Here is a 72,089-nt window from a genome sequence, read left to right as displayed (position 1 = left end):
AAGTAATCATAAAATTGTTAATTATTTTTTTTGCAAAAAATAAATCATATCTATTTGAATTATTTAATTTATTTATTTAAAATTTCAACAACAGATACTCAAGATAAATAAATCTTTAATACATTTACTGAAACGCTATTGATATATGAAAATTCATTTGTTTTTTCATAATTTTACTCTTCCTAGCTACTTTGAAAGCTCTCCCTTCATAGTCTCACTTCTCACAATTTACTGATTACAAAGTTAGATTCGCTATCTTAGCAACTTCCTTAATATAGGTCCCATGGATATAAAAGGAGGTATATATAGGTATATAGGTTATAGGCGCATAGTGGGATAAACCTCAAGTCGTCAATTCCTGAGAATCGACCCCTGACTATTACGCCAGAAATACCATGCGTCCACCGTCTGCGCTACGCTTTAGGGGCACAATTTACTCATTACAAGTTTATAAAGTGAATTGATCTCGCTGCATGTCAATTAATAAAAGAAAGAGATTGCTCAATTAATGAATCCAGCATGTCAGCAAGGGATTCCCATCCGTTAAATGTCAACGGGATTCCCACGACATGTCTACATGTCAGCAAGATTCCCTCCCTCTACAAGTCTATATTATTAATTAATCTCATTTAATAAATTTTATAAATTATTATTATTATTTAAACATATGTTAATAAAGCATTAAACACGTACCTTATAACGTCGCGGTCCTCCACTTTATGTCCGATCGCGTGAAGTCTGTTCAGTAGATCTTGAATTCGCGCGTGAAGTTGGCTGGTTGTCTCTCCTTCTTGCATTTTGATGTTATACAATTTATTAAAAAGTAAGTCACGCTTACTTACCTTTGTGTCGGGCATGCCCTCGTGCAACTCGATCAGCTTCTCCCACAATTCTTTTGCGCTTGAGAATAGACCGACTCGGTTTAGCTCCTCCTTTGTAAGTCTACATTGGAGGTTGCAGGTTGCCTTAGCGTTGGCCTCGACTTTCTGGATTATGCTTGCGTCCCAGTTCTTGCATGCTACCGGTTTTCCTGAGCCATCGAGTGGAAGTGCAATCCCAGTCTTGATGATCATCCACATCTCGAACTGAGTTTGGAGGTATGATTCCATTCGGCCCTTCTAGTAGCCGAAGTCCTCACCGGTGAAGAGCGGAGGGCGGGCTGTGCTATAGCCTTCTTGATGGGCCATTATAGCAAAGGGAGATCTCACACACAATAAAAATAAAAACTTGTTCCAAGACTTAGTCTTGGATTAGTAGTACTGGATAAAGAAGGATAAAATCTGAACTTGAGTGGTGTTGCACCAGCTTCGAGCAAAAACTTTGATTGTGAAAAATGGATCAGAAGACGGCAATTATATCGATTCCGATCAACTCCGAAAAATCATAAAATTACAACGAAAAATATTGCTTGAATGGTGGTTGCACCAATTCAAAGCGACCTCACTCTGGTACCAAATGTTGGATCGAAAAGCATTAGAGGGGTGGTGAATAGCGCTCATAGCTTTCACTTTCGTTTCGGAAAACTTAATGAGTAAATACAGCGGAATAACACAAACACACAGAAAAAACACCAAGGGTTTTTTACTTGGTTCGGAGCCTAGGGCGACTCCTACTCCAAGGCTCACGCTCGTTGAGTGTTTACTTTGGGCAATCACTATAAGCTCGCAAAGTATTACAAAGAAGGTACAATAATTCAAGTGCGGTAAGAAAATATACCAACAACTTTAAGAATAGTAAATTCAAAGCTTCAGGTCGTCGGTGTCTTGCTACAGCTTTATCGGATGATCTTTTGAGCAGTGCACGGAAGATGGATCACGTTTTCATTTTTTTTCCTTACTGCTACTCGAGACCTGCTTATAAAGCTCATGGAGGACGCCCTCAACAGCATAGAGGGTGCTCTCATCCGCGCCGAATCCACAGCGTAGATGAGTTCTAACCACTTCGCAGCCTATCCGCCTGAGGGCGCCCTCAACCTCCATAAGGGTGCCCTCACGCCAGTGTCCAGGGAGCCCTCAAGCTCCATGAGGGGCCCTCTGCTCATCATCCAGGGCGCCCTCAAGCTCCATGAGGGCGCCCTCGCGCCTTGCTACGAGAGGGTCTTTTTCCTGCAAAATAGATTAGTCCAGAATACACAAACATATCCTGCAAAACAGAGTTAGCATAATCAAACATAATGAATATGATTATTTGACAGTCACCGGAATATCCGGTTCTGATTTTGGATTCCCGACTGAAAACCCTAGGTCGAACCGACGCATACTGTTCCCTCACCTACTCCACTCAAGAGAGTTTACCTGTTGCCAGTTGATCCTCCAGACCAACTGGACTTTTGATCAGCGCCTGAGGCTCCAGGACTTTCCGCTGGACGTCCACTCCACGATCCGTCCAGTCTTTCACCTGGTTCGCGACACCAAGACTTTCCACCTAGAGTCCTCGACTCTAGGACTTTTGCCTGAAGCCCTCGACCCGCCAAGACTTCCCGCCTAGGGTTTTCCACATGCCTAACCGCAGCTAGGACTTTTGCCTAAGTACACTTAGGACTTTCCTGTATGCTCATTCAAACATGTTAGATAACAAATAACCTTAATTTTGAACCCTTTGCCATTATCAAAATTTAGATTCGATCGTCGGATGCTTCCCGCACCAACACTTTGTAGCACCGAAATCATAATAAACAATGTAGAGCATAGCAAGATTTCACGCCAGACCAATGTCGAAAAAAAGGAATGAAATTTCATCTCATTTTCATTAATTTATCAGTAATATATTATAGCAGTAATTACTGAATTATTTGATTATAAATACCCATTGAAATGCAAAACTCACATCGAATAAGGCATATTCAAACTCATTACTGTCAGTTCATTTCATACACTAAAAGTTGGAACAAAATGGTAGAATCATGTTTCAAGCAATCAGTATCGAAAAATTTCAGATTGAAACACCAATTTCAAAATAAAGATGCTTCATAGCAATTATTAATCCGCGCATTATTTCTCCTTCCTCTTTTTTTTTTTCTGGTTTTATGAAACAATTGAGTTACTCGTATCTGTGTTTGTGTAAATATGTTTCAATATCTGAACAAGGTATTATTTGTTTTGTTCTAACACAAGATTGAGAGTTTCACGGCCACCAAAGATCATGGTGATTATTTTGTTGTTGCATCCTAAAACTTTGGAATTCAATTGATATGTTTTTTTTATCATAAGGTAGGAATTATCATAATCTAGTGAAGAGTAGTACTTCCACAATATGCATCATGATCATCAATTTGATGCTAGGATATATTGGTCAGCCGGATCGACCACTCGAGATACCTTGAAGAGGTTGGGAAGACCACTTAAAATGCTCCCACAAGTAGTTAAAAACTATTGGTGTAACGAGGGTCAGTAAAAGGGGATGAATTACTTACAAAATAAATAACCTTTTCTCATTCTTTTAATTTGGTTAATAGCACAATTAAAATAGCAATAATAAAACTGAACTAAACAACTTAAAAGAAAGATTAAGAGGCCAAAGTTTTACTTGGTTACAACCTAGGTGATTGTTAATCCAAGGCAGTAAAAGATATTAGAAGATCTCCTTCGTTGTAGGTGGAAAAGCCTCTTACAATCGATGAAAAGCTCAAGAAAATGCTAGGAAAGTGTTACAAGAGTGGTAGTTCAAGTTGTTCAATATTTCCTAGCTCTAGGGGTCTTTTTATAGCCCCTGAAAGATCCTATCCGTGGGTGGAAGACGCCTTCAAAAGGGTTCGCTCAAGGCGCCTTCCAAGCCTATGAAGGTGCCTTCGGTATTGTTTATGGAAGACGCCTTCCAAGACTTTGAAAGTGCCTTCGATACTATTCATCCAAAAATGGTTAACTTCCCTTGTTAACTATTTTTCTCTCCACTCGCTTAGGTGATACTCCGACCATCCAAAATTGAGCTTATCCGAACTCAACTTTGGCTTTCTACTCGAGTAGCATTTCTCCCCGGCTTCTAGTCCCTCGGACCACCTCGTGCATCCTTCTTGTCCGCCGATGTACTCTTTTGTAGCACCTCGTCCTTCAGATGCACCAAGCTCGTCAACTCTCTTCCCGTGTCATCCTTCTTGCTAGCTGCATCTTCCACTCAACTTCTTGTATTCTTAAGTTCCTGCACACTTAGACACAAGGATCAAATACACAAGACCTAATTGAACTTAGTTGACCATATCAAAACTACCTCGGGGTACTTACAATCTCTCTCTTTTTGATGTGCATCAACCCAAGTATAAGTTAAAGCTAAAAATGCAATAACATAACTAAAGTAGATAAAAAAAATTACAATTCAATGAATTAACGATGTTTGCAAAATAAGTAAAAATTCAAAATAAAAAAATATCATAACTCCCTCTTAACTTGTACCTATTTCTCTTCCTTTGATCACATCAAAAAAATAGAGAAAAATATAATAAATAGTTAAAAAAATTTTAAAAATTTCTAGGGTACATTACAATAATTACTAATAGGCTGATATTTTTCATAAACAATTTTCAAACATATCCTATTTTTAATAATTAAGCTACTATTTTGACAAAAAATAATTTAAAAATTACTTTTCAGTTTCTAAAAATCCTAAAATTTTTTGTCAAATTTAAGAAGAATGAGCCAAATCAGTAGAAAAATTTTCTAAGAAAGATATTATTTAGTCTAACAGAAATGATTTATTTTAGTAAACTAATTAATTTTTTTAAAAAAATCTTTTAAAAATATTTTTTAATTCTAAAAATTCTGCTAATTTTCTTGGATATATAAAACACTTTGTTTAATGACAAAAAAGTAAAAGTTTCTAAATTTCTATTTTTTTAAAATTTTAATATTAAAAATTTACTTTTCACAAAATAATTCGTAATAATTCAGATAATATTTGGAAAAATTTCTAAATTTTTTATTAAGATTGAAAATATCATGTTCTTTCACAAAAAATTAAAATTTTCAAAAATAAGTCTATATAATAATTTAAAATTTTAAAATATGATTTTCATTGATAATTTCATAGAAAATAACTCAATGAAGAAAAAATTTTGAAAAAAAAATCATTAATAGAAATACTATTGTTCTATTAGTATAAAAATTTGAATGAGAAATTCAAACACAAAAATTTACTTAAAAAAATATTATTCTAATTAAAATAATTTCTATTCTAATAATTCAAAAACTTAGAAATTTAATCTAAAAAGGATTTTGGAACCCAGTATAGGTTTCTACATACTGATTTACTAATTATTTTGGAGGTACATAAATTCTATGGATTTTTATGATATATCTTTGGTAATTTCTAATGTACCAGTTAATTTTATTATAATTTCTAAATTTTGATTTTTTTAACATCGTTTGAACATGTATTGTCATTTTTCAATTTTTTATTTATATTTTTAATTTTTAATTTATTAAACATATCTAAGGGGCATGAATTTATTAAGTTTAATTTTAACCTAACATTATCTCTTTCTAATTATATTATATTCTTTGAAACAATCTTGATAGATTGAAATGACTTTTCAGGAGATATGACACGTATCTCACTTATCTCGTGTTCTGATGCTCCCCCTTCATCGTAACTTTTTTCTAAGGATTCTCCCCCTTCATCAATGCTCATCTCTGAGCTGCTTTCATCTTCTCCTATGTGGTCTGCCAATATGTCTAGTCCGACATATTCTTCAACTTTTGATTCCGATGATGACTCATCCTATGCTGCTTTTAAGTTTTTGTGCCTTGATTTAGCTAGCTCTTTCCTCTTCTCCTTTGTCTTAAGCTTCGAGCAATCATCCTTGATTTGCCCTTCTCATTGTAGTTGTAGCATCAAACATTCCTTTTGCTCTGAGAATGTTTCTTAGTCTGTGCTTTATTAAATTTATTATATTTAATATACTTATTGAATTTTCTTACCATTAGGGCAGCTTCGTCTTCATCGATTGATGCTTCAGAGTCTGGATTGTCCATTCTTACCTTCAGGGCAATGTTATGACTGAGCTCCTTTTTCAATTATGCACATCTAGATTCATGAAGTTATAAAGTGGAAAATAAACTCTCTAAAGCACTTACCTCTAGATCTTTTGAGATATAATAGGAGTCTACTATAGACATCCAATCTTGTGTCGTAGGGAAAGTATTTAACCCATATCTTAAAGAATCTCGATTTGGTACCTGTTCTCTAAAATTTGTAAGTCCAGTGATTAACTCTTTCAGCTTGACGTGCAGTTGTGCTACTGACTCTCCTTCTTTTAGCCAGAGATTGGTTAGTTGTTACGGAGCAGATCTCATTTTATGAGCTTGACTTCGAACATACCTTCATGTAGCTTCAGGAACTTCCCTCAAAGTTTTTTTGTAAATTTGTAGGCACTAATTTTGCTAACTTCTTGCGGAGGCAACATGCTCAGCAGATGAAATTCGACTCGTCCATTTGCTATAAAGCCTGCTTGCTCCTTCTTCATCCAGAGATACTCTTATTTTTCTATTTCTTGTTGGTCTTTAGGGGCTATAAAATCATACTTAATTATCAAAAGAATTTCAAAATCAGTTTTAAAAAATACCTCAATGTGTTTTTTCTATAACGCAAATTCTCCCTCGAACTTCGATAGGTAGATGCTTGATCTGACCATCATCTCAGTGCTAGCTTCAGTTGGGGGGTTAGTCCTTCTGAGACATTCTGACTCTGATACCACTTGTTGGTGCAGCGGGGGCCGACAAAAGGAGGGTGAATTACCTACAAAATAAATAACTCATTCTCGTTCTTTTGATTTGGTTTGTAGCACAATTAAATTAGCAATAATAAAACTGAACTAAACAACTTAAAAGAAAGATTAAAAGGCTAGAGTTTTACTTGGTTACAACCTAGGTGGTTTGTTAATCCGAGGCAGTGAAAGGCACTAGAAGATCTCCTTCGTTGCAGGCGGAGAAGCCTCTTACAATTGTTGAAAAGCTCAAGAAAATGCTAGAAAAGTGTTACAAGAGTGGTAGTTCAACTTGTTCAATATTTTCTAGCTCTAGGGGTCTTTTTATAGCCTCTGGAAGATCCTATCCGTGGGTGGAAGGCGCCTTCAAAAGGGTTCAAGGCGCCTTCAAGTGGATAAAATTTTATCCACAACTCAATGGTAATAATGGTTATTTGAGGCTGGTACTACTCACTAAAGGCGCCTTCCAATCCTTTAAAGGCGCCTTTGACACTGTTCATCTGAAAATGATTAACTTCCCTTGTTAACCATTTTTCGCTCCTCTCGCTTGGGTGATGCTCCAGCCGTCCAGAATTGAGCTCACCCGAACCTAACTCCGACCTTCTCCTCGAGCAGCCTTCCTCCCTGCTTCTCGTCCCTCGGACCACCGCGGGTGTCCTTCTCGTCCGCTGGTGTACCCTTCCGCTGCACCTCATCTTTCAGATGCACCAAGTCCATCAACTCCCTTCCTATGACATCCTTCTCCCTAGTTGCGTCTTTCGCTCGACTTCTTATGTTCCTAAGTTTCTGCACACTTAGACACAAGGATCAAATACACAGGACCTAACTGAACTTGGTTGATCACATCAAAACTACCCCGAGATACTTATAAAAACCTTTTGGGCTTGTTTGATCCAGGGTTATTCTCCATAACCTTGTTATCCACCTAAGTTTATATTGTCTAACCTTTTTTATTTAGGGTGAGGGTGATTCCCAAATTATGTGTGATTCCCGCCGCATCAGCAAAATGAGGTTATAACCCAGAATTGGAAAACCTCCTAATCATAAGGTTTTGAATGATTTCAGGATTAAGTAAAATTTTTCTCAAAAATAACCTTTGTTTCTCATATAACTGTTCCTCTATTTTTTTTCGCAAACCCTAGGGCAACGACAGACTTCTATCTTCATCGAACCAGTGGCAGTGAGAGACTTCTCCACCTCAGCTTGTCTTCTCCTTCTTCATCTTCTTCGAACCGGTGGCGACAGACTTCTCTCGCTTCATCTTCTTTGAAGTGGCGACGGCGGCAGCAGCAGTGGCGGTGGCAGATTTCTCCCACTTCGTCTTCTTCAATCGGCGACAACAGACTTCTCCCGCTTCGTCTTCTTCGAATCAGCGTCGGTAACAGGCTTCTCCACCTCGGGTCCTTGGAATCATTGATGGCAAACTTCTTCATCTAGGTTGGAGTCTAACTTCGGGAGGATCTTGTATTTCGGGTCATAGTTATTAATATCACTCGCCTTGTTGTGCTTAGGCCCAAGGCTCAACCAGGTGAGTCTGTTGTGCCTGTGTGCCTTGAGCATGCGCCTTATTGAAAAGGAGGAAGAAATTGGTCTTACGAAAACTAATGAAGATTTAACTATACAAATTTATAAATTTGAAACATCTAGTGATAATGATAATAATTTGATTGAGGAATGAAGATTTTGATTATTTAGTTATTTGAAGTTTTTTTAATTTAAATTATGTGTATAATATATTTATTTACTAGTGAATTTTATATTATATTATATTATATTATATTATTGTTTAATATTTTATGAACTATGGTTTTATTAGTAAAATATTTTAATAGAAATTTTCTATATATATTTGAATGGTAAAAAATTTTACCCAAAGTGTCTTACTTTGGTAATTAGGTATGCACCTCACCTTGCGACTTGCATTGTGCGCCTCATACCCCATAACACCAATGCGCTTTTGGGCGCCTTATACATTAAATAACTATGTTTCAGATAAAAATATATCATTTTTTAAAGATATTAAAAAACTCCAATTTGACTATTTTTTGTGTTTCATTTAATAATTTTTTTGGGGAAATGTTTTCAAGTTATTGGCTTCTCTTGAGATCTTATTCACAATCAAAATTACATTATATTATCGTCGATCCTTTTCTTTTCTATGTGTTTGCTAAGGGCAACCATAAGACAAACTCCAAGTATGTAAATTGTGGCCAGAGAAACATTCATTAACTTCTCAACTAATAAACCGCAACAAATGTATTTGTACAAGTCTAGTATACAAACCACTTGATTAGAATAAAGATACAGAGAAAATCATTTTCTATCCTTCTATCCTTAAGCAAAGGATGAATAGACTATCTTTGTTTCCAGTGGCTTCTACTCTTAGCATTTCAATTCTCTATTACCCACCTTTAATTTTCCTGCTCATCCCATTCAGTTTTGTGATATGTGTCTAATACATCTTTGTCAATACACTATGTTTGTATTGTTTTTCTCTTATCAGTTATTGGGATTTTCCACCTTGTTGATTTTCTATTTGGTTCATTGTCCTTTTTACATGATAGGCTAATATGGCTCAGTTATCAGTAAAAGAGATAAATTTATGTGATGAAGAGAATGACACATTTGAGAGTGAAATAGGCGAACGTTGAATTTCACAAAGATGAAGAATATGTTAGAGAGGAAATAAAGAAATCTGAGATGGAGACTCGAGATTCATTAGTTTGTCCATCAAGCAAGAAGGCAACCACTAGAAAGAAAAAAGGGAAGTTTGATGATGTTCTAGGTGACTTAGTGGGAGAGATTAGCAAGTATGTTATGAGGAGATGAAGGAAATTTCCACCTACTTCAAGAAACAAACCAAGAACAATGATAGGAAAGTGAGGATACATAATGAGTTAATGTAACTTTCTAATTTCTCTCAATAAGAAATTATGGATGTCGGAAAGTACATTCTCAAGGATGAACACAAGGTTAACAACTTCTTTGCATTGCTGAAGGCATTTAGAAGAGATTACGTGATGAAGTAACTCTCCAAGATCAATCCATAGGCGACCAATTGGATATTTGAATTAGGTTATTGAAGCTTATATTTTGATATACTTTTGAACAGTTATGATATTATTTAGGACAACTTGTTGGATGAATATCATTATGGATTCAACTTGTTGAATGGTTTCTATTTTGGATAGAACTTGTGGGATGTAGGAATTTATAATTTGAATATTGTCGTATATTTTTTTTTATTGTACTTCTAATTTGGATGTCTTATTTTCTAGTGATTCATCATTAAAAACTATATGCAATTAGATCATAGCATATCCATGTATGTTGACCTACAGAAAGTTCATACTAGTTTTAGTTCTGATCACTGATTCAATTTATCAACAAGGATAGCTTTTATACTCTATTTGTTTTTGTTGACGGGTAGCTTATATTTGGATGAGGTCAATGAAATGAATGTTATGAAAGAAAAATCTATTAAGATTTTTCGTAATAAAATTCTATTACGATTTTATATAATAGAATTTTGTTACGATTTTTCATAACAGAATTCTGTTACGATTTTTCATAACAAAATTTTGTTATGATTTTACTGGGTCTGAGGTTTATGCATTATTTATAGAGGTCTTTGTAAACCTATTGTACAACAACAAACACAAAAATTATTAGATGTGATTCTCTTGTGTAATAAAGCTTTGGCCATTTTTGTGGAGTAAGCATGACGCCAAATCATGATAACTCTTCTTCTTTCTCTTCTTCTCCTTCCTCGTGTTTGCTCTCCTTTTGTGCGCCTTTGCCTTGTTGCTCCACGTGATCTCTTTTCTCTCTTCCTCTTCTTCCGCGTTTTAGAGGTTGAGAGGTGTTGCCCTCTCTTTGCACAACAATTGGTATCAGAGCTACAGGTTTTGGCGGATTTCTTCAACATGTCGGGGACAACTTCTGCGAAGTTTGATATGGTGAAGTTTGATGAAACCGGAAACTTTGGATTATGGCAGAGAAGGGTCAAGCACTTGTTGGTGCAACAAGACATGGTGAAGGCGCTAGGAGAAAGGAAACCATAAAGTATGGAGAGATTAGATTGGGAAGAACTTCAGGCGAAGGTAGTAGCAACAATCAGGCTTTGTCTTACGGATAACGTGATGTACTATGTCATGGATGAGCAGTCACTGGTGGTAGTTTGGCAAAAGTTGGAAAGTCGGTACATGTCAAAGTCATTAACAAACAAGCTGTATCTCACGAAGAAATTATTCGGGCTGAAGATGACAGAAGAAACGGATTTGAGCCAATATATCAATGTATTCAATCAGATTGTGAGCGATCTGAAGCGGGTTGATGTGATGATCGAAGACGAGGATAAGACACTGATGTTGTTGAATTCTCTACCTTCATCTCCTACGTACGAGAATTTGGTTACTACTTTGATGTGGGATAAGGAAACTATTAAATTGGAGAAGATTATAGGTATGTTGCTAGGTTTTCACCAAAAGAAGAAAACAAGCGATGAAGTTTATCAGGGAGAAGGATTTGTGGCAAATAGCAACCAATAGCGTGGTAGGAACAAATCTCAACATGGATCTAGCAACAACAATAAGGCTCGTTCTAAGTCCATAAGGAAGAAGGTGATCACATGCTACAAGTGTGGAGGCAAAGGTCATATTAAGAGAGATTGTCCAAAGATAAAGAAACATGTTGCAGAGAACAAAGGTAGTTCGACAAAGTCCGCAAACATAGTTGAAGAGAAAACTTCAGAGAGCGGTGATGCAAATATTCTATCAATTATGTCAAGTTCAGAGCAGCTGACGGATGCATAGATCTTAGATTCTGCATGTTCATATCACATGACTCCAAATAAGGAGTGGTTTGACACCTATAGGGTAGTGAATTCTGGTTCAGTGTTGATGGGAAACGATGCATCATGCAAAGTTATCGGCATAGGGAACGTCAGAATCAAGATGTTTGATGGTATGATCAGAACTTTATGTGATGTCAGGTATATACCACAGCTAAGTAAGAACTTGATCTCACTAGGCACACTGGATGGTATTGGTTGTAATTACAAATCAGTGAGCGGAGTGATGAAGGTCGGCAAGAGAGCTTTGACAGTAATGAAAGGACAAAAGTAGCAGGAAAGATCTACAAGTTGATAGGGACTACAATTGTAGGTGCAGCTGCCTCTATGGAGTCTGAATCAGACAGTACTGTCTAATGGCATATGCGGCTAGGGCATATGGGTGAAAGTGGGATGTTGGAACTTCACAAGAGAGATTTGTTGAAGGGTGTCAAGACGTGCAAGCAGTGGCGGATCCAGGAATTCAAATATGAAGGGGCAATCATGATGAACAAGGAGCGGTGTCCTCCATCTCCATTGGTGGAACCCATGATATTAGGGGTTCCACCGTCGACAAGGGGGGAATTCTATGTTCTTGGGAAATAGAGCAAAGTGCAAACAAGACGGAGGGGATTCTAGATTACATACATATGGATCTCTGGGGAGCAGCCAATGTAGCATCACGTGGAGGGAACTTATATTTTGTGAGTTTTACTGATGATTTCTCACTAAAGGTCTGGGTATACGTTATGCGTCACAAGTCAAAAACTTTTGCAAAGTTTAAACTGTGGAAAACTGAAGTGGAGAACCAGATTGGAAGAAAGATCAAATACCTTAGGTCAGACAATTGGACTTAGTACACAGATTCAAAGTTTCAGAAATTTTGTAAGCAGCATGGGATAATGAGACATTTCTCAGTTCGCAGGACACCTCAGCAGAACGGGGTAGCGGAAAGGTTGAATAGGACAATCATTGAGAAGACAAGATGTCTCAGGCTGAATGGTGGGCTTGCAAAGAATTTCTGGGCAGAAGCGGTTAACATGACATGTTATCTCATTAATAGATCACCAAGGGCAGCACTAGAAGGCAAAGTATCAGAGGAAGTATGGACAGGGAATCAAGTAGCACTACAACAAAAACCCTTATAGACATCGGTTTTCCACCGGTGTCTATTACATTTTCGACCGATGTCTATGAAGGTGATGTAAAAGGTCTGTCATTTTAGACATTGGGTTAAAACCGGTGTAGTATCACTTAACAACATCGATTTTCGAATCGGTTATAAACCGATGTAGTATCACTTAACGATACTGTTTCAGCAACGGTGTAAAATCGATGTAATATGAATATACCTTGACAACTACCCATGTTGGTTGTTTTTTCCCTTGACACTTTGAATTTGTAGAGCTCAAACACCCATTCCTTATCAATTACACGTTACACTCAAAACTTATCTTGTACACAAAATCACCAAAGAAATTATAGCGACGGAAATGCAATAAGGGAAAAGATTGTTATTATACATGGCTCATAGTAATTGTTAACCTTGGTTTGTCTCGACAAGGAAAGAATAACTACCACAAAAACACTATTGGTGAGCAACTTTCAATCAACTTTACATGTTGAAATATCTAAGAGCTTTACAAATTTTGATGGCCAGTTTATAAACCCAGCTTCTTGTTCAAAAGAGTAGGTCCAACAGCTGAACCACCAGGAACCTCAGTTCACAGGAGGGGAATTAGTATACCATATTTGGGATGATTTCTATATCCAGGCTAGAGAACCTCGATCATTTGCCACTTGAGGTCTGCCTCAGGTAGGCGTGGCTAGTCTGTTGGCATTAATTTCCTGAGGAGATAAACAATTTTGTTTCCAAGTCATAAAGAATGCAGATAGATGCAACAATAAAGTGCAAACATCAAAAGAGTTAACGCAGCAATACTTGCATCCATGTATCCTCAATATGACGTTCCGGTGATGTTTCAGGAGAATGGAAGGCAGGAGGTAAGGGATGAATTAGCTTTGGGACAACCACAAGATCTTGTCCCAAAACCAAAATTGCCCCCGTGTTATTTGTTGTTCCTGGATATATGGATTGAAAGAAAATTAGGAGAATTAATAGACAAACAATAGACTGAGCAAAGCTATGGATCCTCACCATAATAGTTAGTTGCAGAGAAAAGAGTGATTAAATGACCCTGAGCAAATCGTTCAAAACCATCCATGACACACTCATGTGCCCTTACTATCAACTGGAGGTCATTATTATTGCAGAACTCAATAACTAACTCGGTTAGGTTGTCACATCAAAAGATCAAAAATTTGAAACCATTGTATAGGAATTGAGTAGAAAATGGTCCGAGCCAAACATATAACCACTCACCCCAAAAGTAACCAAGCCAGGCCCCCTGGCATTTGGTCTTAACCCCTCAACACTGTCATTCTCTGTTGGATCAGACCTGCATGAATAAGAAGCAGGAAATAGTTATTCACAGAAATAAGGTATTTCTTTTTAGTTATTTATTTGTATGACCATAGCAGATCCATAAGAACTATTGCGCCAGTTTCCATTGTGATAGGTCGTTGAAGGTTTTCGATCTGCTCTACATGATTTATGGAATGACCAATACCACCATGCATGCAGATAACTTTCTTCTCCATTAAAGTAGTTAAAGGCAACCAATTAAACAATCTGTTAATACGGTGCCATGCCCAGATTCCGCCTTGTTCTCCCTGTTTCCAAACAATAAACAATGATATGGAACATAATTTTTTCTTGATAAACTAAATAATGACAGCAAATAGAAATTAGTGGTACCATTCTCTCGATGCACTCAGCACGAAACCCAAATAAAGCATTAATGTCGGTTGCCTCATGGTTTCCACGAATTAAATGTATATTATGTGGATATTCAATCTGTAACATTGATTCAGAAAATTTTGAAAAGTTTAAAGATACAACATATTTGTAAACATAAACCTGTACAAGAAGAGTGCAAAGTAATACCTTCAAGAATTCTTTGATGCTAAATATTTTCATAAAAATATTTGCTTGGATAAGACTGATCACATTGACAAGCTTGAGGGGAAAGTAATACCTTCAATGCAAGGAGAAGAGTAATACTTTCCAGGCTATGTTGGCCACGATCAACGTAATCACCCAAAAAGAGATAATCAATATAACTGAAAGTGGTAAAAACATAAGACAGTGTCACAAGCGGATAAATAAAAATATGAACTAAAATTAACACTACAAATTAAAAAAAAAAAAGATGCACCCAAGTGTGTAGCCAAAACTGTGTATCAGCATCTATTTTCATGCTGCAATATATGCAAATAGGCCAAAGCAAACTTAAACCTAGGATCTGAATAACTGAAGTCATAGAGTACAAGTGCAAACCAAAATACTACAGATCAAAAAAGCTGCACATTATCATCTGGGACACTTTGAATTTGCAGAGCTCAATCCTAAGATGCTTCACCAATTAAAGGAATTCAAGAACTATCGCTTATATGTACAAGCTTGAACAACCACAGCACTTGTAACAAGGATTTAGTACATGTCGATGAAAAAGTTATGCTTTACAAAAGCATCGAACAATTACATAAGATGACAATGCATATTGTAAGAATAAGATGAACTATACCTCTACATCGAGCCCCAATGAATTCCTTCGAATTAGATCTTTTAGATGTAATATATGCAACCGGTGTAGTATCACTTCAAATTCCTTCAATTTGCACCTTCCCTCTAGTAACCTTGAAGAAGGATGATGGAGTGACATTTGCTCCTATGCCTCTCACACGTCCACTATGTTCGTTAGAATTCAAGGCCTTCGTGAGAATATCTTCACGAAGCGCTGATGAAAGTCGCGAGCTTTTCCATCACGAAGAATGCCAAAGCGGAGATTTCCTTTTCAATTATGTTTAACTGAAAAGTACAATTATGTTTAATTGGTGTTCCTTTTCAAGAGACGTAATCATCATTATAATTTTTGTAGTTATTGACAAAATCTAACACCAAAGTCAATAAGGTTTAACTTCTCTTTTACCTATCAAATAACATTCCTCTCCATCTAACTTAATTTTTAACCAACAGATCAATTTCTGGTTAGTCATCTCTATTTGGATTATAACAAACATCTCAATTTCTGGTTTATTCCCAAAGATCATATTGAGTCAACAAACAGCTCAATTTCTGCTGTAAATTTACAATGTCGTATGGTAAAATTTGTTTAATCAATAATATCTCTATAAGAAACATCTCAAAACTACAAGTGAAGAAACTCTCAGATATGAAAAATGAGATACTTCAGAGTCCAGTGAAATAAAAATGATAGATTAACAAAAACAAAACTAACTTTAGCAGAAAGGGCAAGCTAGCATGGAAATCAAGCAATCAGTAGTTGGGGTTCTTAAAGCAAAAGGACATTTCAACCAACAAAAGCTGCACTCTACCTTGTATTAGATAATCACTAAAAAAGTTGACAAGGAAAGTTACGTGAGAGGTGAAGGATTGAGCATCTGTAGCATATCTCGTACTGAATCAGAATTACAAAAAAATAATAAGAAGAAAGATCTTGGTACCTTACAGCAACAGGGGAAGTTGAAAATTGATGGCAAAGCAATGGTATAGAATCCCTCACCTTTCAGCTTCTCAAAAAGCCATTTAGCCTTCTCCTCCATTGTGCTTGAAAAAGCGCTGATGAAGTCAAGATAAGATCATCATAAGACATCAATCGAGAAAAGATCAGATTAAAAAGGTAAACGCAGGCATGCATGCGATTTCTCCCTTGTATGAACCAGAAAAGGGAAAAAACCAGAATGTAAAAGACTCAAGCATCACGGTTGTGTGGCGAACGTCAGAAATATGATCCACGAGATGACCTAAAAAAATCCCTTGGATTGGGCTAGGGAACATCCTGGATCTCAACACGCACACTACTCTTCCTCCGCTCAAGATCGACATTTGGGCGAAAATGCTTTCTTTTACACCGCTTCTTCCATGAGATCAAAGAAACCGGTAGGGCTCACAGAGAAAATCTAAGAAAATACAAAAAGGAAAGGTTATGCTTACAGAAAGGTCATCGCTCATGGAGGAAATCTCTGCTTTGGCTTAAAAATGACCGGAATGCGAAGAAGGCCTCCTCTTCTCGAGTTGGAGGAGATGCGGTGTGGTTGGACGGAGAAGCAAGGGCATCGTGTCTTGATCCTGATCGAGGGAGGAAGAGGCGTCGATCTAGGAAGGGGAAGAGGGAGATGAGGCTGAGAGAGATGGTCGGACGGCCAGCGGCTAGGAGGAAAGTCATGGTGGTGTTGCGACGGTATACGGTGGACGGCGCGATATAGATTTAGGTTTGGAGGGAAGAGTGAAGTATTGCAAATTTTGGCTAAGTATTGGTGGAAAATTAAATTATTTTATTTTGGTTCATTAACACCGGGTTTTAAAAACCATTGTTAAAATCGATGTCTATTAACAAATAAAAGGCGCTCATAGACATCGGCTAAAAAACCGATGTCTATGAGCGAAAATCTGCGCTCATAGACATCGATTTTTGGAAAAACCGGTGTAAAATACTCAATGCACATCAGTTTTTGCTTAAAATCATTGTTGTTCCACCGATGTCTATGAGGATTTTTCTTGTAGTGTAGATTACTCTCATCTTCGAGTTTTTGGATGTCCAGTCTATATGCACATATCTAGTGAGAAAAGATCAATGTTGGATGCAAAGTCAAAGCAGTGCATATTTCTAGGGTATCAGAAAATAGTTAAAGGCTTCAAGTTTTGGGATCCTAAGGCAAATAAAATGGTGATCAGCAGAGATGTGGTGTTTGATGAGAAAGCTATGTTACAGCGTACTTAGGAAGAAGAAAATGAAACATTACAAAGCAACATAGAGAAAGATGTTATGCAGGTGGAGCTAGAGACTCATGACTCTGATGATTCTAGCTCAAAGCACATGGAGCATCGCACTATAGTTGGTGGCAGAACGAGACGAGTCATAAAACTACCCACCATATACGGATTCGAAGACTTGGTATTTTGTGCGCTTATCACTAGTAGTGGAGACCCTACATCTTTTCAAGAGGTGATACATAGCTCTGAGAAGGATAGGTGGATGTGTGCTATGGAAGAGGAGATGGAGTCGTTGCATAAGAACCAAACATGGGATCTAGTGGAACTTCTTGAAGGAGAGAAAGGTATAGGGTGCTAGTGGATATTCAAGAAGAAAGAAGCAATGCTAGAGGGAGAAGAAGTGAAGTTTAAGGTTCGATTGGTAGCAAAGGGGTATTCATAGAGAAAGGGGATTGACTATGAAGAAATTTTCTCTCCGGTGGAAAGACATACGTCAATTAGAGCGGTGTTGGCTTTAGTGACACATCACGATTTGCAGCTTGAGTAAATGGATGTGAAGATGACATTTCTTCATGGAAATTTGGAGAAGCAGATTTTTATGTCACAACCCGAGGGATTTAGTTAGCCCGGACAAGAGCGGTTGGTTTACAAGTTGAATAAATCGCTTTATGGATTGAAACAATCTCCTAGGAAATGGTACAAACGTTTTGATTCATACATGATTAAAACGGATATAGGAGATGTGAGTATGACTGCTGCATATATGAGAAGAGCGTTAAAGATGAATCATTGGTTTTCTTACTATTATACGTAGATGACATACCTATTGTTGCGAAGAAGATGAAAGAGGTTGACAAATTGAAGAGACTACTGAGTAAGAAATTTGACATGAAATATTTGGGAGAGGCTAAGAAGATTCTTAGGATGGAGATTCATAGGAATAAAGCTGCAAGGAGATTATGATTATCTCAACGTAGCTATGTAGAGAAGGTGCTAGATAGGTTTAACATGAAGAATGCAAAATTGGTGAGCACACCCTTGACGCATCACTTCAAGTTATTCAGTACACAGTGTCCAAAGACGAATGACGAGATCCAAGAGATGTCAAAGGTTCCTTATACCAGTGCAGTTGGTTGTCTGATGTATGCCATGGTTTGTACGAGACCAGATTTGGCGCAAGTAGTTAGTATGGTAAGCAAGTTTCTCTCAAATCCTAGTCGACCACATTGGGATGTAGTGAAGTGAATTTTCAGATACTTGAGAAATACAACTGATTATGATATTATGTTCAGTAGACAATCGAAAGATTCTTTAGTTGCTGGGTACATAGATGCAGACTATGCAGGAGATTTAGATAACATGAGGTCTACTACAGGATACGTGTTCAATGTGGCAGGAGGACCTATTTGTTGGAAATCTATAATTCAATCTATTGTTGCATTGTCTATTACGAAGTCGGAGTACCTGACAGTAGTTGAAGTAGCGAAAGAAGTTTTATGGCCTACAAGGTTGGTTAGAGAACTGAGTGTTCAGTAAGGTGGAGTTAAGTTGTTATGCGATAGTCAGAGTGCTCTCTATTTGGTGAAGAATCAGGTGTATCATGCGAGAATCAAGCACATTGATGTGAGATTTCATAAGATTAAAGAGTTGATTGCTTCCGGGGAAATTCAACTTGAGAAGGTTCACACTGCAGACAATGCTGCAGACATGTTGACAAAGCCAGTGACTATAGAGAAGTTCAAGCATTACTTGAACTTAATCCATATCTCTAGATGCTTGAGGAAGGAAGCTCAGACTCGGAGATCCAGCTGGAGTTTTATTCAGATACTCGTGTTCTTCGAAGGGGTGAATATTCACCAAGGTGGAGATTGTTGACGGGTAGCTTATATTTGGATGAGGTCAATGCAATGGATGTTATGAAAGAAAAATCTGTTAAGATTTTTCGTAATAAAATTATGTTACGATTTTATATAACAGAATTTTGTTATGGTTTTTCATAACAGTATTCTGTTGCGATTTTTTATAACAAAATTCTGTTATGATTTTACCGGGTCTGAGATTTGTGCATTATTTATAGAGGTCATTGTAAACCTATTGTACAACAATAAACGCAATAATCATTAGATCTGATTCTCTTATGTAGAGAGAATTCTAATAAAGCTTCGGCCGTTTTTGTGGAATAGGTACGCCGCCGAACCACGGTAACTCTTCTTCTTTCTCTTCTTCTCCTTCCTCGTGTTTGCTCTCCTTTTGTACGTCTTTGTCTTGTTGCTCCGCGCGATCTCTTTTCTCTCTTCCTCTTCTTCCGTGTTTTAGAAGGTGAGAGATGTTGCCCTTTCTTTGCGCAAGAATTTTTAAACAATTTTTATCTGACTAAAAGATAAGACTATCAATAGGTTTCATATGGATATGCATGCAACAGAAATTTCTGAGTGTATATGTTCATTATTTATGGATACACATGGACTATAAATGATTTTTTTTTAAAAACTGCTTTTCATGTTTTCTACCTCTTCTAACTGTGATAGAAGCTAAATATGCAATATCTTTTGTATATGATAATGAGTCATGAGATGTGTTTATGTTATCTTTACAGGAGGTATGAGAATCTTGGCAATACTGAGATTGTCATAGCCATTTGATTTTCTTCCCCCTCCTCTATAGTGTGTCATTGTTGTGCCACCATACAAGCATTTTTACACAAATTGAAATGGTTATTGTAATATTTTTACATCCCTACATCATACTTCATGTCCATGGTTTCGATGATCTACTCCGTCTCCTCAACTACTTCACCAAATATAGTGAGTATGCCAACATGCAACTAATAGGGGCATGCTTCGATGGAGACTTAATCCCTTTATCTGATTTTTTTTCAACCATTATGTTGAAGTCAGGCCCGGACCTTTAATATAAATTGTGAGACAAGTGCCTCGGGCCTCCAAATTTTAGGGGCACCAAAATTTTTTTAAAAAATTATATATATATAATATATATACCTCGAGGAACATGATATCCTGCGCGACGTGCACAGTAAGTCACTGTACACGTCGCGTAGGATATGAGCTTTATTTTTTTTGTTTTTAATTATTTTTTAAAATTTTGAATTAAAAAATAATTAACATATTTTTTAAGAGTTTATTTTAGGGTTGAGGCTTTTCTATTGGGTTATAATTTGTAAGCTATTTTTATTTTTAAGATTTTAACTCTAGGGTTCAGGTTTTCCAATTGGGTTATAGTATTTTGTAAAAAGAAAAATTAAAAATGAAATAAATTTAAGTATTTACGGAGTATTGTAATATGTTTAGGGGATGTATTCATGCTTGGGATATATAAAAGAAAATATTGATTTTTTAAAAATTCAAAATCTAAATAAATAATAGATTTTGTCTGTTATTATTTTTTTAAAAAATTTTGAATTAAAAAAATTAATTAAAATATTCTTTTAAAATTATTGTAATATGTTTAGGGGATATATTTATGTATTATGGATTTATATAAAGAAGTATTAATTTTTTTAATTCAAATTAAAAAAAATAATAATTAAAAAAAAAATCTGATATACTGCGGGCATTTTGGATGATATATTTTTATCTTTTATTTCTAGAATTAAAAATATTGTTATATTTACCTTGATTGGAAAATATATAAATGTCAAATTTTGAGGGCATCATTTTTTTTTTCTCGCCTCATGCCCTAAAATTACAGGTCCGGCACTGGTTGAAGTATTCTTGGTCCTTTTTATCCATTCTTCTATGGCCAAATCATGCCAAACGGCCAGCGAAAATGACGGGCCTAACTCCAAATGTCATTTTTCATTATAAAAAACTTCGACAACTTTTGCTAGCTAGTAGATGAATCACAAATACACACATCATTACTTAAAAAATTTATTGATAGAAAATTTATTATTATTTATTATAATAATGATATAAAATTTAATTTTTATTAATTATAGTATTTATTTATTAAATTTTATCATACAATTTTAAAAAATGCAAATGGTTAAAATTTTATAAAAATATATTATCGATGGAAATTTTAAATGATACTTTTAAATTTTTTATAGTAAAAATATACTATATTAATTATTATAATTAAATATCTCAAATATGGATGAAGGGTAATATAAAGTAAAATATTAAAATAAATTATATTTTAAGATCTTAAAATAAATATTTTTTTTATTATATTACGTATATTGAACCAAATAATATTAGATTATATTTTATTCTCCATAACGTTTATTCATAGAGCTGTCAAACGGACAACCTATGGCAGGATGGGTCAGCCCGTGGCGGGTCAATCATTTGGCGGGGTGGGACGGGCCGACTCGTCAATTTGGCGGGTTGGGAAATTTCCAACCCAACCCAACCCAATCTAAGACAGGTTGCGGGTTTGACAGACCAACCCACGGGCCCATCAATTTTTTTTAAAAAATTAAAAAATATTTTATATTTTCAACGTTTTACTTCGGAAATATTTCATCAACCAAATGTATCCATAAATATGTATTTTAAATATAAATGAACACAAACGAGTAGTTATGTGAGATGAAAAATACTATTTTTATTTCAAAATTATAACAAAGAAAGATAATAAATTGACAAAAAACTTAACTTACATGTGTTTCTCAAGCCACGGACCAACTCAGGCCTAGCGCGGGTCGTGGGCCTAGGTGGGTCAGCCTGTAACATGCTTAAGTTGATAAAATTTCAATCTAATCTGTTAAATTATCTGACGGGATTGACAACTCGAGGGTCAATCCAAATTGACGAATCTATCCATTCATAATCATATAACTAAATGTCGGACCAAACACCCCTTCAAAAAGCCAAATCCAACGGTGGCAAAGGTGTCCAGAGTTGCATGGTGTTGGAAAAGATGATTTTTTTTTTTTTGCCCACTTCAACTATTTAAGGCCCGAGAGCCGAACCATGGACACACTTTCGTTTGGTTCTGGAGAGGGATTAGGGTTCTTCACTGAGACGGCTTCGGTGAGCCCGATTTCGACCGCTTTGTTTTCTGTAACTGTTACTTCATGTATACATGCAGTTAAAATCTTGTCTGGAGATGCTAAAGTTGCCTCTTCCTTGGGTGTTTAAGTGATGATTGTGCATGTTTGGTTGGTTTAGGGTTCTTCCCTGATGATTGATTCCAAGTTTCTTGATATACCTTATGCATGATAGTGTTAATCCTAGGGTTTTCTCGTTACAGAGAAATCTGTGTTATTAGAAATGCCAAAACTGATATAATATTTGTGAGCAACGGATGGTAAGATATTAAGGATTTGGATTTAATTTGCATTTTCACATCAATTATCTCAAGTAATTTTTAGGGGATTAGTCACCATTTCTAGATATTTCTTGGGGTTTTTTCCCTCTCTATTAAGGATCTATTTCTTCTTTAATAGAGAAGGAAAAAAAACCCTAGTAATATCTAGAAATGGTGCATAATCCCCTTAAAATTACTTGAGATTATTGATGTGAAAATGCAAAGTGATCTATTTGAAGGGGAGTCGTGGCACAATGGTAAACTTGTTGTCATGTGACCTCAAGGTCACGGGTTTGAGTCTCGAAAATAACCTCTTGCAAAGCCTGCATACAATAGACCCTTCCCCATATTGGTGGGAGGTTCGTGCACCGATCTATCCTTTATTAAGGATCTATTTGTTTCGCATAAAATATTATGTTTGTTTAAAACATTTCCAAGGAAAATTTTGTCAGAAAATGAATTTTCCCCCCTTGTTTGGCATGCATGATACAAGAAAGATATTTTCCATTCCTTTTTTTTTTGGATAATTTAGGTGTCCGAACTTGCCCAATTAATCCGAGAGGTAGGCGACCTTCCCCTGGTTCATCTACCGGGCAAATAATTGTTCCCTCGGGACAGTCTAGTGGCTAGCACATGAGGTGTTGCCACCATGAGATCTGGGGTTCGAATCTCGGCAAAGCCAAAGTAAGTGTCTTCCTTATGTGTTAGTCACTATTCCAAAGGCTACTAGCCACCCGTGATTTACCTCCTCCGTGTTGGCCCTGGGACAGGTTGGCGGGGGCGTTGGGGGACGAGCATATTCGCCTTTTGTCACCATCTACTGAGCAAATAATTTATACCTTTTTCAGTCTTTTGGCTAAGATCAAGTGCAGTTTCCATTCCCCTTCTTCCTTCTCTTCCTTGCCGAGGGCAATTCATATCTTGACAGGTGGTGGCGGGATTGAGGGCAATGTGACAAATTTAGTCAGACCACAAATTTGACACGATCAATAGCTCCTTTTGTCAGATGAGGCAACAGGCTACAATAGCTAGGTCTTGGTCTCGTTGGGTCACAATGGGTGATGGTGTGCAACGCCGGGTTGCTATTCTTGAGGAAGAGGAGCAGACAAATGGGGAGGGTTGTTGTTTGTGGAGGAGAGTTGTGAACGGATGTGATTCAAGTAGAATTTGTTTCGTTTCAATTGATTAAGATTTTATGTGAAGCCAAACATTGCAAAACCAAGAAGAGACATTCTTTGAGAAAAGCTTTTCCCTGAACCAAACAAACCCTAAATTACTTCTTTTATGAGAACCTCATCGAGGCCAAAAAAATATTGCTCCATAAGGCTAAGACAATCTATTAGAGAGAAACATAAGAATTAAAGAGGATGGCTGCTAGCTATCAGGTATCATATAGGGAAGGAAGTGAAGAACTAGATAGACCATGAAACGCTGATCCACCAAAGTTTTTGCCACCGAAACCTGTGTTGTTTCTTTTCCAACCTGGTAAATAACAACACGTTTAGCAGCAAATTGGTTTATAGAGATAGAGAGGTGCAAATCCCGCCATTTTTAGCAAAAAGTTGTAGTGGTCCAATGATTGAGCATTTTCTGAACAAGTGGTATGGAATCGATTGGCGATGCGTACATTTGTAGCCGACCCGATATAAGTCAGGACACATAGTTTGTTGTTGAGCGATATTATGCCCCAAAGTCGAACTCTATCTTAAAACTCAATCTCTATGGAAAGATAGTGGTTTGTGTTAGGTTGTCTTTTTCCTTGAATCACCTTTCTTTTATCATAGGATATTTGATTACTGTTTGATGTTCGTATGGTGACTCAACCTGAAAATCAGGGTTTTAGAATCAAAATTTTTCTTCCATTAAAATTGAAATCTCTGTCAATTTCATTCGCTCCAATTTGTTGAATGGTGAGTATCTGCTTTATCATTCACAAAAAATGTTGGAATAAACCGTCATTTTGTTCTGTCGAATGTCAGGTTGTGTAAGTATATTTTATTTGGTAGTTGAAATAACTGATACTCTCTAAATATACTTATGCAAACATGATAATTTTCTTATCTTTGTATTCATTGATCTTTCTTTCTTTAGTTGTCATTGGTTTGCACTTAAATCTTAAAATTGTGTGCAGATCGATACCATATACACTGTTTTGTTTAGTATGCAAGTACACATGGTGGAAAATTTTGCTGATGAATTGTTTCATGTTCTAGGAAGCTTTTTTCCGAAAACAGTTCAATTCGATTCTGTTGTACATCATCCTAGGACATATATCGGTAAGTCATAATGGGATTGTAGATTTGAATTGACACTTAAATCAGCCATATGTTGCTGATTAGTTCGAAGAGAAGTGGCATGCTAAGCGCGAGTTATGATATTATACTTGATCGCTATATATATTTTGTTTTAAGGAATTCAGAAATAGAAATTGTTGTTGATTACAGATTGGTTAAAGTTATCAAATGTCTCCAAAGCGCAAAGAATGCCATTATACGGACAAGGAAGAATTTAAACTACCTCCTAGCAGAACAATAGTTTCATCTGGAAGCTATATCGATGTATCAACTTTGAATGGCTCGTGCTCGAGTTCAGGGTCTATGGATGTTGGGTATGTCTACAAGAGGATGAGGTTCCAAAGAAACTCACTTGCTCTTCTCCCAGAACCTAATCATATAAAAGATACAAAACAAGGTTTCGGTTCAAAGTCCTCCATTAATTCCGAGGATAAACTGTTGGAAGTTCCGAAAGCTGATACTAAAACATCTCCGGCTGTTGTTCGAAGCACAAGAAATGCTGAGTCTGTTCATGATTCTGGCTTGCACCACTTGAGTTCTATTGAAGAATTTGACATACATGATCAAGCATCCAATCTAGATCATTGTCATAGTTTAAACGATAGATGTTCATCCTCAAAATCCAATGTGGAACTCACATCTACTTTCTCCAAGAGAGAAACAATTAATACCTATGAGTGTTCAACTTCTGATATTCTGGAACCACGAGAATTTAAATCAACGAGGGAGCTTTGTATCCATGTGCTAAAAAAACACAGGCTTCTGGGAAATTCTCGTACTAGAATCAGCCATTATGATATAGGAATCATGTCGAATGATAACAGTGAGCTTTCTCAGAAATGCAAAATATGTGGGCTATTCGAAAACCCACTGAAGATGCTTATTTGCGATGAGTGCAATGAAGCGCATCATCAGTCTTGTTGTGTTCCGAGATTGAAACAACTTCCAGTCAATGAATGGTATTGCCTTCCTTGTTTCAAGAAGAAGCCAAAACATCTGATGAATAAGTCATCAAAGGCTGTAGGCAAAAGCTCAAATCACACAAATAGAAAGAATTCTATATTGTTCATGTTGAAGGACCATAAACCATATACCACCGGAGTTCGAATTGGTAAAGATTTTCAAGTTGAAGTCACAGACTGGTCTGGACATACTTCCGAGTATGTTATTCGCCTATCTCCTTTTTATCAATAAGATCTCACCTAGTACTTTATGTTTCTACGTGTCACTTCTTATGTCTTTCTCTTTGTTTGATTTGGTTTTTCTTCACCAATCTCTTTGATTATGTAGCGAAGATGATTATTTCAATGAGCCTTATAAAATGGATACAGATGAATCCGTAAATTCGAATGTAAGGGTTAAAATCTTTTTCTTGAAGTAACCATTTATCTTATGTGTTGTTTTGGATACTAAATGGGTTGCATGTGTCAAATGTAATGGTTAGGTATGGAATGGAAGAGAGATTCAATATCATTGCAATATTGGTAATTGGGTGCAATGCAAGGAGGTTATATACTCAAATAGATGTGACAAGGGCACTATATGTGGAAAGTGGCGCAGGTTCTTATTTCTTATCTTCAAAAACTAGTCTACTTCTTTACCGTTTCACTTGGTTATGATTGAACTTTTATTGGTTCAAGTTCATTCTTTTACATTAGTACATACAAACTTGATTTTTACTTATGGAATAGTTGAATAATGATTTCTATGCTCGATAGCAAAAATAACCGTGAAATACCACTGCTTATGGAAAACTTGTTCCAAATTTATAAGGAATAAGAATTCTGCGCTCTATTCTAACAATAACTCTTCCTTATCTATTTTAAGCTTTCTATATAACTCATTTGATTGTTTCAATTAGACCAACTAGGTTGGCTAGTCTCGTCAATCTAGATAGTTCATTTGAGTTGGTTAGGCTAAACAGTCTAGGCAAGCTAGGTAGGCCAGGTGGGGACGAGTTAAATGAGTTGGACGATCCAAACAGTCAATATTAGTTAGTTGGGCCAAATTCTCAAGATGGTTTGCGCAAGCTAGGTTGCCTAGCTCATCCGGACGAGTTAAATGGTCCAAGGTAGTCTAGTCTATTCGAATAGGTAGGAGTAGAGATGGATCTTGCTAAGGGTTTCCCTGTGCTCTAGCCCAACCCTAATTTTTTTATCATTACCTATGTAATTTTTTTACTTAGTCCACTAAAGTCCACTCCTTCCACACCCAAAGCCCAACCTACCTCATTAAGTTCAAACCTCTCCTAGCTCTAATTCCTGGATCCGTCCCTGGATAGGATAACTAGGTTGTCCAAATTATTTGTGGCAAGTAGGCGGAGGGGAAGGCAGGGCGATACAAGTGAGATAGATGATCTTGGATGGTCAAGTTGACTTGCATGGTTTGGGTTGACCAAGCGATTTAGTCGGTACTGGATAGGTCGATTAGGCTTATTGAAGTAAATTGTGCAAGTAAAATGTGTCAAAAAAATTTATTTACGTGGTGATGTATTTTATTGTGATTTATTTATTTATTTATTATATTCTATGAACCAAAAAATGAATACTTAAGAATTTTGCATTCTTCCTTTTGGAAAGAGAGGATTAGTGATTGCTGCTTTCTCTAGGCCTACAACAAAATATGGAAAAACCACAAATGGTACGATCCCTCAGTCACCCCAAATGAAAGAGACAATTTTGTAGTTCTTAGTCTATGGTGATGCATTGCTAAGGTGCTCCATTTTCCCTCTAAGACGAATCTAAACCTGTTCTCGAGGATTCCAGAACACAATCATATATATTACTAATTATGGCTAATGGTATACCATTGCATAGAGTTCAGTCGGAGAGCTAGACACTAAGGGCTTTCGGTATAACTAATATTAACCGGGAACGCCACCCAAAATTGTCCATCGGGTTGATGACTAGCTCCACATACCACGGGAGGTCCTTTCAGCGTGCTTTGTCCTCACTTGCATGCACTCTGAAAAACTTCCTAGGAGGTCACCCATCCTCAGATTTCTCCAAGCCAAGCACACTTAACTTGGGCTTCCGAAAAGGAAAGTGCACCTTGATGATATGGATAGTACCATCTAATCTTTTAAGTCATACTTAACCAGAATCTCAGAACAAGAATATTACAATCACCCTCACTTAAAGACACAACGTCCTCGTTGTGTAATCACGAATCACACCACAGACAAATCCCAGAATCTCCCTCGCTAGGTGGTGCCCTGAGTGCTCCTACCACAGGCACACTCATGGTCGCAAGGTCGCTCTGATACCATCTGTAATGCCCCGGCCCGGGCGGACCCCACCTGACCGAACCGGGAATGCCACCCAAATTGTCCATCGGGTTGATGACTAACTCCACAGACCACCGAAGGTCCTTTCAGCGTGATTTGTCCTCACTTGCACGCACCCTAGAAAACTTCCCAGGAGGTCACCCATCCTCAGATGGCTAAGGAAAGCACCATCTAACTTTAAGCCTTTTAACGTACTTTGTCCTCACTCGCACGCACGCTGGAAAACTTCCCAGGAGGTCACCCATCCTCAGATTTCTCCAAGCCAAGCACGCTTAACTTTGGAGTTCTTAAGTTTGGGCTTGCGAAAAGGAAAGTGCACCTTGGTGATATGGATAGTACCATTTAACCTTTTAAGCCATACTTTACCAGAATCTCAGAACAGGGGTATTACATCATTAGTCAAGATAATTTTGTAAGAACAAAGTTGATCCTTCATGCTTCACATTTCTTTTTCAAATGTTCGCGCGTAAACCCTAAAGTGTTTCTTTTAGATTTCGATGTGGTTAGCTCTCATTTATTATTGCAGGGCTCCTCTTTTCACAGTTCAGAGTGAAGATTGGGACTGCTCTTGTGCTATTCAATGGGATCCAATTCATGCAGATTGTGTTGTGCCTCAGGTGAATAATCTTTACACGAATCAACACAGCATTATGTTATCAGTTAGTCGCCTGAATTCATTGTTAAATAACCTCATGAGATATTGATGAACTCGTTACTTGTATCATATCCAATGGATTCTGGTCTGTTTTGCTTCATTATCAATGCATATGAAAACCAATACTACTTTCCACAAAGTCATTGATATAATATAACTAAGAACGTTGGGCTGATACACCGTTTGTTGCGAGCGCTTCCTGATTTATCCCGGTGGCCGGTGGGAAACTTCTGCAGGGTCGGGCCGGTCACCCAAGATTAATCGGCATAAGCTGGATGCTTGGTGCCGACTAAAAAAAATGATACGATATAAAGTCAATTCGACATTTCTTGCTTATCATAGATTGTTATTTTGCAATCAATAATTGCTTCCTCTATTATTTGATTGATTTTGGTGTTTCAGTGTTGCTGTTTTTAAAGCTATTGTTCTTGTAAATCTGCAGGAACTTGCAACCGAAGAGGTTCTCAATCAACTAAAATTTATAAAACGGGTATGTGAAAAACAATCCTTGTTGAATAATCATTATACTCCGCAATCTTCTGTGCTCGTAATGTCTTGCTACTGAAAAATCCTCACAATTTCTAGTTCTATGCTAAAGATAAGTTTGGCTTATGATATTTGGTTAGAGTTGTAAGTTCATGTAGGCTGTGTCAACTTGTTCATGTAATCACTCTAAGCGAACATAATTTGCACCAATGTGTTGGTTGAGTTGAGTGATTTATCGGAGTTGAAAGCCTTCATGCTCCATGTTTCTCACTATGCTCGACGATTCCATGCAGTTGAAGGCTCGACTGAGTTCTAAATCCTAAAGGACTCCAATCCAACTTGTACGGTAACAAAATGCTCTCTTGTAGCGCGACTAAATTACAATAGTTCGGAGTACTTTTATGCCCCGATCTCTTACACCACATACTCAATTGTTGTTACACCCGGACACTTCTGTATTTATGTATCTCACAAAAATTCAAATATAGGTTAACTGTGACATTGTTCAATGAGATTGTTCTACTTCTTCGGTCTAACTTTTTTCAATATATCATCGTGATGTATACAAGTAGGGAATCACTGTTTGAAACATAGAAATCTTGCTCCCAAAAGAACAAGATGTATCGTGTTACCAATCGACTGAAAATGAAGTTTCAGCAATAGTTTTTCCCCTTGAGAACGACTTGTTTTTGCGATGTACCATGAAGGAATGACTAGAAAAAGTGCCAAGGATAGTTATAACATTCTAAATATAGGTCAAAATATTAAGCCTCCAACATCTACCTACCACTTTTCCTTTAGAAAATTTATGGTAGGTTTGTGGGGTGTAATATGAGCATCTAGATTAATTTCACTATTCATATGGACAGGGTTGTAAATGAACTACATATTCGTGAATAAGTTTAGTGTTCGATTTAGTAAGAGTTTGTTTATGTTCGTTTAATATACACAAAATCAATTAAATAAATAAGCTTGAATAACTCGTTAAACTAAACAAACAAGCTTGAACACATGTATTCAGCTCATTAATGTTCGTGAACAACGTTTGTGAACAATATTTGTGAATAAGGTTCGTAAACAATGTTTATGAACCATGTTTATTAATAAAACGCTTATCAATATGTTAAATAAATAAAAAAAAATAAACAAATAAGTTTGAATTATCGAGTTCAATAATAAATCAAACAAGTAAAAATTTCAAGCAATCAAATGAGCTTCAATTAAGAATTTGAAAACATCTAAACGAATCAAACTTGAATCAAGCTCAAGTCAATTTTGAATTAAGAGTTTGAAAACATCTAAACGAACCAAACTTGAATCAAGCTCAAGTTAATTTTGAATTAAGAGTTTGAAAACATCTAAACGAACCAAACTTGAATCAAGCTCAAGTCAATTTTGAATTAAGAGTTTGAAAACATCTAAACGAACCAAACTCGAATCAAGCTCAAGCCAAGCTTGAATTGAGAGCTCGATAACATCTAAATGAATCAAGGTCAAGTCAAACTTCAAACAAGCTCAAGCTTATAAAAAATAAACCAAGTCAAGCTTGAACAATCATTTCAAAGGTTTGGTTCATTTTAAGCTCGACTCGACTCGATTACCTTATCAAATAAGCTTTAACATTCCAAAATTCAACTCGGCTCGTTTACAGCCCTACATACGGAGTTATAAACATCTTGTCTTGCACAAAGACATTTGACAATGTTAGATACAAGGGCCTATAAAAAATATATTACAATATTAGGAGTATCTTTTTGTAATTTTATACACGGAGTATTGGTGACAATTAGATTAGGTCGCTCGCAATGCATATATGAGTTGTTCTTGATATGGCTAGTGGGAGTTGGGTCTCACTCAACTTGGTCCACAAGTTAGGTCAGATTGAGTTGGGTAAGCTTGTTCACAAAAATATAAAAGTAAAATTCAAACTAGAATAAGAATTTCTCTAAAACAATAACACTTTAATTTTTCTATATATATATATATAGAGCAATGATATGCTCAAGGAAAAAAACTCAAGGAAAAGCTCAAGGATAGACACATAAAGTTATGACTCCTCATTTTATTTTTTGTGGGTCTCATCACTTTATGTGTCTATCCTTTAGTTTTTTCTTGAATATTTTTTATTGAGTATATCATTTTTCATATATATATATATATATATATATATATATATTAAAAAGATCTTGCTAAGCTTTAGCATTAACGGATTGAAAAAGGAAAGGATTTTCTATTAAAAAATATCCTTTCATGCATGCAAAGGAAGAGAAAAAGGAGAGAAGAGGGAAGAAAGTCCTTTGGGAAAAGGACGAAGGAAAGAAAGAGAAACTCATGAAAGGAAAAAAAATTAGCACCAACGCAGGGATGTCATGAGCTGAGGGCCGACTCAAGTCTATTTGAATCCTTTGATAAGAAAAAAATATTTCTCTAGTTTTTTTTTATTCAGACTTGGGACCAACAAACTTTTATATTTGAGATAAAAAATGATGGTTTAAATTTTTTTTTAATAAATTGAAATATTAATTTTAAAAAATAAATTTTTATATAAAATTTATTTTTCTCACTATTTGAGATATAAAATTATTAACTAAATTATCATATTCAAGTTTTAATAATCTAATTCAGAGAAATATAAATTTTATGATATTAAACCGTGTATTATTATTAAATATAATGATATACTTTAAAGAAATAATAAGTGTACAATTTATTTAGCTGAAAATCAGTGTATTTAGAATTGTTTAAAAATGAAGAAAGATAAAAATATGTTTAATTACTTAAATGAAAGATAAAGAGAATAACACTTACAAAAAGGAATAAAATTGAGTGTATTTAGAATTGTTTAAAAATGAAGAAAGATAAAAATATGTTTAATTACTTAAATGAAAGATAAAGAGAATAACACTTACAAAAAGGAATAAAATTGAGGAAATAAGAATAATGTAATAAGACAACAATAGAAACAATCATGCTCCCGTGCTTAACTCATCAACATCTATAAAGCACAAAAAACAAATAAATAAAAACACAGGTACAAAATGACAAAACTCAATACAATCCTTAGAAAATAAAAATCGTAACGAGAGTAAACCAGTCATTATCATTTATCACGAACTAAATGAGAGCATTTTTAGGCACAAAGCAAAAGAAAAAATAAATCATATTTTTCATCACCTCAATTGAATAGTTGTAAATGATAGAATAAAGACAAAGGAGAAATCGAATAATTTATTATTGTAAATACATCTAAATACAAGTTAAACTTGATGTCAAGCGAAATGGTAAAGGTATCTAACTCGTTATTATTAAAAAAATTATAAAATCCTTCATTTCAATCAAACACAATATGGACGAATGTATCAACATTTGAATTTAATTAAACAAGAAGCATAGTAGCACCAACAGGATCAACGTGATAGTGTTAGGTATGATTTCTCTTTTCCAATCTCAACGAGGAAGAGTAGTGGAGTTGGAAACGAGGAAGAGGGGGAACTAAAAAAAAATTAGTATTTTTATTTTGCATTGTCTGGATAGGATAAAATTTTTTTAATTATATTCTAATTGATCAAAGTAGAAAGCATAACCAATAAAAGAGAAATGTAATGAGAGATGACTAGGATTGAGATATATTAAAAAGAAATAAATTAGATATAATAAAATAGCATGCATAATTAAAAATAAATTCGCCACGCTCAGGCAGGGTCGGCTTTAGGCATAGGCCATTAAGGCATGTGTCTAGGGCTCCAATTTTTATTTGGGCCCATTATTTTTAATATATTAAATATATTTTTATGTATTTTTTAAGAGAATGGAAAAAAATAGGGCTCATGTGATAAAAGATTTATATGATTTCATTTTTGCTTATAAGCAAAGTTTTAGATTTCACTTGGATCTCATTATGGTTCCAATATATATATATATATATATATATATATATATATATATATATATATATATATATATTGATCCCGTCCGGAAGCTGAGTCAGATGGACCGTCGGGTGAGGTGGCGAGAATGTTGACCGAGTTGCGGAGTCCCGGAGGCAGAAGCCATCTTAGCACACCTCCCTCCGGGACACCGCGACTCGTCTTCAAAAGTCCTCTAATCAACGCTACCTGTAGCCAGCGACCGGATTCCCCCCGGTCCCTGGTACCCCGAGGCTCGAGGCGGATCCAACGAACATATGAGTAACATGCTAATAATATAATAATGAAATAAATGAGGGAGTGAGTACGGAGAACGTACCCTGGCCCAGGGTGGCGTCCTCGGATGGGATGTTGCTTGAGTTGTCGCGACCCTGAAAAGCAGGTGACTCGGAGCTGGATGTGGAGCTGGGTCTGGCGGCACGGAGCCGAATGCGACCTGGATCCGGAAGACGATACGCGGACTGGGAAGCGAGATCGGCATGTAGGCCGGGACACGAGATCGACACTAAGCCTGGACACGAGATCAGCAATCGGCAGGCAGACCGGGATAAGACACCGACACACAGGCCGGGATAAGACATTAGCACGTAGATCGGGATAGAATCTCGGCACACAGGCCGGGAAATAACAACAATAAGAACCCTAGATACAAAACATACATTCCAAAATACAACCACGACCCGAAGGCCGGACCACAACACATGGACGGGGCCAACGCATAGGTTGGAACACAGTGCACAAACCAGATCGGGGCGAAGGCTGGAACATAATAACGACATGGATCGGAGGGGCCTGCACTAACGAGGATGGTCCGAAGGACATCGGCAACCGAGGCGGATCCAACGAACATATGAGTAACAGGCTAATAATATAATAATGAAATAAATGAGGGAGTGAGTACGGAGAACGTACCCTGGCCCAGGGTGGCGTCCTCGGATGGGATGCTGCTTGAGTTGTCGCGACCCTGAAAAGCAGGTGACTCGGAGCTGGATGTGGAGCTGGGTCTGGCGGTACGGAGCCGAATGCGACCTGGATCCGGAAGACGATACGCGGACTGGGAAGCGAGATCGGCACGTAGGCCGGGACACGAGATCGACACTAAGCCGGGACACGAGATCGGCAATCGGCAGGCAGACCGGGATAAGACACCGACACACAGGCCGGGATAAGACATTAGCACGCAGATCGGGATAGAATCTCGGCACACAGGCCGGGAAATAACAACAATAAGAACCCTAGATACAAAACATACATTCCAAAATACAACCACGACCCGAAGGCCGGACCACAACACATGGACGGGGCCAACGCATAGGTTGGAACACAGTGCACAAACCAGATCGGGGCGAAGGCTGGAACATAATAACGACATGGATCGGAGGGGCCTGCACTAACGAGGATGGTCCGAAGGACATCGGCAACCACCGAAGACAGTATCACCCGGCTGTGGGTGGAATCGACCGCTTGTGAGCGGCGTCAACCATTGGTAAGCAACCTCAGCCGCTGAAGGCAGTGTCGTCCAGCAATAGCGCGAGGAGGAAGAAGGCGCATGGACTGTCGGCGAGTGTGGGAGAGAGGGAGGATAGGGGAGAGCGGAGACGACGTGAGAAGGACCTCGTTGGCGTGAGGCAAGCGACGGCTGGAGGCTATGGGTGCCGGCTGCTAGCGTCGCTGGCGGTAAGCACGAACGGGAGAGGAAGCGGCAACGTCAGAGGAGGAGGATGGCAGCGTCGCGAGGCTACTCTGTGGCGGCATCGCGGGGATGGGAGGAGGTTGTCGTCGCTGGCGTCGAGAGGAGGAAAGAGGAGTTGTCGTCAGCGTTGCGAGGAGGAAGAGGAAGAGAGGGCTTTGGTCGGCGTTCGAGGGTGGCGGCAAAGGAGAAGAGGCTGTGGTCACCGCGGCGGGTTGGTCCAGTGAGGGTGTCGCGAGGAGGAGGAGAGAAGAAGAGGTGGAGGTTCGCGGCCGACGCTGGCGCCTCGCGAGGAGGAGAGAAGAAGAGGTGGAGGCTAGCGGCCGACGCCGGTGTCGGCTAGGAACGTGAGAGGGATGAAGAAAATCCTTATCCCTTTTTCTCTTAAAGCCCTAACAGGCGAAAAGATCAAAATGTCCTCCCATCTCCACTTAATTACCCCTCTGACATATATATATATATATATATATATATATATATATATATATATATATATATATATATATATATATTTTATTACGTAGGCCCTATTTTTTCTATCTGTTAAAAAAATATATTTAATATATTAAAAATAATGGCCCCAATAAAGTGGAACCTAGACATGTTTTAATGGCTTATGCCTAAAACCGGTCCTGCCTGAGCGAGGTGGCTGCACAATGTCACTATGCGAGAGGCTGCGCAAAGTCATCCTACGCAAACACAGCCAGGTAGTGCCATTGCACAAGTGGCCGGGAGGGCCTCCCTGCGCGAGGCGGCTGTGCAGTGCCAGCAGCGACCAAGGAGGTGGACATTCAACAACATTGCAGTGCTGGTGATGACAAGTATGTGGACATGGCGCTAGTGGCTCGTGTGATTTAGGCGATTGAGGGTGAAAGAGGAAGGACTTCGCTTCCGTCCAATTTGACTGGATAAAAAAACATTTAAAAATTGATCCACGGCCGGATTCCATCTACTATTTTATAACAAATAAACAGAATCTATCAGTTCTTATTCCTTGTGAAATAAATAGTGAAAAAATTTCTGCACAGATGATTTTCTCCAGTTTTTTTAAACTGTCCTACCAAGTAAAGTGAGTATAAACCTAGCCGACATTGCATATGACAAATACAATTGGCATTGACAAATCAAAATGCAAACGCTAGAACTTCAAGAATTACACCATGGGAAGATTGCAGAAAAACTAACTTCGCTTGAATCCACAAAGGGATGAAGAGCATAAAAGGTAGCCCGGTGTATAAAATTCTCGCCAATATGACACTAGGAAAAGAATCAAATCACATTGAATCTATTATACATAATCTTATTCTGCGTTGTAAAAGGTTATTTTTACAACTTGAACTCATAACCTTAAGGTTATATGATAAGATCATATGATAACAACTTTATTGTTGAGTCAAAAACTCCCATAAGAGAATACCAAAAAATATATGCATAAACTATACTTTAAATTTACTCTATACGAACTAGGATAGAAAACCGTCTACCTTCAAAATTAATCAAGTCTGGACATCTAAATTATTAAAAAAATGCAAAGAAATGAAGAGCAATGCCTAAATCTTTTAGGCTTTATTTGCTTAAATAATCTGTACTCTTTTGCTCTCTCTCTTTTCTTCACAAGTTGGCGAGGTGTTTGCCCTTGAGTTCTGATGATTTATTACAACAGATTGCAAAATTAGGGTATCATCACCCCTTATAAATAGCACAAACTCAGGACAAAAACAATAAAAATTGAGCAAGAGCAACAGGGTGCCCCCATAATGATACAAGTCAGCGCAAAATACTCACGGTATCAAACAAGTTGGGCCGCATTATTTCCTCTAATCACAAGAGGGGGTTGGTCAATCATCGTGCTTTGTCTTCGAGGTTGCGAAACCGATGGTGAGATCCTCTTCAAATTTTTGCGACCTGCCGGAAACAAAAATAGATTCAAGGCCTTGTCGATCGGAAAAGGAAACATAAAGATTAAAAACAAGAAAGTGATATTGAATCTATTATTTACACTAGTCGTTAGAAAAGGTCACCCAGCTGATGCTTGATGACAGTGTAAGTGATCTTTTGGCCATCGGAACCGGCTACTCACTCCAGAGCCTGATACATTGACATGATAATAAAACACAAAGTAAATCTAAATCCATAAGATCTAACACATGTAGTTCCAAGTAACTCTTGCACTGGCAGTTGAGATTCGAAAGAAAAATAACAGACAAGCAAATGTAACAAAAAAGGATTCCGTTCTAATGAAGAGAAGCTTGTTCATGGCCCATACTAACAAAATCACAACAATAGGGTAGGAGCCTACCTGATTTGCCAACCTATTGAAATGAATAATGTTCGCGTCATGCAAACTCATTTGTAGAATGGACAGAACTTGTCATATCTGGTGAAGTTGTCGATTGGTCAACTTACAGTGAAAAAGAGAATCATGAAAAAGGTGCGAATACAACAAATGGCAAATACAACTTATGAAATAAATGCATTTTGTCGAGATAATCCTCACGCAGAAGTTTTGCAGTAATCTTTGTCTGTTTCAGCTAATGCATCTTTACTGATGAGCTGCAATATCAGTCGGAGCCACAAGAGATGGGGGAAACATTACTTTTCGGTATATGGAACATTACTTTTCGGTATATGCTCAAATTCCATAATCGTGTGAAGTTTCACATTTGCAGGTTGATATATGCAGAAATTACCCACACATTTTCATTAAGATCATCTTCTCTCTGTAATACTTCAGTAGCCTTGGTCCTAATCTCAATAAAATCTTGATCAAATTTCTCATAAAAAGACTCCAAGGCCTGAAACGCAAGTGAAATGACAATGTACATTACATTGGCCAGAGATACTATTAATCGAGTAATTTTGGCAAACCATAATGACAAGCAGCAAACCTTCGAGTACTTGGAATATGAAATAAGCCAATTTATGGATGGGAAATGCTTCCTCTGGGCGAGCTTCTTGTCTAGACCCCAAAAGACCTGCAAACACTATACAAAAAAGGGATTGACGATACTCGAAGGGCAAAAGGGTGCTCAATGTCACTGGAGAATATTAAAAATGCTATATTATTTACCTGAACAATACCAAGGGTAGCAAGTGACAAGATCTGAAAAATCACCTCCTGTCGGCCCAGACATTTCACCTTTCCAGCACGTTCGCAGAAGGAAACTAAACGTGCAGCAAGATAGGCAGGATAACCACTGTCTACTGGCATTTCAGCCTGAGAAAGAAGTCGATTAAGTGGAACATAAATGTTTGTTTAATATTTCTAGGAAATCTAAGATTGTAGATTGTTGAAAGTTTTCACTTAGATAAAGGACAGCTCGGCGCATGAAGCTCCCGTCTTGCGAAATCCTAAGGAAGGATTCATTGTACGCAGTCCTATCTTATTTTTTGTAAAAGGATGTTTCCAAAATTCAAACCGTGACCTTTTGGTCACAAAGCAAGGCTCCCCTTCAAAGTTTCCACTTAGATAATAGTTAGCGCAAGGTGTAAAGAGATAGACTATGCAAACCTAAGACCTTAAGGGTTAAGGAATAAAAGGAAAGATTACGGGGTCTACTAAACTCATATTTGTATACCTTAATATGATAAACTTCAGATAGTGCAAAAAAACAGATCCTAACTTGGCAAAAAGGTAGACGGCCTCTGTAAGACCAAGAAGACACATGTGTGAGCAAAATCTGATGTTTATCATGTTAAGAGCTTAATGTCAGAAATTTGAGAAAAGGCCATATATGAATGGTATAAAAACTCCCGTACATCTAATCTTGAATACCTTGACCTTGCTTCTATCCCAAAGGTTACAACCCATCAGTTAGCCAACAACCTTGTTGTAATATACGACAAAATTTGTCTATCATCTAGAGTCCACTTGAAAATTTTCAAACAAATCCAAGAAAGGTGCCAAAAATTTGAAGAGGTGGTTTCTAAGCTTAATTCTGCCCTGCGAAATCTAACTATTATTTATATAGAAAATAAACCTCTAACCAAGTAGGAAGTTAGAGAGCTTGTTGCAAAAATTGCAGAGCAACCAAAACTGGTGGAAAGGGAAGCCTTGAGGTTAACTAAAGACCTCAACAAAAAGATTGAGCGAGTGGAGAAACTCCTCCACAAGCTTGAACAGTGGACAACTTCATGAACAAAAGCTACACTATTACAAAAAGCACGCTCTCATACAAGCAAGCTGTCAAAGCCATAGAACAGATTGAGTCTCCTACTGTGGGATTCGCTAAACCAGGCGAATATCAAGGACCAACTTCAGGAAATTATGCTATAATTAAGCAAAATAAAACCCAAATTCAATTACTTGTGCAGACGCTGAAAGTCTCAGGGATATCCAGGCAGACCTCAAGACTATCCTAGAGCAAACTAGACAAGAAGTTCAAACTTCATCAATCCCTGACGAACTGATTTACAAGCTAAAGAACCTATCTTTGGGAACATATGAAAAACCCAAAGAAGGGGGCAATAAGAACGAATCCTCTTTTTAGATCACGAATATCTTTCTTTAATTCGTGATCGCACACTTGTCCATTAATATAGCACTACAGGCTTCTTTACAGGTCACAAATCTTTTGCTCATGATATTACAGTACCTACTTTATTGCTTTATTGCTTGATTGGACTGGAGATGGACTAGTGATGGGTCCACCACTTTCGCTTGTCTCCTAAAGCAAGAAATTTGCCATTCTTTGGACTGAGTCTTTTGTCAGGTTCTCGGCTGCTTCCAGCTGTTCATAAATCTATTTTGTAGTAGGGTACCAATCTCTCCAGTAACTATTCCTAGTGCTCCTACTTTTGCATTCTTGGAGTTTTGCAGCGTGGAGATTTCTGAGTTGTTGTATGGCAAAGACTGTCTTGTTCTGAGGCCTTCCTTTGGAGTTGTATAAGTTTCTCCGTGATGTCGTCATGTTCGGCGAGTGGTATTCCTTGTCGTATTCGTTGTCGTAGGTAGAGCAAGAGGCTTTTGTATCGCTCATCAAGCTTGTCAATGTTAATAATATATGAATCATTTGTTCACGGGTCTCCTTGTTGGGCTTCCTCTGTACTTCTTGCAATGCCACGGCTACTAGGCCCAGCTTGTCTAGTGTCTCATGTTCTAGCCATTCTGCAAGAATAAAAGAATTAATTAATCTTGAAAGGGCATTGGCAAGTTTGTTATCCTTTCCTTCAATATGTTCAAAACTAATGTTTATGCCCGTTCCAGTTATGTAGTCTGTGAAGGCTAGCCATCTGACTCGGGAGAGTTTATTTGTTGTAGATTTTTCAAAGAAACTGATGATTGCTTGGCAATCTATTCAAATGATTAACTCCCTTTTATCTAGGATGTAGATTTTGAGGGCTTCAAGGGAATTCATGTCAGCATAAATTTTTGTGTCTATTGTGGATTTTGGGGGATTATACTTGCCACTGGCATAGGCGCATGTTTTTTCCGAGCTTCTTGGGTCATGTTTTTGTAGTTACCATTTGCATATCCCGCCCCATCCCTCCATACAACCATCTACTTTAAGGAGGATAAAACATTCTTCTGGGGGTACTTCAAGATCCAGTAGGTTCTTAACAATACCCTTAATGTTTCTGACTAAGGCCCAGTCTTAGTCATTCGCCCACTTATTTCCTGTTGGGTGTATCTTTGCATATAGCGGGCTTAGCATTTTGCCCAGGTTAGGAATGCAGTTTCTTGCATAATTTAATAATCCTAACCAAGACCGCATCACTTTTGTAGATTATAATTCTTTTTCCTGGAAATCAACAATCTTTGAAATGATGTGGAGTTATAATTTTATACGTCTTTCTTCGAAAATATCCCCAAGGAATTCTATTTCTGTTACTGTCACCTTCATCTTTGTTGGACTTGGGACTAAAACATTTCTTCGACATATATTTAGCATAATTTTTAAGTGCTGTGAATATTCCTTTGAATTTTGAGAGAAAATCAGAATATCATCAATATATACCACAATGAAATCTTGGACTCTGAAACAGTTATCCATTTTTCTTTGGAAAATGACATGAGCATTTTTTTTAAACCAAATGGCATTACAAATCATTCATATAGACCGTCTGGGATCCAAAAAGCAGCCCATTCAATGGATTATGGGTGCATAGCTACTTGATGAAATCCACTTTTAAGGTCGAATTTAGAATAAATTTTGCTGTTGCTGACCTTCTTTAAGATGTTATTAATTCCGGGCAGGCTGTATTGATCCTTATGAGTGAGATCATTAACGCGCTTGTAATTGAAAACCATGCGCTCCTTGCCCTTAATTTCTCTGTTTGTTTTTGGATCTATATTTGTGCCAGAATTAACTATGATAGCGGTAGTTCTGTGACGACTTTTGTTTGGACGAATCACCCCAATATTTAATAATGCTTTGACATGTTTGGAAAAAGCCTCCTACTGTGGGGTTAAATGCTTAAGCGGTCGATCCTCAATAATAAAGTCTGGATTTTTGATATCCAGATGATACACTACTTGGTTCTTAGACCAATGTAAGAGAGGATTTTCACCAATAAAACCTTGTTCTTTGAGTGCTTCTAATATAGAGTGGAATTCTTCCTTGAACTCTAGCGATGATTTTCCCGTATAATGAACCATTTCCCGTATTTGGATATATTCTTCTTCAAGTTCTAGTTCTTCGATGGCTGCTGCAGATGTTACTGAGGGCAAGGTATTAATTATAGTAAGATTTTTATAAAAGGGTACAATATTACCCTCGATGCGTATTCCACCATGCATTGCTCTGATAAAACTGCAGCTTATAATTATTTGTATGTTGTCGCCCAAGATCATAGAGAAGCTATATGTGTAAGGGATTTTGAATATATTTTTCCTAATATACATTCTTCCTTGTTTTAGCTTTTGTCGATCAGTTTGTTGGGAATTTATACCACTGAATTGTATAATGAATGTGTTTTCCTCCAATGCCTCTTTAGGGATCGATTTTTGGTCAACACAGCACGTGATTGCTCCCGTGTCAAGAATAGCTTTGAGTCAGAACCTGGGAATACCAGAAATTTCTATTTCAATAGTTAAGTTGTAAAGCATGTTCTTTACTAACCTTGATCCCCTAACTTCTTGAGCGGCAGTTATTCTGCTGGTGGTTTCTTCATATAACATACTAACAACTTCGTCACTAGTGCCATCTTCAATCTCTAATGGCATTTTTCCCTTTTCCATAGACATTAAGTCTTCCGCTAAGTGTTTCTCTAGCAGGAGCTCCTCATACAGTGTTTTGTAATATTTTGTTTCCTTTTGTAGTCGTTTTATTTCTCCCCGACACCATGTAATATACTACTATTGCTCTTGTATGAGGTTTTGAGGGAAGAAAGGTGCTGGTGCAGTCGATGCTACTGGAACTTCTTTGTTAAAATAATAAGGGTCACATAGGTTACATACCGTGATAAGACATTCAGGCCAGTGAAGCCTTACCCTTTTTACCGTGGCTCTCTTGCAGCAGGTGCAGTTAGTCGGCTGGGAGAGGGTAGATTGGCTCATTTGAGTTCTAATTATGTAAGTAATTCAGTTGTTCTTCTGTTATACCTTCTATCCACCTGCCCTAACATGAACATAGATTCAGTTAAATTTAAGATTTGGATTGACCTGTGTAATTCTTCGAGGTTGTCTTCTCCTTCTTAGATGCTAAATATGACGTCACTTTGAGCTTCTCCTTCTTGGACAGACATAATGTCGCAGTCATCCGGGATTTCTAGCTGCTCAAATACAGCTACCCTTTTTATGTTTCTTTTGTCATTAGGGCATTTCCTGGCAAAATGACCTTCTTGCCCATAAAGGTAACATTTGTATTTCTTGTCTCTAAGCAAGTGTTTTCTCTTTTCTATTTTATCATGTGAATCATGGGGTTTACCTTTGTATGTTCGGCTTCTTCGAACCTCGTATTTTCGCTGTTCCTATCCTCGATAGTACCCTGGAATGAGTATTTGGCTACAGAATGATAGATTCTTCAAAGATCTTTTGAAGACTGCTTCTTTGCATTCCTGTTCAAGAAATTTGTAAGCAAATAATATTCTTGGAAATACTCCAATGGTTAGACCTGGATATTTTTCGTCAAAAGATGCTTTAATTCTGGTGCCTAAGTCACTCGGCATTTTAAACCAAAATTTTTCTGAGAGTTCAGTCCCGGTATATAGCCTTCTAGTTTTTAATGCTAACCTCATGTAATCGTTCATATATTTGACAATGTTTTTAACATTGTCGTAGGAGAGTTTTTCTAAGTCTCTGTATGTAGCATCCTGAATAGCAGTTGATCCCTGTGTAGGGTCTTTGGAGGAAAATACCCACCTCATTTGTGAGAGAATGTTCTGTGTTCCTTCTTGTCCATCTGCAATATTAATCAAGACATCATACTCATTTGGGTATGTCATCCTCCATTGGATCCATGCCAGCTTTTCTATTTCACCAAGTAAATTTTCCATATACTCTGCTTTGTCCCTTGAGTGGGTAAAACCTTGACTTGCAACATGATTCTTAGTGATAGATTCCCATATAGAGAATACATCATGGAATAGTCCCAAATTTTCTGGGATAACAAAAATAGCTCCTCCCTGCTGTTATGCTGAAGGAAGAGTCCACATTTCATCATTGGATTATCGCTTAAACCTTATGTTGGTGGCTTGCCTTTGTTCCGTAATAGGTCTGGATGGGCCTTGTTCAGTTCGGGTTGCTGGTGGGTATCCAGGTGACTCCATCATTACTTCTTGCGGTGGATTATATGGAGAGGTTACTACCGCGCTTGTTGTGGAATAAACTTGTTGTCTATCTCCCATTAGTCTTCTAAGGCTTGGATATTCCATTTCTATATTAAGGCCCCCTTCTGTATCAAGGCCTACGGCTACAGCAAGAAGTTCATCCCCACCACCTTCCGGAGCGAACGGGTTGAGCCATTCATGATCATTATAGTCGTCCCACAATGGTTGGTTGTTAGAAGATGCACATCCTTGAAGAGTATAGTCTGCCAAGTATTGTATGTAGTCAAGGAAGTCCTCATTTTCGATTCCATTTATAGAGGGTTCAATGGAATGGGGTACAGAGACCCATGGGCTTGTAGTCCCTGCATGGTCCTCATACAAATGTTCCTGAAAACGAGTGTCTTCAAAAATGAATGCTACGATTATATGTCGTTCTTGTGGAAGTAGCTTGGCTATTACTGAAGGAGATATATTTCCTTTTGAAGTCGAACCAAAACCACTGCCTCCTCGAGGTGTTTCTGATAAGCTCTTAGTTTCAAGTATTTCAGGCATAATGATTTTTTAAAGATAATTTGAGCAATATAGTCCCCTTGTCGGACCTGATATTCAAGATTAGAGTGATTGAATAATAGAATAAAAATTTCACCTTGATAATCAGAGTCTCCTATGTCAAGACCGTGGTTCCAGGCAATTCCCAATCTAGTTGCAATTCGATCGTACGATCTGAAAGGAATTTCCATTCGAAGGCCTGTTGAAATTAATTTCCTATCTCGAGGTGGGATTAGGACGTCCTCATTGGCTGCTAAGTCAAATCCTGCAGCTCCAAATGATTTTTGTTTAGGTAAAATGGCATTCGAAGAGAGTCGTGTTACTAGAATAGTTGGTGGTGCGTCACCAAGTGATCCTGAGAGGAATCCGTCATCCAAATCGATTTCTGGTTGTATTTTTCCTTTAGCTTCTTCCATGTAGCCAATCTCTCGATAATAATTTCAGAGAATACCTACTGAAAATTATTAGGGAGGTGTGGTAATGAGTCCTTTGTTGAATTTGCAGACCAGGGTGATAATCTTCTTCAGGATAGTCCCTATACACAAATACCCCTGGTGTTTTTTCTATGAGAACTGCAAGAGTATGGAAAGATTCCTCATCGCTCTGGATTTCCTCATCCTTTTCATTATAGCATATTGCTCTAGGAGTTGTTGACATTTGATAATTATTGAAACTTAAGGATATGCGTCCATCCATTAGGTTTCTTGTGTTCAGTTCTGATGGTTGCATTGGCATTACGACTTGCGTTGGCCTGAGGGTCCAGTTTAATCCTTGTAAGTGGGGCGTAGGATATTGTCGTCCCGGGAGAGCCCTTACTCTATGGCTTGTGAGGTATTCTACGAGTCCCTGTACCTCATAAGCAAAATCAACATTAGGTGTATTAGATAATCTTCCTACCATGCCTCGTGTAATTAGGAGATGAGCCTCACCGCCTTGTCATTGGTAATATCCTCTTGTGAGAATAGATACCTGGATGTTTCTGTAGAAATCCCCAATTGTAAGCATAATATGTAGAATTATATAAACTAGTTGGCTTCCTTGGGTGAGATCTACTTCCATTGTGGCAAGAATAGCTTGATCTCCTATCCAGCGATTATCCCTGAATACAATCAGAGCTATTGTCCCTTCCTCTTGTCTATGTAGAATTTGTATACGTACCTGCAAAACACCAAGGTGTATATATTGCATTTGGCTCCTTTACAATTGATTAAAACTATCTTCTTGAATAAATATACGATCTTGTTGGTTGTCAGCTGTAACCATAAGTGGCTTTTCTGATCTATGGACATACACCCGATGATGAGCATCATCTCTTCGTGAATGGTATAATACTTCGGCTGGCACTATGGCCGCCCTTTCTTGCATAGACAACCTCAACTGAGCTTGAGGGTCTATTTGCTATTCCAGGGTGTATACTGATGTGGTTCTTCCAGTTAATCTTCTTCCAATCCTTCTTGTGACTTGCCGGGTATTGTGAATTTTTCTTTGGTTCCATCTGTACTCCCTGATTTGATCATCAAACAGGGGCGTTATAGTTGTTGTTGAGGGTTGCTCGGTGACTGTGCTTGTCATTTAGTTTTTGATCTTGGCTTGCTCTTCTCGGAGGATTTTGTAGGGGTCGCGGAAAATACGTAGTTGCTCCCTTCCTTCTTTGGTTTTTCAGATGTTCCCAAAGATAGGTTCTTTAGCTTGTCAATCAGTTCGTCAGGGATGGATGAAGTTTGAACTTCTTGTCTAGTTTGCTCTAGGATAGTCTTGAGGTCTGCCTGGATATCCCTGATATACTTTCAGCAATCTGCACAAGTAATTGAATTTAAGTATTATTTTGTTTAATTATAGCAGAATTTCCTGAAGTTGGTCCCTGATATTCGCCTGGTTCATATTCTGAAGAAGTTTCCTTCAAGGCTGTAGAATAGAGTCAATGGCAGTTACCAAATCCTTTAACAATTTTGTTATGATGAAGTAAAAATTACCAGTCGTCCTGAAATCTCACACAAGGCTTCTGCCCATCGCGAAGTGGAATTGGCCATCATACTAACATTGTAGCCCATATCTTGGAAATATTCTGCTATTGTGATACCTGAGGAATTCCAAGTTGGTATATATAATCAACTTTAGGTTCATTGGTGACAAAGCATAAACATGGTAGAGAAAACACAAAATATAAATATAAATATATATATATATAGAAAATCTTTTGAAGGTGTCTAACTTATGTGACACATAAGAATAACATGAAGTTAACTACAATTATGGACAAGCATAAAAATGACTTCTTTAACTGAGTTTGAATTTACTCAGGAAGTACCTGCAGGTACCCTACTAATAATTGAGTTCAAGTATATACCTGTATTAATGGAAGCCCCACGAGCAGCCACAGCCATGTTAGAAGTGTTTGCCACAAGTGTCATCCTCTTCATCAATGACTCCTCGCGACCATCTGGTAATGTCATATTCAGTTGTGGGAAATCCATAAGCACCTGGATATTGTTGTATGTGAAGAATGGTAATATATGAATTATGAGTATAATGCAAGGAAACGGATGACAAACCTCAGCCATTTCATTCCCTCTCTCCACAGCCAACATAAACCACTGTGTCAGAATTAGAGTACTGCAGAAATTGACAAGTGTAAGATGAAAACTATATATAAGGACAAGTAGAGAAACTATGCTTTCAGTAATTACCTTTGAGAGTGCCTGGCTGATGACTGTTTTTCCACAACCAAAGGCTCCAGGGTATATCACAGGTACCTCCAAGAACAGAAGGAAAGAGAGCATCAAGTACAAGCGGAAAGAAACACACAATTTAGCATGCTAGAGACAAGAAAAGGCAGAAGAATCCTGTTGTGAATTTTGAAAAATTAATATCACAATATCTAGAAGCCTAACCTAATTCCAAACGGCAAAAAAAAAGTTCCTCGTGGATTTAAACTCTAGCTGACCAGTTAGCAGAGGTGTATCAGCAGCAAGCTTTGCTGCAACTGGCCAAGTCTGCAAAAAGAGAAAGGTCAGACAATTTTCTAGTGATTCTGCTAGCCAGAAAATGGAGACAAACTAAACATCCAAGTTATTCAAACCTGAAGCATAGTAGTTCAGGTTACTAGTAGTTCAAGGTACCAACTTCCTGGGTGCAAATTCCCACAGTGTATCTTTGTCCAGAACAGGGACCGAAACACCACGGGGGATAGACATCACCAGATTTTATAGCAATAGTTTTCAGCGGTCTCTGTAATCAGTAACACAAAGTATGGCATTAGAAAAAGCAACGTCAGCAGTATGCTGATAGGGCTCGATAAATTTCACAAGGTTGCCAATAACATGTTTCTTTTGAATGTACATTTGCATCCCGCACTGAAAATAGAATAGGAACAGATAAATTTTTCCCACAAATTTGAAAAATGAAAAAAAAAATAATGTTATTGCTGAAACACAGTGACACACAATTAATACTATATTGAGCCACAAATTGCAGTTAAGACATGTTTAGATGCATAGATAAGGAATGAAATTGCACAAGCAACAATGAAAATATATTATTAATCAACAGAACCTGAATTCCATCAAAAATGTTCCCCAAGATTCCGGTCCTAACACTACTGAGAGAGGCTGCAAGATACAATGATACACAAGTAAGAATAAACAATATTTGTATGCACTCATAGTTGGTAAAAGCCACCTTCCGAGTACGCAACACAGGGTCATTGACCATCAAACCTGCAGTTTCATCCTAAACTGGAATTCAAAATCAATGAGTTAATTCTTTCTCTTCAATGCAAAGAAACAGAAGATGATCACAAAGAAGCAACAAAAAGAATGAGACTTCTGAATCATTACCTTGGATTGTAGCAGAATCACCGTCCAAGCGAATAATCTCACCAATAAGGTTATCATTGTTGGGGCAATTTCCCTAGGTCAAGTTTGACCAGTTTGACTAAGTTTGAGTTAAGTCAAGCTTGAGTCGGGATTTGAGTTTTGATGTTTGACAATATAAGGAGATTGCTGGAGCAATTGTCCAATTATGGAGATGGTCAAAAGGTTGACCAAGTTGATGAGAATACAAGTCAAGTAGGTCAAGGTTGATAGGAGATTTGACTGGAAAAGTCCTAACTGGATATTAGGCATTAGGAAAGTCTTAGTGAGGAGCTAGGCAGCAAAAAGTCCTAGTGAGGAACCAGGCAAGTGGAAAGTCCTGCTGAGGAGCCAATCAATTGGGAAGTCCTGATGAGAAGCCAGGCAACGGAAAGTCCAAGTGTGATCTTGACAAAGGTTGTAAGTCCAAGCATGTGATCTTTGCAAGGTAAGTCCTAGTGTGGCTTAGCAAAGAGAACTCGATAACTAGTATGAGGCCGAAGGAAGTTCTTGAAGGCAAGGCATGAAGGATGGGGAGATATCCGAGGGAAGCAAGGCTGATGGAGGAGGCTAGAAGGCTAGTTCGAGGTTGGTCGAGTGTAGTGGTATAATCCGACAACTAGGATGAGGCCGAAGGAAGCTCCTGAAGGATGAGAGATATCTAAGGGACGCAAGGCTGATGGAGGAGGCTAGAAGGCTAGTTCGAGGTTGGTCGGGTATGGCCAGAGGCTAGACATGATGTACCAACAGGTCATGAATTGACCGGATGTTGGTTTTAGGGGGCTTTGGACTTGATTGGGCAAGTCCACAGGAGCTGGATCGATCAACCGATCGATTGGCTCATGCCCAATCGATCGGTTGATTGATTGGGAGAGCACCCGCCACAAAGGGTTCTCCCAATCGATCCATGGATCGATTGGGAGCCTTTGCCGATCGCACAGAAAGCCTCCCAATCGATCGGCCGATCGATTGGGAGCCTCCAATCGATCGGTTGATCGATTGGGAGGTTGGATTTTTGTGCGATATCTCTGGAAATCGCACGAAACACAGTGAATCAATTGGGCAATCGATTTAGGGGATTTACAGAGAGCACAGAGGTACTCTGGATCAATCGGCCGATCGGTCCAAAGTCTCCCCAATCGATTGAGAGCAATCCAATCGATTGAGATTTGACCGTTGGCGCGGATAAAGGCATTGGCATGCAATTTCTTCGGTAGAATTGCATTCCTTTCTACACGAGCTTGCAAGGGCGATTTCCACAGCTTCTCCACAGCTCTCCCCGCCAGTCTTGAAGATTCTTGGAGGCACGTCCAAGTCAAGAGGCGAGTTACGAACAAGAAGAAGAAGAAGCTAGGGTTTTATTGTATAAAATCTTGTAAGAGTTATTTGTATTTGGCTTCCTTCTTGTTTATTGTTGTATTGTGAGTTTGTAAGGCTTCTCCGTCTTCGGTAGTTACCGTAAAGGAGGGTTTTCATAGTGGAGGGTGTGTGAATGTGTGGATCCTTGGACTAGTCACCTCTTCTTGAGATGGATACCAAGTAAATCTACGTGTTAGCGTTGTAGTTTGTTGTTTCTTGTATTTTCCGCTGCACATCATCACAAGAAGCAAACAACGACAAGCACGAGATCACGACGAGCTATTCACCCCCCTATAGCGAGCATATCGGTCCTAACAATTGGTATCAGAGCGAGGTCGTTCTTCTACGAACTAACCGCCAAGAGAGCAAGAAACTAGAGGAAGAAGAAGATGGAGAGTGAAGGACCTCTCGGATGGGACATCCGGATTCCACCTCCATACGACAAAGAGGACTTCAATTTTTGGAGGAACCGATTGGAGACTTGGTTCCAAATGGATTGGAACCAATGGATGGTCTCGGAGGACCCATTTGAAGCTCCAACGGATAAGAAGGGGAAGCGCCTCCGACCTCGACATTGGACCGAGGAACAACGGGAACAAGCGGAGGCCGATAAGGAGGTAACTAAAATTTTGCTAAATTTATTACCTTCTAATATCATTGTGAGTGTAGGTGAATTCACAAGTGCAAGTGATCTTTGGAAAAGATCATTACTTATCATGAGACCCTACACAACTCCAAGGAGTGGAGGAGCCCAATGAGAAGGGCTCATTGGTCCAAAAAAAGAAGGACCAATCGGATGTTGACACGAGTGCAACATTCGAGGAAGAAATAGAAGAGAAGGAGAAGGAAGATGAGGAGAGATCATCCACATCTTCAAGAGAGGAAGAGGTGGAAGCATCCACATCCTCACGAATTGAAGAGGTGGAAGCACTCACACCCTCAAGAGGAGAAGAAGAAGATGATGCTACCTCCACAATTCAAGCTACATCAAATAGAGAATCAAGCATCATCTCTACAAGCAAAGGTATAGAAACTTCAATTGTAAATAACAAAAATCATATCATTTGCTTTGAGTATAGGGAGCATAGGCACTGCAAGAGCAAGTGCCCCAAGTTGGCCAAGAAGAAAAGCCAAGTAGTACCCAAGGGCAAGGAGAAGCCCAAGGAGACAATCCCCACAATAAAGAAGAGCAAGGAACACATTGTGTGTTTCTTGTATAATCAAAATGGACATTATCGAAGTCAAGGTCAAAGGAGGAAGCACAAGTCTAGGGGGAGCTTCCAAGGTAAAAACCAAGGTATCATTTAATGAACTTATTCCTTTGACACATGATAAAAAGTATGCTAGAAATAACTTTTATCATTTTTATGCTAATTATCATGAGAATAGGAGGCATGATGGCTTTAAGGATAAATATATTTCTCCTCATGCTAGAACTACCATACCTAAGGTTAGGAAGGTAGATAACAATTTAAGCAATAACTCTAAGGATTTTAGATACATGCCTAAATATAGAAATGCTCATAGGGGTCCAGAAAAATCCAAACCTATGGATTTAATGATGGAAAACCAAGTCTTGAGGTCAAGACTTGATAGCTTAGAGAGGACTCTAGCAAGAATGGAAAATATACTTAAGGGTCAAAATGAGCAAACTCTAGGGAGAGCTAGACAAGAGACATCCAATGACTATAGAGGTTTGAGATACAAACCTAAAGCCAAGAAGAATGTGACTTCCTTTCATAGAGTTCCATATAGCTATGAGACCAACCCTAGGTTTAGAGGTCAAGTCAAAGATACTAGAGAAGGAATCCCTAAAAGTACTTTTGGCAAGACCAATGTGACTAAGACTTTCAAGAAGTCTAACAAAGTCACAAAGAAAGTCACAAGGGAGGTCATTCCTGGAGTTGACCTAGTAAAGGTGACTAAGGCTCCAAAAAGGCCAAATAAAGTCATAAAGAAGGTTACAAGGGAAGTTAGCCCTAGAAGTGACATAGTGGAAGTGACCAAGGCTTCTAAGAAGCCAAGAAAGGCCCTTAGGAAGGTATCTAGGGAAGTTATCCTTAGTGAGTACCTAGAGCATCCAAGGAGCACCAATAGGTATTGGGTTCCTAGGAGCATATTCTCTACACCCTAGATGGGTTTAGAGAGTGTCAACTCTAATCGGAAGGGTAGTCAACCCAACCTTGATGAAGTTGGCACTTGGAGAGCATTTTCAAGATTTTACTAACCTTTGAAAATGAGAAGGATTAAGTGTTACTCTTTGAGAAGAGCAAAACGTGCCAAAATTTGAGGAATTGAAATTAATCTAAAATTGGTACACCTAAGGAAACTATAAGAAATACCAAGTTGGGATTTTGGTATCTTCTTAGTGATTTAAGGGAAATCTAAGTGTTAATCTAAAGTGTTACTATTTAGAGGAGTAAAATGTGCCAAGTCTTTGTGGATTTGAACTTAATTTAAATTGACACATTTAGAAAAGGATAAGAAATGTCAAGTTGGGGTTTTGACATTTTCTTAGAAGGTTAAAGGCGAATCTAAGCCTTAATCTGATTTCATTCTCTTTGAAAGAATAAAATGTGTCATACTTTGAGGAATTTGTTTAATTTAAAATGACACAAATTTAGAAAGGGAAAAGAAATGTCAAAATTGGGTTTTGGCATTTTCGTGGGAAATCATGGGCAATCTAGGGGTTAAATTTTGAGTTAGCTAGGGTTAAGAATATTTAGATAAGTAATCTAGGTAAATTTTATTTATGCTAACCTTCCATGATTGTTTGCCCATCATATGCCATGACATTATATTTAACATTCATATTTTATTATGAAAAATACAAAAATACTATGTCATGTCATACATACATCATGTAGCTATAACATGTTTTTCTTTTAAAAATTGCTTATTTTAATGTATGCCATTAATCATCATGCATTATGTCAATTTCCTCGTAATTAAGGACAAAATGCATTTATTATGTATGGAAGTGTCCCAACAAGAGGGATCAAATCAAGTGACATCCTAGATGGATGATCATGATTTTTACAATGCCTAGATAGAGATGCATGATCCCTTAGTTTAGGGCAAGACCAAATATACATTTCACAAAGAACTATAAGGTGACTTGTATGTGTTTTAATACATGTTAGATACAAGTGAGATGTTAGGATGGTGAACAAAACTCAAGATGTTGATTTAGTGCATCTTGTTGAGTTTTAAGTTCATCAAAATACATAGTTATATGTTTTCCAATCATTGGGAAAGCTAATGTACAAGTCATGTGCATTGAGCCCAAAGAATATGGTTGAATATTGGTTTTGAAAATGATTTTAAAATGCTTTTGGAAAACCTTGGTGAAGACTATCTTTTGATAGTGATCATCATTGAATAGTTAGACACAAACTTGAAGAAAACACTAAAGTTTTTACAAGTTTTCAAATTTGTATCAATCTTTGAAAATAAGAAGTATTTTCATAGAAAACTATTTTTCCTTGATAATATATACCTAAGTAATATCTATATGAAATTTCACGATTTTTGGAATTTTATAGAATTTTTGGGGAATTTTTGAAGTTGGCTGAAGTCAACTTTCAGACATATCAGGCATTCAATCGATCACCCGATCGATTGAGCTGCCTCAATCGATCGGGCGATCGATTGAGAAGGCATTTTACGCGAATAGAAACGCAGTGGATTGATCCACCGATCGATCCACACTGCTTCAATCGATCCATTGATCGATCGAAGTGCAGGTTTTGGCTAAAAAGGCTACTTTCAGCATTTTAAACCAACTTTAGTCTATAAAACCTTTCCTAACCCCTTGACACACCTTTATATACATTTAGGGGGAGTTTTCATGATGAAAACAAGGATGGATTGGTTAAGGAAGGCTAAGTAGAGGTTTAGGTTGAGGTTTAGTTTTAATTTTGAATCTTTAAACCTCCAAACTTCTCAATTTGGGGTTCCTATATGTTTAGGGTTTCCAAGTCATTGTTGGTGCAATGATAGAAGTTTGACCATGTTTTCAAGGGGAGCTACTCCTTGAATGCATGAAAATTTAATTTCAAGGACCTTGGAAGGGGGTTAAACCTTCATGATGGATAATGCTCAGGGTCGAGTATTGGGGAGCAATGGAAAATTGGTTATCTTCGTTGTTAGGATAATAAATGCTCTCGGATGAGCATTGTGGAGTAGATTACTGCTAAGGGGGAACATTGGGTTAATAAAGGGGATCGGACCTTCATTGGTAAAGTGAAAAATGCTCTTGGATGAGCATTAAAAAAAAGATTACTGTTCAAGAGGGAGCATTGGATTAATGAGGGGGATCGGACCTTCATTGGTAAAGTGAAAAATGCTCTTGGATGAGCATTGAAAAGAAGATTACTGGGTTAATGAAGGGGATCAGACCTTCATTGGTAAAGTGAAAAATGCTCTTGAATGAGCATTGAGAAAACGATTACTGCTCAAGGGGGAGCATTGAATACAATGAATGGGAGTTTCATTGAGAAGTTGATGCATGTTCTAGGATGAGTAGTGTGAAGTGAAATAGAGCTCAAGGGGGAGCTTTGGCGGCAATGAGGAATATGAGATCTTCATTGTGGGGTTGTTAACATCATATAAGGTTGTAAACAACGTAGAGTTAACTCTTCTGAAGAAGCGTTTGTTTTCAGTTTTTGATGTGTGACAAAGGGGGAGAATGGAAGGTTAAGTTAGACCTTCATCCCAAGCAGGGGGAATTTGCCTTCTAGGAAAGGGAGAGAATGAAGGAAACCTTCATTCATGCCTTGTCATGAAGAGGTTAAGAATATGAGATTTAGCTTTGGTATAAAGAAGAGGTTAAGGCTATGGGATTTAGCCTTCGTATAAAAAAGAGGTTAAGGCTATGAGATTTAGCCTAACTTAGAGGTATTGTCAAACATCAAAAAGGTGGAGATTGTTGGGGCAATTTCCCTAGGTCAAGTTTGACTAGTTTGACTAAGCTTGAGTTGAGTCAAGCTTGAGTCGGGATTTGAGTTTTGATGTTTGACAATATAAGGAGATTGCTGGAGCAATTGTCCGATTATGGAGATGGTCAAAGGGTTGACCAAGTTGATGAGAATACAAGTCAAGTAGGTCAAGGTTGACAAGAGACTTGACTGAGAAAATCCTAACTAGATGTTAGGCATTAGGAAAGTCCTACTTAGGAGCTAGGCAGCAAAAAGTCCTGGTGAGGAACCAGGCAAGTGGAAAGTCTTGGTGAGGAGCTAGGCAATTGGGAAGTCCTGATGAGGAGCCAGACAACGGAAAGTCCAAGTGTGGTCTGGGCAAAGGTTGTAAGTCCAAGCATGTGGTCTTGGCAAGGTAAGTCCTAGTGTGACTTGGCAAAGAGAACTCGATAACTAGTATGAGGCCGAAGGAAGCTCTTGAAGGCAAGGCGTGAAGGATGGGGAGATATCCGAGGGAAGCAAGGCTGATGGAGGAGGCTAGAAGGCTGGTTCGAGGTTGGTCGAGTGTGGTGGTATAATCTGACAACTAGGATGAGGCCGAAGGAAGCTCCTGAAGGCAAGACGTGAAGGATGGGAGATATCTGAGGGACACAAGGCTGATGGAGGAGGCTAGAAGGCTAGTTCGAGATTGGTCGGGTATGGCCGGATGCTAGGCATGATGTACCAACAAGTCATGGATTGACCGGATGTTGGTTTTAGGGGGCTTTGGACTTGATTGGGCAAGTCCACAGGAGCTGGATCGATCAACCGATCGATTGGCTCATGCCCAATCGATTAGTTGATCGATTGAGAGAGCACCTGCGACAAAGGATTCTCCAAATCGATCCATGGATCGATTGGGAGCCTTTGCCGATCGCACAGAAAGCCTCCCAATCGATCGGCCGATCGATTGGGAGCCTCTAATCGATTGGTTGATCGATTGGGAGGTTGGATTTTTGTGCGATATCTCTAGAAATCGCACGAAACACAGTGAATCAATTGGGCAATCAATTCAGGGGATTTACAGAGAGCACAGAGGCGCTCTAGATCGATCGGTCAATCGATCCAAAGCCTCCCCAATCAATTAGGAGCAATCCAATCGATTCGGATTCGACCGTTGGCGCAGATAAAGACATTGGCGTGTGATTTCTTCGGTAGAACAACATTCCTTTCTACACGAGCTTGCAAGGGTGATTTCCACAGCTTCTCCACAGCTCTCCTCGCCAGTCTTGAAGATTCTTGGAGGCACGTCCAAGTCAAGAGGCGAATTACAAACAAGAAGAAAAAGAAGCTAGGGTTTCATTGTATAAAATCTTGTAAGAGTTATTTGTATTTGGCTTCCTTCTTGCTTATTGTTGTATTGTGAGTTTGTAAGGCTTCTCCGCCTTCGGTAGTTACCGTAAAGGAAGGTTTTCATAGTGGAGGGTGTGTGAGTGGATCCTTGGACTAGTCACCTCTTCTTGAGGTGGATACCAAGTAAATCTATGTGTTAGCGTTGTAGTTTGTTGTTTCTTGTATTTTCCGCTGCACATCATCACAAGAAGCAAGCAACGATAAGCACGAGATCGCGACGAGCTATTCATCCCCTCCCCCCTCTAGCGGGCACATCGGTCCCAACAATCATGACCAACACGCACAAAGGTAAATCCGTTACCTTAACGACCCTCCTAGTGTCAGCCCCACGGATATGGAGGGAGATAAATGTAAGTACACAAGCGTTAGCCGTATGATGGGGTAAATCTAAAATTGTCAGTTCCTGAGACAGGTTATCATGACCAACACACACAAGCTCATACATGGCAGCACCTCGCTCCTGGGGCAGAGTTAAGTTGGATAGTGCGGGGCAGAATTGCTACCATAGGATAAGAGTTCGAATCTCGACAAAGCTGAGGGCAAAAGCCCTCCCCGCATTGGCTAACTACAGCTTCCCGATTTATCTCCCTAAGATGGTCATGGGGCTGACTGTATGGGGCCACTAGGATGATGGATTCCGCCTTTTGCTATCATACCATACATGGCAGCACCTCCCATCCCATTAGCCACAACGACTGGCTGAGAAACCTGAATACCATACATGAACAAGTGAGGAGACAAAATAATTTCACAAGTCATCGTAATGCCACTTGTTTCAGAAGAAAACCAAACAATCTGTATCTATGTAAGACCTGCTAAATAATATAGATCATACATCCAAAAAGTGATGGTAAACAAAGATTCGACATCCTGGTAAATAAAATCAATTTTCAGCTGAGTTTTCCAAATGGGTAGGGTTAGTAGGGAAATTGATCAGTCTGGTATACGAGTAAATAAGTGATTAAAATACTAACGATACTGTCTTGAAGATTATGCTACGAAGTAATTATCATACCGGCACCCTTCACTCAGCAGAAGACAAGTATAGATTTGAGGTATGCAATCATCACACTCGAATTAGCACCACTGCCTATTCGATCCAGATCACATCCCAAGTTCTACGTCTACAACAATCGGCTCAGCAATCCTTAAATAGACAATAACTCAATTCCCATCCAATAAAACCTGCTCAGAAAAAAAATTTTAAAAAAAAAAGGAAGGAGAAACCCCAATCGTCGCGCAATCTGAGATCGAAAGAGCGAACATATGAATCAAAAACTCATTTTGAAACAATAACACAACATAAGGAGTGAGAGAAACAGGTTACCTTCCGGACGTATCCATACTCGCTCTCCTTCTCGGAGTCCTCGAACGTGGTCAGGCGATCGACGTAGGTCATCTCGGCGGATCGAGGTCAAGAATCCGAGGAGGAGGAGACCAGCAGCTAGCCAGCTACGATCTAGAGACCAACCAGTAAAGAGGGAGAACGAGGAAGTGATGCGACGAGACCTGGATGTGGCGATGCGAGTGAGACGGATCGAACGAGAGAGAGGAGACGTCGTGAGTCGCGCGACGCGCAATTTTTATCGCGGCGTATTTTAGTGAATGAGAGAGAGTACGCAGTGAAACGGGCCGGCCCAAAGTCATTGTTGGGGCCTAGCGGATCGACTATCCGGTCCACTTATCTTTCAGTACCATTTGGTGGCTTGGATTGTTTGTTTTAATAAAAATTTGGTTCAAAATTAATTAAGAATCAGATTTTTACTAAATTTTAATAGGCCCCATTAAGATTTATAATTTTTAATTCGGTAAGTAGTGTGGTAAAAATAAATAGAGTGTAGTAAAAATAAAACTATTTGTTAATTTAATATAGGAGCAGTTATTCTATCTAAAAATTTTATTCTAAATTTTATATAGGATAGTTAAAAAAATTTTACAACTGATACAATGCTAAAAGAAGAAAATAGCAGCCGACGTAAAGGTAAAAGTCAGGGAGTCAACATCATAGGACCAACAGGTTCACTAAATGGTAGCCGAGCGGAGCCCTACATCAAGGGTCGACCGGGCATGAATCTCTCGACCGACAATGGGATGAGCCAAGCGAAGGTGTGTGTAGATGACCGGATCGCTATTTCGATCGGGCGTGAACATTCTATCTAGACTTGTCGTCGCAGGGAAGAGCAGCCGAACAGAGGAATCGGTTGAGCGTGAACATTCTATCTAGACTTGTCGTCGTAGGGAAGAGTAGCCGAATAGAGGAATACTCGGCCGAGCAGCTATCCCGCTTGGTCGATTGACGAGAACATTGACGTGTATTTGGGAGCAGAGGAGTACTTGGTCGAGCGGCTATCCTGCTCGGCCGATCGACGGGACCGCTGACGTGTATTTGGATATACTTTTGGGAGATAGCGTCATCGACACGTGGCCTGGTCTACAGGCAGATCGTACGACCGACAAATCAGAGGACGTGCTCATGACCAATTGGAGAACGTGTTCATGACCATGTGTTCAGGACCAATTGGGGAACGTGTCCACAACCTATGAGAGAACGTGTCCATGCCTCGAAAAGTGCGCACGTCGTCCACTAGGGCATTGTATAAAGGGGTCCAGACATCGACAGAAGTACGCGTAATTCACTTTTGGCGCTTGTGTTATTGTTGTTCCATCTTCTTCTTCGTGTCGGTGACTGATTTGAATGTCGGAGGATCAATGCTGGGGACTCTTTCCCTGACTCGGCATTGATGCTTCTTGTGCTTGTAGACCAGAGATTGGTCTACATCCAATCAACGCAGCAGCCACATCCCCAGCTTTTCGTCTCCAAGCGTGCCTAAGAGGCCTTTGACTGGCTGCTCGAGGCGTGCATCTGTTGAACTTCATGCTCCAGAAACACTAGCCTCTAGCATATGGCCAAACTCTTAACCCAGTACTATAACGACAAGGAGATCGTAAAGGTCGAGCGGGTGAAAACAAGTAAATATAAAGGTAGTAAACATACCCTAGTGGCTATCTGGGTATGACTGTTTGCGAGCTCCCCCGGAGAGATGACCGCCGCACGGGCCCTAGCATCGGCCCATATTTATGCAAGCGACCCCTGGATCTGAATCTGATGCTCGAGGGTGCGAGATGCAACGTCGTCCGAGCTACGCCATTCATCAGTTAGCAAATATATGATTATCGTTATTTGGCGTTGGCTGCTCGGGCCGGAGGGGTCAAAAGTCACTCTCCCCGTGGACTTGGATGTAGGGGAAGACCGGATGATGGATACTTGTGTGGCTGATGAGGATGATGGTGGCATGAAGGCGACCGACGACGCACAGATCATCCCTAACGGTAGACCGGACGACGATGGAGTCCAGTCGGAGGATACGGAAGTATGGAGTGTGAATGCTCCCTAGTTCGGAAGAACAGGCATCAATATCTCTCCCCGCTCAGATGAAGGCCATGAACCGGAAGTGGCCGACTCTAAAGCCACCGCAATCGGTAGCATCGAAGGACGTTCGGGAGGAAAGTCAGCTGGAACGACCGCTGCATCACTAACCACTGTCTGACTTCCAGGGGTATACCTATTCTTTCAGCAAATACTATGGAGACAAACGAATGGGTTACCCCAGTATCAAATAGCACAGTTGCATATTGATTAAAAATGCATATCTGACCTGTGACAACGGTGGAGGCGTTTGCTATCTCCTCTCTGGTAAGGGAGAAAACCCGAGCATTTGTAGAACTTAGTGGAGCTTCCAGTCTACCTTGACTAATGTGAGGACCCTCCAACGCGGCCTGCATCTGGTGTAGCTGTGCTTGCTTGCTTCCATATTGCACAGGTTGTGCAGGAGGAAGATTGATCTTGGTCGGGCAATTCTTGACCATATGCCCCTCTTGACCACATGTATAATAGCCACTCGTGCCTTTGCGACAGATTCCAGAGTGCACCCTTCCGCAGATGGAACATGTGGCATACTTAGTTTGCTTGTTTACGAATCCCCCCTTTTTATTACTCCACTGGTTCCTCTTAGAGTTCCCTTTCCAGGTTGACCCATGACTCTGGGATTTCTGAGTGCCGGAAATCCCTTGACCTTTGTTCTCCATTAGTACTGGCTTCTACTGCTTGATACTGTTCTGATAATGCTCCGTGATCAGGGCACTACTAATCAGCTCTTCTGCAGTCTATGATCTATTAATTCCACCAGCTACATTTAGAGCTATCTCTGGCCTCAGCATCTTGAGCATTAGCTTCACCCTTTCTCGTTCAGTGCTGACCAGCTCAGGGCATAGGCGAGTCAGCCTATTGAATTTCTTCACAGCTTCGTCCACTGATAAATCTCCTTGTCGAAATTCCGTGAATTCGTCATAATGTTTATTTGTGACTCACATATGAAGGAATTCGTCGAAGAACTCAGTCTCGAAATCAGACCAGGTCATTTGGCCTACTTTTCGTTTTGCCTTTACCCATTCCCACCACATTCTTGCATCACCAGTGAGGCAGAAGGAGGCACACTTAATCTTTTCTACCTTCGGCCAGCCCAGTAGTTCCATTATACTCTCCAAAGTTTTGAACCATGCCTGAGCATCCCATGGTTCATTGGTACCAGAGAAACTCTCTGGCTTCAGTTTCTGCCACTGGATCAGGTATGCTTCTTGCCTCACCACCTTTGTTGAGGCTACAAGGGTATCTGATGGTGCTTCAGCTATAGTAGGTGTTACCATATTGACTTTCGGTGGGACTACAGGGGAAGCTTGATGGTTAGCAGTTAGAGAGGCAATAACCTGCTGTTGCTCAGCCACTTGTCTCTGAAGTTGAGCTACCACTTCTAAAAGGTTGGACTGTGGTGCAGACTCATTTTCCCCTGGTTGAGGTTCATTAACCCTCGGCTGTCTAGCTGGTCTTCCTTTAGCCATTCTACATATCATAAGTCAAAACTAGTGAAAACATATGTCAGTCACTCATCATCCCTACTTGCTATCATTACTACTTTCACATATGAGCATGATAAAACTTAACAAGAACTTCTTACTAAACATAACAGTAACTAGGTACATGAAGAAAAGGTACTCTCTTACTTGGAAGCGGCAGGATCAATGCTTGAAGTGTGGGTGGCAGAAGGATGGAACTTGCTCTGATACCATAATTGTAACGACTGCACTTTTTAATCTTAACTCAAGCCATGGACGTTACTTCTTTCCATACTATTAAGTACCTTATTAGATGTACACTGTTCGGTTCGGAGATCTACTCTGAACTTGCTTCGACTGTTAAGTCGTGTTTTGGGAGCGAAATAGAGCTAAGATGAAGTTTAGGACTGCTTTAGGATCTGGGTCGTGTGGTGATGACCGACCATGTAGCCTTACTAAGCCCTAGTTTAGGCACGGCCGTGTAGGGTCCTCCCTGCTAGAGCAGGGCACGACCGTGTGTGCCACACGGTCGTGTGAGGTCCTCCCTGCTAGAGCAGGGCACGACCGTGTGGCTTCCACACGGTCGTGTCACCTTGGTCATAACAAAGAGGGGCATGGCCGTGTGGCTCACACGACCATGTCACCTCAGCTGAGTCAAAAGGGTGCATGGCCGTGTGTGACACATGACCGTGCAACATTTCCCAGAGGCTAAGCCTTGCATGGCCGTGTGTGGCACACTGCCGTGCGACTTTTCCAGAGACTAAATCTTGCATGGCCGTGTGTGGCACACGACCGTGCAACCCTGGCCGAGAGGGAGAGGGTTGGGCCCGTGTGACTCCACACGGTCGTGTCACGGTCGTGTGGGGGTCACGTCCTGCACCCAAAAAGGAGTGGTTCTCCCCCTTTGTACTCCTTCTTGACTTGTCATTTTATCCTACAACCTTATGGAGAACCTTTGACACTTCAACTACTACCAAACCACAAATTCATTGTACACCATTCTTAACAGTACTTTTATACTAAGCGGAGATAAGAATATATGTCCATCCGCGACAAAATCTAACATGGTCAGAAACTAGCAAATTCTAGGATCGCTTCCCATTGTTCCGTCACTCATACCATCAAACATTGCTCCTGCTGCCCCTTCTTACTCCAGCTTTCCCTTACCTTTATTTGCAGTATAAGGAAATGCAAACTATAAGCAAAGGCTTAATAAGTACCATCTACTCACAAAACTACGCATTAAAGAGAGCATGCCCTTTTTATTGTAAAACTGCTTGAGAAGAAAACAACAAACATGCACTCGAGTACAGTTCACGCTAAAACATATGCTTTGTAAATATGCACATGATATGTATTTTAAACAGTTTTAGAAATGCTAAACACCAACTTAAACCTTGCTAGTAATGTAACGAAACAGAAATCCTGGCATATCATAGAGTTCACCAACACTACACTTTATAACTCAAGTTCTCCACTTAATGATGGTTTCACTTCAACAACCAATGCTCTTTGGAAACTTTATCATACATATTAGTGAACATAATAATCAACTTTCTTGGGCTCGCCAATGTACCATTTGCGCACATCCTTAATAAAATCCGAGGTAGCTAATCCCGAATCTATTAAGGTACTACTAGGTGAACTTATGCCTAAGGGCAATCTAGGAGCCCATCCCATGGACCTTGTGTCCAGTACATGTCATTTTAAAGTAAAATACTTTCTTCTACTCAGTACTTTCTTATAATTGCATTTGTTGTCATTTCGACAAACACCTTATGTGCACTTAATCCCCCACACATATTAGGAAGCATCTTAGTAGAGCCGTCAATTTGGGTTGGGCCCGTCGGGTTGGCCCGCCTCGTCAAACAATTTAAGCTGGTTGGGTTGGAATTTTATCAACCCAAATCCGCCGTGGGCCTACCCGCCTAGGCCCGCGACCCGCGCGGGTCGGCCCGCTCGGGCTTGGGTTGACCCGCGGGTTGAAAAACATATGTAAGCTAAGTTTTAGGCTAATTTATTATCTTTCTTTGTTATAATTTTGAAATAAAAATAGTATTTTTCATCCAACATAAGTACTCGTTTGTGTTCATTTATATTTAAAATACATATTTATGTATACATTTAATTGTAGAAAACTTTTTCGAAGTAAAATGTTGAAGATATGAAATATTTTTTAATTTTTTTAAAAATTTTTGATGGGCCCGCGGGTTGGCCTGCCACACCTGCAACCCGCCTTAGAATAAGTTGGGTTGGAAATTTCCCAACCCGCCAAGTTGGCGGGTTGGCCCGCCCCGTCCCGACAAATGGTTAATCTGCCACGGGCCGACCCGCCCCGCCACGAGTTGGCCCGTCTGACAGTTCTACATCTTAGGGCACTTGATTTTTTCTTCTTAGTCCCAAAAACTTAATGGGAAGCAAATCAAAGTACTCACATGCTCTTAATCTCAAAACTTAGAGGGGCATCTTTACATATCATGCATTATATCTTCTTTAACATGCACTTTAACATGAAATTTCTTAATTATGCATGCAACCATACAAACATACCACAAATAGGTTCCTTCATGCATAATCGAAACAACTTATACCGCAGGTGAGAGGTACTTACATCCTTTCGCTAGATCTTACTGTCTTAAGATGTAGGGAAGACGATCTTCTCTTGCCCGCCCTAATCTCCAAGACCCCCTTCCTGTGTGTAAAAATCCTTGTGAACCTTCCTCTTAGATCCTCCTATATAAGAACCTACAACCTTGGAATCCCTAGGTTTCTTGGTCGCAACTTGGAAGAGGTAAGGAGAGGATTCGGCTAGGGAGGGGAAGAAGAAGAAGAAGATGAAAAGCTAGGTTTTCATCTCTTCCTTCCCCTTTTATACCAAGTGGAAGTTGAAGCATCTTTCCACATAAAGTCTGCTTATAGAGAATTGTTTCCTATTGCTTATGTGATGCTTTACCACCACCCTAATGACAACTTTAACCTATCATATATAAGAGGTCTTGGGTTCAATCCTAACCCAAGGTCATTTATAAATTTATTTTTATTTCTTTTATCTCTTGTTCTACTTCTTTTTGCTCTATTTAATACGAGAAAATTTATGGGTGTTACAACGTCTCCTCGTAAGAAGCGGAGAATCCTCTGTGGGCTATCCAAACACATTCGGGTACTTCAACTTATACCCAATCATCCCGGGTCTACACCTCAATGAGATGCTTCCTTAAGAAGATGTCAAAGTATAAGTCTCCATGACCAAGATGACTTGTATACCTCAAGTCGAAGGAAACTTGCACTCATGCTGCAGTAAGAACTTCATAGACATATCTATATATATATATATATATAGAATTATATGAAATCTTACAGTGAGTCACTCTAATGAACTAGTTACTATAACCAGCATCCATGTTTAACTCTCGACATCCCAATGCCTCCAACCAATGAGAAAATAGCTACTTGGTCGAACCAAAGAGTATAGTTTTACAGAATTGATGGTGTCTGAATACATCAATTCGACGACTAGGAAAATTTCAATATATTCGTAATTGCGCATGTAGAGATAATCACTAGTTGCGATCCAATCACAAATCCTCTCATGCTATAAATTATATTACGAACATTCAGTAAATGAGTTTAAGGTAATCAGACATATAATATGCACTCAAATAATGAATATATACTTATCAAATAAATAGAAAAACATAAGGCGATTGCCTTAGGACATCTCTCAAATTCTAACACTGCAAGCCACGGTTCTTTAACTCAGCCACGACCGTTGTGTTGATCTCCATGTCCGCAAGCCTGCTCTTGTCGGTCAGCCATGCTTCTGTTGGTTGCTACTCGGAATATCGTCCTAGTTCCCCTGTACACAAATTTGTACAAGCATAGAACTATCTTAGCTACCCTTATGCTCTACTGAATTCAAATTTAGATTGCAAACGATGCTTAACATTATTAATCCAAATCGTCCTTCAGAAGTTAAACTTGGATTGGAAACGATACTTAACATTTTTACTCTAAGTTTAACCAATGTGATCTTCCTAAGTTAAACCATATTACAGAAGTTGATCAAATATCTATTTCAAGGATCGACTTCCAGGTCAAACGTGGTGAGACACTAGGTCTTCTTGGGTATGAGATCATCCACCACTGCTTAGACAAAGTCTTTCAAAGAAATCAGATATTTAAACTTCTCACAGTAAACTAGGTTTAACTACAGAGATCTCAATAGAAGCACAATATCCAAACATGAAATCGAAACAAAAATCGATAACAAAAATGATAACTAAATCGATAACCTCTTGTGTTTAATTTTCAAGATCTATACAAAAGATGAACTAGTTATGATGCGTAAACTAATAACTAGTTATACCTTATGTAGCTTATAGACCTCTTGATCTTTTATTGTATTCCTCTTCTTCTCTTGGACGTCATGTGGGCGACGATCTACCAAGATGAAATCCACCCAAGCCCTCTCTTCTTACTTCCAAGTTTTGGCCACCAACAACCTTCAAGGATAATGAGTTCCGGCTACCAACCAATCTCTAAGAGATGCTAGGAAACAATGCCACCTTTCTCTTCTTCTTCTTCAAGTTAAATCCGACCACCAATGAAGCTCCAAGAGGTAGATGTCGCCGACCACAAAGAAGAAGAAAGGGGAAGAGGAAGGGCCGGCCACAAGGAATAAGAGAAGAGGAATAGAAGATGTGTTGTGAGGTGAGGCACCTCTACCCTCTCTTTTATATTCCTTGGTCTTGGCAAATAAGGAAAGTTTTAAACATAATTAAAATTTTCTTATATTCCTTGCCAATGACTAAAAAGGAAAGTTTTAAAACAAAAAAATTAAAACTTCCTTTTCTTCTTGTCATGGTCAGCCACCCCTTTAAATCCAAACAAGGAAAATTTTAAACATGAAATTAAAATTTCCTTATTTGTTTCCGATAAGAAATTTTAGTTAAAAAATTTCTTTCTTTAAATCCCTTGTTGGTTGTAAAAGGAAAATTATATCAATTAAAATATTTCTTTTAAAACATGTGGATGGTTGCAAAAAAAGAAAGTTTTATCAAAAATTAAAATTTTCCTTTAAACTACAAATAAGGAAAGATATCAAACATTTCTCTTAATCCTTTGCAGAAAGTTATAAAAGGAAAGATTTATAATTTTAAAACTCTCTTTTAAAACCATGGCTTCCACATAAGAAAAGATTTAAAATTTAAAAACTCCTTTTAATGTTAATGTGGCCGGCCACCCTTGCTTGGGCTCCAAGCTAGGGTCGGTCACAACTTGGCTCACATCTTGGTTTGATTTGGCCGACCCTAGCTTGGGCTCCAAGCTAGGCTTGGCCGGCCACCAAGAGGTGGGTAAGAAGTTGAGTTTTTGGTGATATAAGACTTTATAAATAAGAGGCTACAATAGGGACCGAGAGGAGGAATTGATTTTGGTCTCCCGACAAGCTTGAGCTTCCCGTGTTCGCCCCGAACACCCAACTCAAGTTCATCAATAATATCTCATTCCACTAAAGAGTTATTATTGCACTACCGCACCAATCCCATATTGCTATATGGACTCCTTCTTATCATGAGTGTGTTAGTCTCCCTGTGTTTAAGATATTGAATGTCCATTAATTAAATGAGTTATTGACAACTCACTTAATTAATATCTAGCTCCAAGAGTAGTACCACTCAACCTTATTGTCATGTAGGACTAAGTTCACCTGCAGGGTTTACATGACAATCCTTATGAGCTCCTCAAGGGGACATCATCAACCTAGATTACTAGGACACAGTTTCATTCTATAATCAACAACACACCATATAAATAATATCATTTCCCAACTTATCGTGCCTATTGATTTAACGAGCTAAATTGCATCCTTTGATAAATTAAAGAAATAAATATTAAGTATATGTGCTTGTTATTATATCATGATTAAGAGTACACACTTCAATAATAACAGAGGTATTGTTCTTTTATATAGTCAGTATAAAAAGAAACTACCTCAAATGGTCCTGCTCAATACACTCATAGTGTACTAGTGTAATTTATTAGTCAAGATAAACTAATACCTAATTACACTACAACCACTCCAATGGTTTGTCTCATTCCATCTTGATCGTGAGCAACTGTTTATAATTTATAAGAAACTGATAACATGAACTTGTATGTGTCTCCTCACACCATGTTATCTACAATATAAATTAAATGGACAACTACACTTAGCATCAATGTAGACATTTGACCAATGTGATTCTTATTTCTAAATAAATGTTTATACAAAAAAACTAGGCTTTTAGTATACATTCCAATAATCTCCCACTTATACTAAAAGACTATGCTGCCATAAACGCTGTCATACATCTAATTCGCATCCCCTAACATGTCCATCAAAAGCTCTTGCCTTAAGGGCCTTAGTGAAAAGATCCAGGTTATCTGCTGATGTAATCTAGGCAACAATAACTTTTTCTCGTTATACGATGTCTCGTATTGGGTGGTACTTGTGCTCTATATATTTACTTGCCTTATGGGCTCGTGGTTCCTTCGAGTTTGCTACTGCACCACTTATTATCACAATACATTGTAATAATTTTTGGGCAAATCAGGAATCGCATCTAAGTCCATCATGAAGTTTCTGAGCCATACAGCTTCTGTGATTGCCTCAGAGGCTGCCAAATACTCAGCTTCCATGGTGAAGTCCGAAAAAGTATCTCTGCTTAACACTCATTCATTGTTATGGCTCTACCTCCTAAAGTAAACATAAACCCCGAGGTCAACTTTCTATTGTACCTATCAGTCTCAATCCGTGTAACCCACAGGGAACAAATTATCTACCTTACGGCAATCCAATGTCCCGGTCCTGGATTACTTTGATATCTGCTAACCATGCCCACGGGAAAACAGATATCTGGTCTCGTGCATAACATAACATACATTAGGCTTCCTACAGCTGAAGCATAAGGAACTGCCTTCATTTCTTCTATCTCTTTTGATGTCTTCGGAGACATCTCTTTAGATAAAGATACTCCATGCCTAAAAGGTAAAAAAAAAATTTCTTGGAGTCTTGCATGCTAAAGTGAGCTAGGATCGTATCGATATATGAAGCTTGGGATAAGCACAACATTTTTTTCTTGCGATCCCTTATTACTTTGATCCCGAGAATATGTGCGCATTCTCCCAAGTCCTTCATATTGAATTTCTTGAACAACCATACCCTTACTTCCGACAACACTTTGATATTGTTTCCAACTAACAAAAATGTCATCTACGTATAGTACAAGAAATACCACCATATTTCCATCACAATTCTTGTATACACAAAACTCATCCGGACACTGAATAAATCCATAGGTCTGGATTACTTTATTAAACCAGATGTTCCAAGACCTTGAAGTTTTGCTTCAGTCCATAAATAGACCGATTGAGCTTACATACTAGATGCTCTTTGCCCTTTGCAATAAACCCCTCTGGTTGCTTTATATGGATGTTTTCTTCAAGACTTCCATTAAGGAAAATTGTCTTGACATCCATTTGCCAAATCTCATAGTCCATATGAATAGTAATAGATAAAAGAATCTAGATAGACTTAAGCATGACTACCGGTGAAAAGGTTTCCTCATAATCGATACCATTTTTCAACAAGCCTTGCTTTGAAAGTTTCCACTTTCCCGTCTGTCTCTCTTTTCCTAGTGTAGACCTATTTACACCCAATGACTTTTACACCATTTGATGATTCTACAAGCTCCCAAACTTTATCAGAATACATATATTCTATTTCTGTATTCATTGCTCTTTGCCAAGATACTGCATCTTTATCTTGGAGTGCTTCGTCATATGTTCGGGGATCAGGTTCATGTTCACCAGGGATCAAGTCCAAAGACTCTCCTAAAACATGAATCTTTCAGGTTTCCTAACAACCCTCCCACTATGACGAGACACTGTCTGTAATTGTGCATTATTTGTGATACGTGTTGCAGTTTCTTGTGATATCTCATCTTGTACTGTTGGTACTAGATTAGATGTGTCCTTTATTATTTCTTTAAGAACAATTTTACTCATGGGCTTGTGGTGTTGGTTGCTATGTGGAATATCATACCGGTTCCCCTGTACAAAAATTTTGTACAAGTCCTGAACCTTCACTAACAACCTATTGTGTTCTTTGGAAATTAAATTAGGAATCGCAAACGGAACTTAACATTATTGATTCCAAATTTAACTTATATGTTCTTAGTGGTTTAGACTTGGATCGCAAACGATGCTTAACATTATTGATCCAATTCCACCCATGTTATAAATTCAATTAAATATTAATTTCAGAAATTGGCTTCCAGGTTAAACATGGCGAGGCACTAGGCCTTCTTGGGTATGAGAGCATCCACCACTTCCTAGACAAAGCCTTTCAATGAAATCTAATATTTAATTTCCTTATATAACCCTAGGTTTAACCAAAAGGAACAATCAAATCACAAATTCATGTTCGAATTTGTGTTTAAAACAATCAAATCATGGCCGGCCATATCATGTGCTCCAAATAAGGTAAGTTTTAAACACAAAATTAAAATTTCCTTATTTGTTTCTAGAAATTTTTAAAATAAAAATTTCTCTAATAATTTTTCCCTTCATGGTTGGTTATAAAAGGAAATTTTATAAATTTAAATCTCTCTATTAAAACATGTGGATGATTTCTAAATAGGAAAATTATCTTTAAAATTAAAATCTTCCTCTCAATCTACAAATAAGGAAAGATATCAAATCTTTTCTTAATCTTTTGTAGAAACTATAATAGGAAAGATTTAATTTTAAAACTCTCTTTTAAATCATGAACATGGTTACAAAAAAGGAAAGTTTTATCAAAAATTAAAATCTTCCTTTTAACTACAAATAAGGAAAGATTTCAAACCTTTCACTTAATCTTTTGTAGCAAGCTATAAAAGGAAAGATTTAACTTTTAAACTCTCTTTTAAAACCATGGCTTCCACATAAGAAAGATTTTAAAAAATAAAATCCTTTTATTATGATGTGCCCGGCCACCTAAGCTAGGGTCGGCCACTACTTGAACCATCTAATGCTTAATGTGGCCGACCCTTGCTTGGGCTCCAAGCTAAGCTTGGTCGACCACCATAAGATGGGTAAGAAGGTGGGTATAAGACTTTATAAATAAGAGGCTACGATAGGGACCGAGAGGAGGAATTGGTTTTGGTCTCCCGATAAAATTAAGCTTCCTGTGTTCGCCCCGAACACCCAACTTAATTTCATCAATAATAATTCATACCACTAAAAAATTATTATTGAACTACCACACCAATCCCAAATTACATTTTGGACTCCTTTTTATCATGAGTGTGTTAGTCTCCCTGTGTTTAAGATATAGAATGCCCACTAATTAAATGAGTTACTGACAACTCACTTAATTAATATCTAGCTCCAAGAGTAGTACCACTCAACCTTATCGTCTTGTCGAACTAAGTCCACCTACAGGGTTTACATGACAATCCTTATGAGCTCCTCTTGGGGGCATCATCAACCTATATTACTAGGACATAATTTTCTTCTATAATCAACAACACACACTATAAATAATATCATTTCCCAACTTATCGGACCTGTTGATTTATCGAACTAAATTGTACCCTTTGATAAGTCAAAGAAATAAATACTAGATATATTGTTAGCTAGAGCCCTAGAGCCAATCATTTGATGATTGTATTTTGGACTTGTTGTATCATATTTTATATATAAATAAAGGCATTTGGTTTTTGGTTATTATACTTATTTATATTGGTGCCAAATAAACTAAGTATAATAACGTCCTCGAGTAGAAGGTTCTTACCTATATCAATCGATTGGTTGAATCGATAGTGAGATGATATAGGGAACACTACTCTTAATCATTCCTAGTCGAGTATTAACATTCAGGGACAATGTTAATGCAATAAGACTAGCATGTAGGTCAACTCGATGACTTGATCTCACAAGTCATGGATATAGAGATATCAAGTTGACACATGGGTATGCATTGGAGAATGTATACTGAATGACCCGCCATAAGAAAGTATCATGGATCGTTATATGAGTGTCATATACTTTCTCATGTGGCTATTAGTATGACTACTAGTTCTTAGACCTGAAGTCACCATGGTTCCCTACATAAGGAGTTATGTACTTTGGTTTCGTCAAACGTCACCCATAACTGGGTGGACTATAAAGGCGATTACTGGGTATATAACAAATTATGCAGAGGGATGTGAGTGATGTAGATGGGATCTATCCCTCCTATATGACGGGAGAGACATCGGTATTCTTGATAGAGTGAGACCACAAAGTGCATGGCCATGCCCAAATGAGTCAATATAGGATATTGAGCTCATTTGATTTAGTGAGTCTACTTGGAGTTCAAGATTTAGATTGGTCAGAGGATGACACGGTCTATGCCTCACATTGACCAATCTAGATGTCTAGGATAGAAGGACACTTGTCATATATTGTGAGGAGTCACAATTAGTAGTCACAAGGTGATGTTGGATCTCAACATTCTTGTAACTTGGGTAGTAATGATGTGTTGCTAGATACCGCTCATTACTTATGCTCCTAAATGAGTTTAGGGCATTGCCAACGTTACAAGAACCTATAGGGTCACACACTAAGGACAATTAGATGGAAATTAGGTTCATATGATGAACCAAGAGGATTAGATTCATTTGATGAATCAAATTGGATTAAGAGTAATCCTAATTGGGCTAACTTGAGTTGGACTCAAGTTGATTCATGTGTTCAATGAGTCTAATTTAGATTATGACTCATTGAATCAATTTAGTTAAATGAATTAGATTCATTATATTAAGTTGGCTTGAATCAAATAGTTGGATTCGATCAACCATGGAAGAGGTTTGGTCAAGTTTGACTTGACTTAAGAGGAAGAGGAAGAGTCAAGTTTGACTTGACTAATTGCCACATCATTAGTGAGATGGCAAGATGTGGACCAATGATGATGTGCCACATCATCAAAGTGTGCCACCTCATGGGAGTTACAACTCCATTCTCTTTAATTGCTACATTTAATGAGAATGGGGGTTACACCTTGGAGATGTGGCCGGCCACTTATCATTGTAAATGAAATTGATTTTTCATTCAAGGTATATTGATTTCTTCTTCTTCCTTGAGTTCTTCTTGCTCTCTCCCTCTCCTCTTCTTGCCGTGACCTATCAAGGTGCTAGCACACCTTTTGTTTAGGTCTTCTCCACCTAAGTTGTCCGTGTGGATACTTCTAGAGGACCGTACGCTTGACGGTCTAAAGATCCGGCATTTTGGACGAGCGGGATACGCGAAAGGCACGCTTCAAAGGTATAAAAATGTTTTCTTCCTTTGTAGATCTACTGTAGATTGAAGCTTTAAACTCGTACTCGTATTTTTCGAAAGTTTTCTTCGCACGAGATCCAGTGG

General features: G+C 38.5%; 1 protein-coding gene, 1 long non-coding RNA gene and 1 pseudogene across 5 annotated transcripts; 1 reads left to right on the top strand and 2 right to left on the bottom strand.

The window, feature by feature from the left end:
• Positions 1 to 22,311: 22,311 nt before the first annotated feature.
• Positions 22,312 to 29,925, top strand: LOC122024732. 4 transcript variants are annotated; one of them, XM_042583409.1, is made up of 8 exons: positions 22,340 to 22,379; positions 24,788 to 24,932; positions 25,101 to 26,110; positions 26,241 to 26,301; positions 26,395 to 26,510; positions 28,763 to 28,853; positions 29,334 to 29,381; positions 29,671 to 29,925. In XM_042583409.1, the coding sequence occupies exons 3-8, from the start codon at positions 25,119 to 25,121 to the stop codon at positions 29,698 to 29,700; spliced, it is 1,338 nt and encodes a 445-aa protein (XP_042439343.1). In that variant the 5' UTR covers positions 22,340 to 22,379; positions 24,788 to 24,932; positions 25,101 to 25,118; the 3' UTR covers positions 29,701 to 29,925. The 4 variants fall into 4 exon arrangements, with proteins under 4 accessions (XP_042439340.1, XP_042439339.1, XP_042439343.1 ...); XM_042583405.1 differs by having other exon boundaries at positions 22,317 to 22,379; positions 24,870 to 24,932; positions 29,334 to 29,925; XM_042583404.1 differs by having other exon boundaries at positions 22,343 to 22,379; positions 29,334 to 29,925.
• A 6,605-nt stretch (positions 29,926 to 36,530) lies between these two features.
• On the bottom strand, positions 36,531 to 49,297 carry LOC122022912 (annotated as a pseudogene).
• Positions 49,298 to 55,915: 6,618 nt separating this feature from the next.
• Positions 55,916 to 57,337, bottom strand: LOC122025602. The gene is made up of 3 exons (XR_006123776.1): positions 57,100 to 57,337; positions 56,788 to 57,016; positions 55,916 to 56,480 (listed from the first exon to the last, which is right to left on the bottom strand). It is a non-coding gene; the product is annotated as an uncharacterized LOC122025602 (long non-coding RNA).
• Positions 57,338 to 72,089: the final 14,752 nt, after the last annotated feature.

Source organism: Zingiber officinale, chromosome 9B (genome assembly GCF_018446385.1).
Source record: "Zingiber officinale cultivar Zhangliang chromosome 9B, Zo_v1.1, whole genome shotgun sequence".
NCBI classification, from domain to species: domain Eukaryota; kingdom Viridiplantae; phylum Streptophyta; class Magnoliopsida; order Zingiberales; family Zingiberaceae; genus Zingiber; species Zingiber officinale.
The sequence above is the reverse complement of the archived record's forward strand: the minus strand, read 5'-3'. Positions and strand labels throughout refer to the sequence as shown.

Coding starts and splice junctions, on each gene's coding strand:
- LOC122024732 (XM_042583406.1), top strand. CDS start 25,119: ATGTCTCCAAAGCGCAAAGAATGCCATTATACGGACAAGGAAGAATTT. Junction 26,111..26,240: donor TGGTCTGGACATACTTCCGA/GTATGTTATTCG, acceptor TTGATTATGTAG/CGAAGATGATTATTTCAATG. Junction 28,854..29,333: donor CAGATTGTGTTGTGCCTCAG/GTGAATAATCTT, acceptor GTAAATCTGCAG/GAACTTGCAACCGAAGAGGT.